General features: G+C 39.2%; 1 non-coding gene across 1 annotated transcript; it reads left to right on the top strand.

The window, feature by feature from the left end:
• The first annotated feature begins 31,444 nt into the window (after window positions 1-31,444).
• LOC127208069 (U6 spliceosomal RNA) lies at window positions 31,445-31,551 on the top strand. The gene has a single exon (XR_007833055.1). It is a non-coding gene; the product is annotated as a U6 spliceosomal RNA (small nuclear RNA).
• Window positions 31,552-72,089: the final 40,538 nt, after the last annotated feature.

The raw sequence follows: 72,089 nt of genomic DNA, 5'->3' as shown, positions 1-72,089 counted from the left end.
AGCCTTTTCTATTTGAAAGCTAGCTGTCTTCACTTCCCCTTTTATTGAAAATATATTCTTACACAATATCCTGACCCTGGTGTCTCCTTCCTCCACTTCTCCTTGAGGAAGAGATAAACATGCTTTTTGTTTAGATCACAAGTGGGGGATGAGAAAAGGCTTGTGAGAGAACAGGTGATGTTTATCCCCTTAGAAATCCAAGCACCATGTGGGGGAGATTGATTATTAATCAGCTGAAAAACATCCTTGAATAAATTCTAAGAGGAGGTATAAAAATGAGCCAAAAAGAAGAGGTGAGGCCTTTGGAGACTTGGGATAGTTTTGGCTGTTCATAGATCCACTTTGAGATGCTCCTAGAGAGAACCTCTCAAGGGAAGGCTTCGGGGCTCCAGGCTCCAGCTGAGGTTCCGGGTTCTGGTTGTTTCAGGTTCCAGCAGAAGAAATTCTGCTGACTATGGCAGGAGAATTGTTCCTCGGAAATGATATCCTTATGGGTTCATTATTGTATTCTTTAACCTTCTTTTCCTATTGTTTAAGTTAGTCAGGTTATAAGTGAGGTACTCTTGGTTGTAGGTTTGTAATAAAATGTATTTGTTAAGAAAATTAAGCCTACACCTTCCTAAACCCCTCTTCTGCCTCCCCTATCTCTCAGTCTCTCATTGAAAACAACAACAAAACAAAACAAAAAGTCTACAAGAAATAACAACCAAACATGACAAAATAAAGTATAATAAGATAAAACAAAAACACCACATTGAGGCTGGACAAAGTAACCCAATAGAAGGAAAAGAGCCCCAAGAGCAGACACAAGAACCAAAGACCCACTTACTCACCCACTTAGAAGTCCTATAAAAATACTAACCTGAAAGCTATAATATATATGCAGGAGACCTGCTTCAGACCTGTGTAGACTCTGTGCTTGCTGGAAAGCTAGGTATCTTTTTAAAATATATATATATTTTATTAATTCATTCATATTACGTCTCAACTGTTATCCCATCCCTTGTACCCTCCCATTCCTCCCTCCCTCTCATTTTCCCCTTACTCCCCTCCCCTATGACTGTGACATAAAGTGACCTCTTCCCCTTGTATGTGCTCATAGGGTATCAATTTCTTCTTGGTAGCCTGCTATCCTTCCTCTGAGTGCCACCAGGCCTCACCATCCAGGGGATGTGGTCAAATACGGGGCACCAGAGTTCATGTGAAAGTCAGACCCTACTCTCCACTCAACTGTGAAGAACATCCTATCCATTGGCTAGATCTGGGTAGGGGTTCAAAGTTTACTGCACGTATTGTCCTTGCTTGGTGCCATAGTTTGAGCAGGACCCATGGGCCCAGATCCACCCATCATAATGTTCTTCTTGAAATCTATCTGGTGCTATCTCAGAAAACTGGGAATAAGGCTTCCTCAAGACCCAGCTATTCCACTCCTTGGAATATACCCAGAAGATGCTCCAGCACACAACAAAAACATTTACTCAACCATATTCATAGCAGCCTTACTCATAATAGCCAGAACATGGAAACAGCCTAAGTGTCCCTCAGTAGAAGAGTGGATAAAGAAACTGTGGTACATATACACTATGGAATACTACTCAGCTATTAAAAACTAGGTATCTTAAACATCATATTATATAGAAAGAAAGCTAAATAACACAAATCAAGATTTTATCTACTCAACAGCAACATTATTTCCTACTTATCACAAAACTAACATTTGTTTTTGCTTTTATTTATAATATTTTTAAAATAGATTCTGTTTTGGGAAGTTTATATTTTGCTGAATCTTTTGTTGTAAGAGCTTAGTGTGTGTGTGTGTGTGTGTGTGTGTGTGTGTGTGTGTGTGTGTGTCTGTGTGTGTGTGTGTGCTCCTGACTATACATTTCCTCGTTATTCCTGTGTTGCTTGCTACAGTTCATACCAGCACATAGCCAGTTGCAAGCCATGCATTCAATATAACTGTACCTAGAAGCTCTTTTACTTTGTGGTTTTAGTCTTCAGTGTACATTCGTAATTTCAGATGCCCAGGTGCCCATTTTATTGTTTGAGATTCGTACTTGTAAGTGCCATTCTGCACCTGCAGCTGATCTTTGTTTTTCTGACAAGTCAAATTTAGATACAACAGCTAATACTTAATTTTGGTGGAATTTTTGTTTTCTTCTTAATCCTAGAGAATCTTAACTTTAAAGAGTTAAGTTTCTCTCTGTGGCTTCCAGGTAACAAAGAGGTAAGTGTTTTTCTCTACCATTTCCTCCGTGGTGTGCTGGTTCACCACAGGCCCAAAGCAATGGTGCCACTCAATCAATGGTGTCACTCTATCAATGGTGTCACTCTATCAATGGAGTCACTCTATCAATGGTGTCACTCAGTTTACCTTAAGAGGATAATAATCTTAAACATTAAGTTACTTTCAACTTTAAATTATTTTGCACATTTGAATAAAAATAGTTTAGAGGAATTTACCAGAGGAAAAGAAAGCAAAATAGCATGTCCTTTTCCATCCTTAACCAAATATCAGAAAGAAGTTCTTAATGCTTGTTTCTTGTATAATGTGTTTATACTTGAGCTGAAATCTCAGTGCTTGGCACCACTGCAAACTGACTGGAGAGAGTTTAGGCCAAGGCACTTTAATCTTTCCAAATTGACATCCGGACAGACTACTAATTAATTAATTCATGTATCAGTCCTGTTGCTCAAGATTCTTTTTAGCTAAGACAGAAAAACCTGAGTCAAAGTTTGGGAGAAGAAATGGATTTCTGATTTTATTATCAGATTATTGGAGAGTCAAGAGTAGACCTCGGTGTGTGGGAAGAAAATGAAACTGGGGCATAAGTGCCAATGAGTTTTTCTTTTAATTTTTAATTTTCTTAGCTTCATCTTTCTTTTTTATTCCTTTCCTACATCAGTTTCAATTTATCCAATTGGTTGAAGCCATCATAGGGGTTCAGTACTTGGTAGCTCCCAAACTATCTTTGTGATATCTTGAACATAGAGAACTCTTTGTTTGTTTGTTTGTTTGTTTTTCTGTTGGAGATTATGTGAAAAATCTCAGAGGACATTTGATTCTGCTGGGTTCTACTGGAGTCTGTTCCTGGAGAGTTCTCGCAGTGGCCAGACTTTCCCTATCAATTTATCCAAGCTATGTCTAAGAGATATAGCACCTATTGTTGGAAGGAGAAGTAGGGAATGAGGTTTTTAGCAGTAGCCACGTCCCAAATGAAATTGTGGTTATAAGTCAATGTAAGTATGTTTTTCATGTTTCTTTTCTAAGAACCATGTGACAAAACAAAATATACTGACACTAATTTTGCATATAAACACCCATGGAAAGTAGACTTTATGGTTATTTCACATACACAACACAATTATTTTGAACAAATAAAAATGCACAAAAATATAAATTCCTATTAAAAACCATTTGTCCAGATTGTTTCTATCTGGGCTAACCATTAACTGATACATATGTTAAAGGGGTGCCTCAGTGAAAAGCATTTGGAAATTTTGGGAAGTTTACTGTACTTAATTCAGCTTACTTCATGGAATAATAATTGGATAGGAAGAAATGCTTTTTTCTATTGGAGTTTGGGTAAAGGGAGAAGGAAAACTCTATGAAAATTCTATAACGCTTAATGACACAAGATAATTGCATCTCACTAACAATTTACCATATTATCTTCATGTTTCATATTACAAAGTCAGAACATATATAGCAAATCATATTATTTTAAAATTTTTTCAGATATATTCCCAAAATATTAAGAAATCTGTGAAATATACAAGTTTTAGTATGTGGAAAAAAACTAGTGAAAAAATAATGAGAGATGTTTGCTAGCTTTCAAAATAAATAATTATCGGATTTTTATTTTATTTTGCTCCTTTGAAAAGCAGTTTAATTTGTTTTAGTCAGTCAGAGAGTATCTTCATGCAATCTATTAGGATAATGGAAGCTTCAAAATGTCTTCTTTCAGAGAATAACAGCTGGAAAGAGGTAAAGTGAGCAATGGTTTCTTATTCTTTTGTGAATTTTATAGAGATAGTAAGTTGGCACAGACCCATGTTTCCAGCATTTTACCCCCAAGGAGCTAGTTAGTGTTTAAAAAAAAAGAAGAAGAAGAGGAAAAGGAAAAAGGAAAAACCCACTTGGGCAAATGCAAGCACCAATTCCCTTACTGAAAAACAAGAGAAGGAAAAATAATCCATTTTTTATAGTATATTACCTACAAGTACAGACATGACTTTGGTAATCATGCTTTTGTTGCACACAGACTATAAAATATTTATGGAGACAATGCGATTTGGGTCAAGACATTAAATAAAGTAAAAGTTGCTTTATTCAATATGTGATGAACAGTATCCATATTAAAAACCATTGGGAAAAGTGTTCAAATGAAAAAATATGCTTAAAACAAATTCATCTGTTCAATGTTCATAAATGTTTTAAGAAATGCAGACAAACAAGTCTTGAGATCCATATTTACTGTACACAGTTGAAACACTAATAGTATTTATTTAATCCAGAGGGGGAAGTGACTCAAAATTTGGCTTTTAATGATCAACAGGAAATACTTTTCCTGAGAAATTACCAAAGTGTTTGTTGTCAACCAAGCTACAACAGGGTTATCACTCTTCTCTTGGCAAATTGCTAATGCTATTAGACTCCCATTGATTTACAAGGAAAAGCTTTGCTCCAGACTTGCAGAAAATTTTAAGCTCTGATTCAGAAGTGCAGGCTCCATTGAAGACGTATATGTGCAGAGACTGCAAAGCCATGCCTACCTGAGAATTTAGTGCTACTCAGTGGCTGTTACGCAGCAAGTTAAGTAACATATTTACTTAGAGATAATATCTAGTGCTGATCAGGGTCAAACTGTGGGCTCTTGTTCTGCTGTGCTACTCTCTACAGTGTGTTCGAGGCGGGGAAAATCAGCTCCGTAACTGAGTTGAAGCACATACACCAGGGTTTCCATTTGCTTGAAATCTGCCCTCTAGATGCTCCATTCTGGAGCTAGCTCCAAAGTTTTAGGTCAAGTTCATATGACAGTTGTACCTATTCACTCACCCACTGTATGTTTCTCTATTTACGAATTCCTTCCTTTGACAAAGAACAGAGTTATTCTTTTCCACCAAAGCAAACCTCCCACATGCCAATCGAAATTCAGCCTTAAGCATTATGCAAATTGATGAATGCTTTCTTTCTTGTTTGTGTGAAGATAAGAAAGATGTGGAAATTTCCATATGGTTTGGTTCAGGTGAATTTGGGTCAAACTTGGGACAAAAATATAAAAGAAAACTATTGGGCTCAGTTTATCTGCAAGGCACTCCAGTTGGTTCCTTTGTTATCAAAGTAGTTCAGAGAATTTTTGGGCTCCTGAGTGAATCATAAAATTTACTATAATGTGGCAGAGAAATCATCTCAGTCTTTTTATTCTGCTGTTTATGAGCAAAAGGCTTTGTGGAGTACCAGAAACAAATCAGAGATATCATGACTATCCAAGAAAAACATTCATGAAGTCTAAGAAAAAGGGTGCCATATGAATGGGTATAAAAACACAAATGAAGTTGAAAACATCACAACCCAAAGAGACTCCAAATGTTAGTAACAGCAAATCCCCTGTGAATGGCCATTTCCTCAGCCTTCATGAAGCACTCTCTCAATACAATAGCAGCCAAACTGATTGCTACAGGTGGGGTGCAGAATGAGGGGCCAAGAGAGAAAAAGTTTATGTACACATAAAACACTTATGCATATAAAAATCTAGGAGCCCTGGGTATAATTCAGTAGTATAGAACTTCCTAATATGCACAAGGCTGTAGATATGGCTGCCTGTGTTACAAAGGAAAGAGCATCCTCCACCCCAAGTTCCTTTTTCAGGTTCATCTTCCTACCGCCCACAACCCTACATCTCTTTAATTCTAATTTCCACTTTCCTAAGATTTTCTCATATCTACTAGGACAGGAAGGACATGAAAGAGGCTAATAGGCTTAATGGAACGTTCCTTTTCTTATTCAATTATTAGTTCACGGGCTACATAACCTAACACCTACTTTTCTACAGCTTGTGGTTTACTGCGCTTTGTAAATTTTTGAAATATTAAACATTGTGAATGTAGTATTTTAGAGCACACAGATAAAAAACTATATAGATTTTATTGTCCCTATAATAAAATTTCCCAGGGACACAGCAATCTTCCCTTTGCCTCCTCTTGTGCTCTATCAGGAGAAATAGTAGGAGCTGTAATAGAGAATCTGGGTGGTGCTTTTTGTTGTTCTTTTGTTTTTGTTTCTCTCTCTCTCTCTCTCTCTCTCTCTCTCTCTCTCTCTCTCTCTCTCTCTCTCTCTCTCTCTCTGTTTCATCGAAACAGTGTTTCTCTGTGTAGCCTTGGCTGTCCTAGACTCACTGTGTAGACCAAGCTGGCCTCAAACTCACAGAGATCCGCCTGCCTCTGCCTCCGTGAGTGCTGGGATTACAGGTGGGCGCCACCACGCCCACTGCTATGTAGAAGTTTGGACTGAGGAGTCTAAACGTATTTACTGTCTGGTCCTTCATCATTGCTCTAAACGTGACTTGCTGTTGAAATCTTCGGTGAGAAAATCTTATTGTCAAGAAAGATAGGTTAAAAAATGTTCCCTTTCTTACATGTTGACAAGTACACCAGGTGTATCTTTATGAGTGACCTATTTATAAAGCAGGTCAACTCCTGATTTGGGGGCAAAGGACAGTTTATTTCTCACAGCATCAGCAGTATTCAGAATCAGTATTTTTTTAATTATTTTTTTCAGAATTTCATACACGAGTACATTTTATTTATGTCATTTCTATCCTTCCCTCTCCTACTCCTCCATGTGCCCCACTTCCCCCTTTCCAATTCATGACCTCTTCAATAATTATCATCATTTTACACACACACACACACACACACACATACACACACACACACTGGGTCAATTTGTGTTGTCCATATGTGTACATGTTAAAGTTGACCATATAGGATGTGAAGCCTGTCATGGAGCATTTCTCAGGTGAAAACTGGTCCCCACCCCCAGGAGCCATTGACTGGTAGTTGATGGCACTTTGTTAAATTTCCACCTATCCATGTTGCCCACGCCAACCTGTACAGTCATGGTCAGGTCTTGTGTGAGTCACTGTATGTTAGGAGCTCATGAGTGTCTGAGCTACATTAGAAGATGCTCTCTCTTAGTAGTTGATCCTTTTATCGAACACTTAAAATAGTAGCCAAGAAGAGACTTGATACCCTATGAGAATATATAGGGGGACGTAATCCCCCTCAGGAACAGTCATAGGGGAGGGGAATAATGGGAAAATGGGGGGGGGGAGGAATGGGAGGATACAAGGGATGGGATAACCATTGAGATGTAACAAGAATAAATTAATAAAAAAAAAAGTATAATAAAAAAGTTTAAAAAAAAAAAAAAGAAAAAAAAATATCACTCTCTCCTTTAAATTGTATTCTTTAATGTTACAGCGCCGAGGAAAATAAACTAATACACACATAGGTGAGTGATAGAGTGACTGTTTTAGTGTCGCTTTCCTGTGGTTAACATAAACGTGATGGATTTTCTTGTCAACTTGACTACATCTGGAGTTAACAAAACCAGAAAATTGGAGGGCACACCTATGACAGATTTTTGTTTAAATGGAAGTAGGGAGATCTACTTCTAATCTGGATTTTTGAGGTAGGAAGACTGGCTTTTAAGACAAATCTTTTGAGCTGGAAAAAGACACAATCTTTAATCCAAATCATAGCTCTCATCCCATTTTTAATCTGAGCCACATGTCCTGCTGGAAGCCTATTTAAGGACATGGAAGATGGTAGCTTTAAAACATATATTCACTTTACATCACTTCACCACTTTATGAAGCCCTCTCCCTCCTCTTCTCCTGGTCCCACCTTCTTACCCTCTTCCTGTCTCCTCCCTCCCTCTCTTCTCAGAAAAAGAGAAACCCCCTGACCCCCCAAACATTAAGTTGCACCCCCTGCTAGGGGGAAGTGATTCAAAGGGAGGCAGTGATCCAAAAGCAGGCAACAGAATCCATGGCAGACACAGCCCCAGCTCCACATGAAGACACTGTGTGTGTGTGTGTGTGTGTGTGTGTGTGTGTGTGTGTGTGTGTGTGTGTATACACTAAACACTGAATCTGCCTGCAGTCAGATAACTGGTAGTGGAAACCCCTTTCCTATCTTTCTCTGTTAATGCAGGCAAAGTGAGATGCTTCCAGTCTCAAAACATTTTAAGATATGCTGAAATAAATTTTGGATCACTTCACTGTTCTGAGGAGTTTTATGTCATCAGGAAGGGCTTCTAATTAGCTTTTTTGGCACACTTGGAGGGAGGGGGTGAAAGTATGAAGCTAGGGACAGCATAGATTCCAGCACCGACTGCAGTGTTGGAGTTATTGAACGTCACTTGTCAGTTCAACACCCGTGTCATTATGCCTTTTGTTCTGGTGAGAGTTTGTAGCAGCATTTTCCAGTTAAATATTTTCCTCCTCTGACTCCTAGCGACCCTGCTCCTGTTTGACTGGCAGTTAATAGACCCTGGATGGCGACAGTTCTGATCATCTTATCTTCCAAAAGGCAGCATCTATGTTCCCCAGAGCTTGCTACCAGCATCTAGAACTTCTTTCTTCATGGAGAGTTTCGGTGACTGGAAACAGGCTGAGTTGCTTTCCTTAATTTTGATGTGGATTTGGGTTAGATTTGAGTAGTATACATTAACATCGGAGCGAAATGTAGGTCAACATTTGTCGAGGATGTTCCTGGCAAGTGGAAAACATGTGAGGGTTACCCCTTGACATGGAATCCATGCCAGTGCTACAGGTTGTGTTGTTAATTCCTATTTTAATATGGCTTGGCTCCTCTTTTAAGTTTCATGTTGCAAATGGTGAGGTGAACAATGAAAAAGCAGTGCTTAAAGTGTGTAGGCTTTGCTATCATTCTGGTCTTTCAAGGACTCCTTCCTGAACATGGGGACTACTACCTATTGGATGGGGTGGAAATTTGTTATTCCACAGGCGAATCAGGGCACATTTTCAGTGGTGTACCAAGGGTTCCAGTGGGAAAATTAGAAATGTGCTTTTTCCGGTTTTCCTCTGCTTGCTTTAGGTTTGCTGTGGTTCTACTGACTGAAGGCAGAGTCTGTATGTGAGGTTACATACACAAAGACATAAGAAACTTAAGCTACACTTTCAACCAATTTGATACAGTATAAATAAAAAGGGACACTAAAGTAAAAGAAATGCATAGGAAACTCTTTCAATCAAGCAATATTATTTTAGAAATAAAAACTACTGGAAAGTTACAAATCAGTATGTAAGTAGTACCTGGTTGTCTGTTTTTGTATAGTTCTCTAAACCTTAAAACACTTGTGCTGGATAGTTTTATGTCAACTTGATACAAACTAGAGTTATCTGAAAGGAGGGAACTTTAGTTGAAAAAATGCCTTCACAATATCTGGCTGTACAGCATTTACTTAGCTACTGATTGATGGAGGAGGGCCCCGCCCACTGTAAATGGTGCAGTCTCTGGGCTGATGGCCTACTTCTTCAAAAAGCAAGCTAAGCAAGCTAGGGGGAGCAGGCCAGTGAGCAGCACCCCTCCAGGACCTCCCCTCCTAGGCTTCTGTACTAGCTCCTCCCACTTTGCCCTCTTTGATTTCCAGTCCTGACTTCCTTTGATGATAATGAACAGTAATATGGAGGAGCCAAATAAACCCTTTCCTCCCCATCTTGTTTTTTGGTTATGGTGTTTCATCAAAGGTATAGGAAACCTAACTAAGATAACACTTATGCCTTGATTTTTATACTATCTTCTTAATAAAATCTAAAGTTAAAATTCTAAGAAAGATACTTGTTTTACTATCAGGTGCAGTGACTGGGGACTATAGTATAAGAGATTCCACAACAATCTCACAGACAAACCAGTATCTTGTCTCATTACAGCATCTTCATCTGTTAATGTTCTGTCAGGATAGGTCAGCACTGTTTCAGGGGATCAGCTTCGTTTTCTTCTGTGGTAGTCCTAGAACCTGCTGAGCCAGAATCTTCCCTATTTGGCAAAAGGAATCTCCGAACCACATTGCCTGGGTTCATTTTACCCACCTATGTAGAATCATAAAGATTTCAAACTCTGCCACTGCCGATTTTGAGCGGAATGAAGTTATTTTGAATGTACTCTCTCATTTTCTGTGAGTCAGTTTGTTCATTACCTAGTTTTGAGTTCTGATGCTTTTTCCTCATTAGTGTCTGGAAGTGGCAAGAGAGTCTGACCAAGAGATAATGATAAACATATGGCTTGGAAACTGAGAAAGTATGTGACTTTCTAATTAATTACATAGCCAGTGCATTTTCCCTCTCTGGGACTTCAGTGTCTACAATTTTGGAAAAAAAAAGTAGAACGAATAAAGGAATTCCATTATCTATAGATGGCTACACAGAGAACCAAAGTTGATGTCAGTTATGAATGTTTGTTTTATACAGAAATGCTTTCAAAGTCCTCTTGGTTTCAGTTATTATTTGAAGTGAATGCATACTTTTGTTGGCTTTGTCAGAAGTTCAGTGTGCCTCCGACAACAGTGACCTTGTTGATGATTGCTCCTGCACAACAACAAAGTGTTTGCTAACAGGAGGCAGACAACACTCGCTTATACTTTCCATCCAAAACTCAAAGGAGGTTGGCCCTCCAGTCTGAAAGCAGGAAGGCTGTAGACTTGGTTCTACCTGTGAAGGGGGCACTGGAGGCACAGAAGGTTTTTAATTGTTCTCTCAAGTTCACCTAAGGATGACCTTCACACTCTCTATCAAGACTCTGGAGTGCTCAGGGGAGCACATTCGTCAGAGGAGGCCAGTGAATTTGAAGTTGTTTCTGAAAACCTTACTTTTGGTCAAAGTTATCTTGCTTTGTTGTTTAAGAAGAGACCAGCTCATGCATTTAGTAACAAACCCTCCTTCTGAAAGAACTACCAGCAGGCTTCTGACAAGAGCACACCAGGCAATGTGAGGCCCCATCCAGTCAAATGCAGGTGGCATGAGGCTCACACAGGGACACGCAAAATGTATATGAAGGCAGCTAAGCCAAAGGAAGAGATTTTGTATTTTGACCTTGTTCTAGGGATAAAGAAAACTCTAGGAGGCCTCCAACTCCTCATCAGTTCAGACAAAATGATTGATATCTTTTCAGTTGAAATGAAAGCTTGTTTTAATTATTTTAAAAAATTTCCAGACAATCATAACTCTCAGGTTATCAAAGAAAGCAGAACAGTGACAGGAAAAAATAACATCTAATTTATTTTTCCTTGTATATGTGAGGACCTGGGCAGAAGCAAGGACAGAATACTATAGCATTCAAACACCCACTGAAACTTCACTTTTGAAGACCTTCTGCTCTACACAAACAGCTCATAGGCTAAGGATTATTTCTGATGCCCATCATTTAATGGTTCTGTGACATGATCTAAACTCTGAAAAACCAAGTGTTCTCTCTTTGATCATATGGCACAAGAAAATATACTTTGTGCATACTCACACATCAGACATATAAGACCCATTATCTTTAAGACCATTATCCCACCAGTGCTGATATCACAGGGCTGTACCACCATACCCAGAACAATATTATCTTTAATTCTCACAATGGTCCTATGGGTATTGAAGCAGGGAGAATATACAAATAAATAACTCAGCCAAGATCATAAAGTTGGAAGGTGTTAAGTTGGGTTCACTATAATTCAAATCTTATAATATTATTAAGTAAAAAGGACCTAAATGTTAAATCAGTGTTTCTTGTTTCCTCCTATAAAATATTGTTGATGTTGGGTACTAATTACCCACAAAAGTTTTCTAAGTGAAAGGCTGTTACGAATAAGAACAGAAAGGTGTTCCCCAGAGTCTCCATGGCTTCTTCAACCAGCAAAGAGAAGATGAGGAGCAGTTAGATACTCCTAGAATCCCATAGCAGTCCATTGCAGATGTTGGGTGAAGACAACTACAGAGTGGCTGAGAAATGACCTGAGAAAAGCAGGAAGTGATGGGCTGAGGAGAAAGGTAATTTAAAGACAATGGGGGTGCTAGTACAAGATAGAAGGAGGGTTGACCCTGCTATTGGGATTTGAAACTTTGAGCAGAAGAGATGGTATATTTGAGGAACTCTAACAAGGTTTTCTACATGAAGAATTCTGTACAACTACTCCCCTTCCCTTTAAGGAACTTCAAAATAACATTTGTCTTAGTGTCAGAATAGAGACTACAGCTACTGGACTTTTGATTTTGTTGTGCTTGCCTATTTTAGGGCTGGCTGCTCATGCAACCTTCATGTGCGAGGTGATAGACACTGTCTGAATGTCACATCAAGATTTTCAGGATCATCAGGAAGAAATACGAATGGTAAGAAAGCAGTGATCAAAAGGCACAGGGTCAGAATTCTGTGACTAAACTGCTGCTGGTAGGTAGTGCACTTCTTTGAAAATGGAGGGTATAAGATGTATCCCAAACGATGTGTGGCTTGGGTGAGGTGACCATCTTATCAGCTGCAGATACTCCATGATTCAACCTGTAATGGCTGTGCAAAGTGTGGATGTGTAGCTCTTTGAGAGCTAGGAAGGTCCGACTCTGAGGTGCCCTTGGGTTTCTTCTTTCCTATAAATATAGTGGCTAGCTTTCAAGATTTACATACTTGTGTCTGTGTGAAGCTCAGAGAGGCAGGGACATTTAGGAATTGTACTTTAGGTACACGCTTCCATGGTAGGTCATACATCATACCAAGATTTTTGAATTTAAATTAAGGGCATAAGTGCAAACAGTATATTATTAGTCAGGGCTCTCTAGAATACCAGAACTTACAGAATTAATATCTTCACATACAAATGATATATATATACATATATATGATATTTATATAATATATATCATACATATATATATGATTTATTAGAGTCACTTACAGGCTATGGCCCAACTAATGAAACATGGTACTCTATGGCAGAAAGTCCAGAAGTTGCTCAGTCCACAAGGCTGGGTGTCTCAGCAGCTTTTCACTAGAAGCTGGAATTCCAAAGAAGTAGGCTCTAATTCCAGTGAAGGAATAGACTTACTAGCAAGGTAAGAACAAGCCAGCAAAGAGTAAGTGTCCTTCTTCCATATCCTCATATGGGCTTCCAGCAGAAGGTGTGTCCCAGGTTGAAGGGGAGACTTAGACATCAAGATCCATATCAAATGTGTGTGTCTTCCTACCTCAAACGTCCAGACTGGAAGTGGATCCACTCACTTCAAACCAAGCAAAAAAAAAAAAAAAAAAAAAAAAAAAAAAAATGGATGAGAGGTGTGCCCTCCATTTCAGGACTCTAGTTCATTGTAGATGTAGTCAATTGACAAGCACGAATAGAATAGCTATCACAGACAATACGACAACATATTTGAAATAAGATGTGTCTGGAAAAGTCTTATTTCCTTGATAAGCAGAACTATAAACTGGAATTGTCACAAAGATCTTACAATCTCCTCATTTTATTCATCACAGCTGGAGGGGAAAATTTCAGGATTATGAAGGAGAATGCTCCAGGGTCTCAAATCCCCTTCTCCTTGAATGACAACAAATTATTAGTATTTTCCTGTATTTTAAAGGATCCCAGATTCCAGAAATGTTTACTACCAATTCTTGCTTACTAGGAAAAAAAACACATGGTTGTATCAAGCATCAGTTAGAAATAAATTTGAGTTAATTAAAAATAATTAAGGAGAAGAGGTTTCAGAATATTACTGTGGTGATCAAATTTTGGAGAACCAAATAAACCAAACACTGGAAAGACAGTTAAAAGAGACTAAAAACAGAGTTGTCACTACTTTCTGTCATTCTATAGTCATCACATTTAGATGTTTCTATGATCTAGAAAATGTCCCTTTATTAGGCTTCGCTGAAGTCCCTTGATTAGAAAAATCACCCAAGAAACACCCTACTGCTTATATCCTTGGATATTTTAAAATATATTTTATTAATTTATTCATATTACATCTCAATTGTAATCCCATCCTCAGTACCCTCCCATCCCTCCCTCCCTCCCATTTTCCCCTAACTCCCCTCCCCTATGACTGTGACTGAGGGGGACCTCCTCCCCCTGTATATGCTCATAGGGTATCAAGTCTCTTCTTGGTTTTCTTAATGTAAGATTTTCCAGGTATTTGGATGAATTAGAAGTAGATTGCAAAATAGATTCTGTAGATTTGTTTCCAAAATTGGTGCAAACTATTGAAGGCTACAAACCAAATTTAAAGTGATTTGATTGTAAATTCATTATGGGACTTCCTTATAGCCACCCAAGGGCTTGTGAAGGCTACTCTTATTTTTTACTGGCATTTGGGAACATTGCTTTCAGGTAAGTTATAATTCTTTTATTCTCCTTCTCTTGATCAGTGACAATATACATGACAGTGTTCGAATGAGAAAGCCTGCCCAGGAGATACAGCCAGATGCAGGAGCTGGAAGATCAACCCTGCTAGAAATTATCAGCAAACGTCTTCACCTCAGCAGCTCCAAGCTCTCTCCAACCAACGATGTGAAGATATGCAGTACCGCACCTTGGGAAGGTTGAGAGCCAGCAACTTCTTGCTATTCTGGCTGTTCAGCTCTGACAATCAACCCATAACTGTAATGTGATGAGACGCACAAAGGAGAGAAAGAGCAACACGGGCCCAGGGCTCCTTAGTAAGTTCTTTCAGAAATAGCACGAAGAGTGTTACAGAAACTGGAGCCCAATGTCATGAGCCAATAACCAGTCAGTTCTCATTCTTTGCGAGTTGTCTAGGTGATTTGCAGAAGACTGGGGAATTACTGGATTCTCCTTTACTTTCAGAAATAGATGAAGTAATTAAAAACCTGCCCCAGGAGAAAGTTCTCGGCCCTGGCGGAGCTACGGGAGATTTCTATAAAACCTTCGGCTTAGTTCTTTCTGTGCATCTACTTGATGAGCTCAGTCACGTGATGGGCTCAGGTGAATTTCTCCCTGCCAGCCCTTATATCCAGATTATCTTAATTGCTGAAAAGAATAAAGAGACAGAAAACTGTACCAAAACCCATTTCCAACTTGTGATGAAATGTGGGCATCACGTTTTAGAAAGTGTCCTGGTGAAGCTGATCACTGTCTGCCATCTAAGGCGATGCAGTCAGTGTGAGCTCTAGAAATGGGACATTCTTTGAGTACAGTGATCTTTTGAAAAGCCCTAGATTCAAATTCTGTCCATATTATAGGACAATAGCGCCTTCATTTATTACTTTTCTCTAATGGTGAATATGATAGTTTTATATTATATTATATTATTTATTATTAGCAGGATTGTATCAGGGCTCTAAAATCCATCATTCATCACTTAATAATATGGGTTTTTTTCATCTTGTACTAAGTGTTTGTCTTCCAAGTAAAGCTGAGTTTCTCTATTCTCCACTGTTTATAATGGTAATGTGGGAAGATGGTTTTTCATTATGTCAGTAACCTATTGATAAATAAAAGAAAAAAACCTAAGGAAGGATAACTGAGACTATCCAATAGGAGAGTAATGGTGCTTATAAACATGTACATTCATTAGAGCAATTAAAAAGGTCTCTTTCATGGAATTCCTACTGCATTGCATTTTTCTGCTCATGCTCTGGATAAGGTACTCTCTAAATGCGTGGCTCACAGAAGAGGCCCGTTTAGATGCTACCAAGGCTCTATTCTGTTTCGGGGAAATTGCTCCATCTAGCATATGGGACACTGCTCATCTACATGAGGAGATGCTTGCCCTCCTGCGTACATGCTAATTAACCAAAAAATGCAAAAGTGAAGGGTCTGAGGACATTTAAAGATCGGAGACCTACGTGGAGCCTGGAGAAAAGGTGTTACCTGGGAGGGAAAGCAACCAAATTTGAAAGCAGGAAACCAAGAGAGGAAAGTGGAATGTTTTTAGTATTTGATATCCAGAGAAAGACAAACAAGAGGATAATTAGGAACATACCGCAGATCACTCAGTTTTCGTTGAGGCTCGGATGGGAAAATAATCACGTTGGTAGTTATGGTGGCTTCCTGAGTGTTTTCCAGTTTTCTAATCATAGTTGGGCTTTCTTGGGTTTTTGTTATTGTTCAGATATTTTAATGATATGATGTGTAGCTTCCCTGAGATCTTGTCATTCAACAAATGATGCCTGCACACCAGTCGCAGCCTGGGCACTTTGTTAGAAACTGGGGAATCAATGGAGACTTAAGCAGGCATGGTTTCCTTGACGGGACTTCCAGTTACCCACTTCAGTGAGGGTTGTTACCAGCGTTTGGGACATTGCTATAAAAAAAAAGCCACAATTGCTGTGAAATATTTTAGTAGAGCATCCTAGCCTTGTTATATGAGAAAGCTCTCTGCCATTGAATTATTTTCTCCCTCACTTCTATGTGATTCTTAGACTAAGCCCTTCCTTCATTCTCTGAGTGCTGGTACATGGGTCAAAACCATCACACCTGTGAATAAAAACATCAATGAATGCTTTTTTAAAAAAGTACAAATTTGCTTTACCGACAAATATCATTGAGGCAGAAGCATGACAGCTGGAAAGGAAGAAAGAGGAGACTGGGCTGTGGTGTGGGACACTGAGAGAGCCCAGGGCCTTTTCCTGCTTCTGCTGTGATACCCTACCTTACCCGACCCTACCCTGATGGCTCAACTGGACAAAGGTATGTTAAAATAGTATTGATGTCAGAACCATGCTGAGGGAAAGAGGAGTGTAGAAAACAAAACATCAGACCTTGAAAGCAGAGTTGAGGACATTTGGCTGCCTCTTTGCCCAAGATCTTATAGGCATGCACTTTATTATCGCAGAGGCATATAATTTTACCAGGTGTCTCCTACCCTGGAGTAGCTATAAAAGGCAGGTCTCCGAATACATCAGGGGCAGAGTCTAGAAGGCTGAAAACCTACCCTTATTTATTAATTCATTCCTTCAGCCACCACTTATCAGCATTGGCTCTTCTTATTGCTTTCTACTATAGAGCATATAAAGATAAATACAATTTTGTGCATGCCAGATATATTTCTTCTTGGCTGCAAGAGAGGTCTTCTGTTGTCATGAATAGATCTTCTCTATTGGATTAAATGTTTTCTATCATCTTTTACTCATCTTTGGGTTCTCTCCATTTCTAGCTTAATGATTTGCCTTTGTCAATTCTATCTTCAATAAACGTTCATCAAATGCCCAATCTGGGTACATGTTAATTAATCAGTGGAAGCTGGTCCTTTTCACAATAAATAAAAAATACGTATATGGAATGAACAAAAGCAAAAGGGCCAGATGTACATACTATATCTCGTCACCCTGGAAAAGCAAGACAAGTGTATTCTGATCACACAGTTTGGAGAGACAATAATCAAAATAACAGGCATTTATTTGTCTGTGTTTTGTTACATGAAGAAGAAACTTCAGTGAACCAAGGCATGGTACCAGAAGACAGTACCCTTAAGAAACAAAATAATTCATATTAAAACCCAATCTCTCCACAGTTTAGGCTGAACTAAAAGTAAAGTATGTGCATAAAGGAGAACAAGAAATGAGAGCATCTTCAGGGAGAGGATGGTGAATGAATGAGCAAATAAATAAGAGGTGGGACATTTTCTTAGCTGGACAGTTGGGCACAAAGACCAGTCCTCCTATGCAAAGCCACTGTGCCTTACCCAGAATGCCGAGTCCCCAAGTCCTCTCTATTCTTTCTGCATCTTATTTGAGTCTTCTTTCACACCATAATTTTTTGTTTGTTTGTTTCAAACATGTAGAATAAGAACGAGTTTTGTAAAAGAAAAGAAAGTTGGATTTTCATGGTTCTTAATTCACGGTTTGTATGTAATTATACAATTTATATTGCTTGAAATTAAAATTGAGTGTGTCTCAGTGTGGGATTATTAGATTATAGGATTTTGAAGGTTAAAAAAATAATTTTACCTTTACTGACACTTCTGTTCTAGGTATCCTACTATGAATCCCGTTTACTCAGGCAGAGAAAGAGTTGGTTGCTGCTTTGGCCCTAATGAACAAGTACCACAGCTTCAAATGAACTTGGACAAGATGCCAGCACAGGTGTTTTCCAGGTTCAATCCACCATGTAGTATCATTTTCCAGTGCTAGATATGGGGTCAGGATGAGCAGTTGTTAATGTATGGAATGTTATCAGTGGTCTACAGAGAGACAGATGGACCTGGACTGTAAACTGCTCTAGGTGCTTGTGAACGGGACGTCTTTTCTTCACATACAGCTGCTTTTTTTGTTGTAGAGTCTTTGATTAGGAAAAAAGGTTGTTGTGCAGTCTTATCAGTGTCACTGGGACTCTAATAAGTTTTTAAGGATGACTTACTTCTCTGGCCCAGATTTTATTTCCTTGTGTTTCAACCCAACAGTGAGTGTTCTGTTAATGGCTGTTCTGCATATTGAATAAAGTAGTATTCTGTAAGCAGGACCTATTTTTCTTTCAAGCCAGTGAGGATACCATGTGCCAGATGGCTAATTCCCATAGGTTAATGAGTGTATCCACACACTTCATGATTTAAAATATCCTGCAGACATTTCCTTTGGTGAAAGGATTGCTAGATTTAAAATTTTGCATTTGTGTGGAGTACATACTTGCTATTTTCTGCTGATACCTGAGAAAATAAACTTTTGTCACAATGGGTGAAATATATGCTATTCTAGTTATATAGCTTTTTGGTGTTTGGTTCATACAGAAATATAAGCCCTTGAGGGACCTGAAAAATTGTATTTTAATTATCAATACCTTTTAAATTGGAGACTAAAAATATAGATTTCATATGTGGCTATTTGGAAATATTAAATGAATCATGTTGTTTCTCTGTTTCAAAAAATTTATATTTTAAGATAATGACTGTTCTTTATTTGTTACATCCAATGAATAATCTCATGAACTACGGGCATTTGAGAGAAAGTTAGTATTAAACAATAAACCTGAACTTTCTAGTGATTGACACAGGTAGAAAATTAGATTTCAGTGAACTTCAAGAAAAGGTCAAAGTAAAAGCCATCACAATTTTATGTATTTTCAAATAGTGGATAATGATATTAGATAATGATAGATATAAAGAAAAGGTGATATAATTGTGTGTTTTACAGATTCCTGGGTACATAGGGTAAACACATAGGCCAAAGCTACTCAAAACATGAATTCTATCCATAGATAGATAATACATAACATATTATAGAGGTATAGTACAATGGTATGTTTACAATACTTTATAAACAACTGTATTTTATATACGTAACAAAATGGAACAGGGCATTAGGCACTCATAGTCCATAGAGATGGTCATGATCGCAATGGCCAAGCAGAGAACTAAAAATGTGCATCTTCAAGGTCAGGGGAGATTATCTTCTGGTGCATTGCTTTGGTACTCTAGGAGTCAGTTTATGCTCACCTTGCATGGGCATCCCTTCTTTTCTTGGACAAGAGTTAAAATCTCATCTACTCATTGGTCAGGGGCTAGGTGAGTAATGTATTTACTTTGCTTGGGTCAGGTTACTGACAAGCAATCTGTTCATAGAGCTTCTGATAGGACTTCAGATAAATGTGTCATGGCGAATGGCCCACTGGGGTTGGCGGGAGATAAGACAAGTTTCAGTAAAACCTTGGTTCATCTTATGTAAGTAGCTAGGTGTTGGCATTTCCTTACCATTTTGTTACTTTACATATGCAGTCTAGGATAAGTAAAAATGATAAAGCAACAACAACAACAACAACAACAAAAACCCTCACCTTAAACTCTGTCTAACATATCAGAAAGTAAAAGACAAAAGAGAGGATTTGAGAACAAAATCTATGTGGGGAAAATAAAAAGTATTAGGACATTAGAAAAGACAAGAGCTAAATGATGTTAAGTGCTTACCCCAAGTGTTTTTACATAGGTAGGCACATTAACAGGTATATAGAATATTTGAAAATACAAAGTCAAATAGGGTTTATATTTAAAGCACAAGACAAATGTTTACATTAGAGAACTTGGAAGTAGAAAATATCATTCAACAGTGAAATAAGTGAGGTTGTGTTTGGGAATCCAGTTCATGTCAGACTATTGAAAAAGACTGGCTACTCTCTGTGGGGTGGATAGAATTAGAGCCTCTAGGGGGTCTTTGACTCCTCCCGCATCTCTCATATCATTTAAGACCAAGGTGCCGACATTAAGAAAGAGCACATTCTTATACAATGCTGTTTCACATTTTTACTTTGAATTTAAAACTCAAATCAGATTATGGCTATATCACATTATCTAATTCATTTCCCACTGGAGTCTGGCTGGTTCCATCCAACATTCCCAACCTCTTTATTCCTTCTGTGCTACAGTTTGCATTTCCTTCATCCCTACCCCCACCCCATCTGCACTTCTTTGCTTCATCCAATTCAATTTACTCTGCTAATGTTTGGAAAGAACATTATAACTCAACCTTCATGTAATGGCCTATAAGCTTCTGATTTTGTGATCTTTTTTAAAGGCTGTTATATTGACAAGGAAATTATACTTACCTCAGCCAATTGTATGCACTTATGTCACTTTAAATTTAACTTTATCACTAGTTGTCAAATTCTCCCCTGTGGCCTTTTTAATGTTCCTATGTATTTGGCAATATTTTTTTATTGACATTTCAATTTTGTTTTGTAGTGTGCTAAAGTTACAAGAAAACAAATGACTAAAAGTTAAAGCCAAGCCAACCCAAGCTAAAGTGACACTTTAGGAGTCTGAGGGAAGATATTCCTTTTGCTCAATATTCACAATTCTGAATCTACTAGGATCCAGGGTCATAGTCAAGATCCGGTGGGGAACTGTCTGGTAGGTCTTAGTAACAGGGCAGAGGTCACTGCTAACTAAGTGCACTGTTTATGATTCCCTACTGGCTTTATATTTCCATTGTTAATTTTGTGGTCCATAAAAGATGTCAAATTTATTTAAGTGTCTTGGCTTGTGAGTACTTTATGCTCTCGTTTGGCTCATTGATTAACATTTGCAGAATTGTTTGTTGTATTTCTCTGTGATCAATCCACCTCAGATGCTTTCAGTTGCTTTTCACAACCTTTTCTATCTGATCTCTGCTATTCTCTTGGTGCCTATCACTCAATAGTTGCTTGATGACCTGAAGTCGCTGTGTAGCACGTGGTTAATGCACACATAAATACTACTTTATGAACAAATATAAGCTAGTGGCCCACACTTTTAGCTGCAGTATTCAGAAGGCAGAAGCAGGTAGAGTTTGTGAGTTCAAGGCCAGCCTGGTCTACAGATAGAGTTCCAAGACAGCTAGGTCTACTGCGAGAAACTGTGTCTCAGAAAATAAAAACGTAACATAATAACGACACAAAACCCAAAACAGATTGAAAACCACTGATTATGATTTATGTAGTTTTTATTTAATTTTATTTTTTGGGGGAAACAAAACCAATGTCCATTATGATTTCATATGTGTATTGGAGACTCTACTGCAAAATTCATGGAACTGAATTACTTAATAGAGTGGCCACTAGCCACATGTATCTATTTAATTCAAATTTAACTAAAGGCAAGTGAAATTTACAGTTGAGTTCCTCTAAGCCACACTAGTGACATGTCAGATGTTCAACAGGAAGACGTGACTGTGAGATGCTGAATGTATTCAACAGGGCTAGTTATAAAACATTTCCACCGTAGCAGAAATTTTAGGGGGAGTATATCAGATTATTAAGTAGCCTTGAATGAATATCCCAAAAGGATAAAACTTCTTTATTACCTCATATTACTTTATGAAATGTCCAGTAATTCAGGACTCAAAAAATCATGTAGACATACTATTAATGCTAAGTGAATAAAAATGTTTAATTGGTAGCCATAAAAAAAATCAGAAAAATTAAGACAAATGTACTATTTCCAGCAACTGACTTTTTAATGGTCAAGTTTTTTGTTTTTATCCTAGAGCTGGATATAGCCTGACTATGAGAGCTAGCCATTGGGTACTGGAGAGCAGCACATTTGAGAGGTTTTTCCATCTACACTGTATTCACAGAGACAAAAAAAATATTAGGAACACTGACAGTAGGTACCTTATCCATTCCTATTCTACAACCCTTAGTTACTGTGTCTGAACATAAAAAAAAAAGTTGCCCTGTGATCTGTGTCTCTACCTGGAAAAGAGAGAGAGAGAGAGAGAGAGAGAGAGAGAGAGAGAGAGAGAGAGAGAGAGAGAGAGAGAGAGAGAGAGAGAGAAATATTTTTCTGTTTCGATCCATATCAGTAGGTTATGCTTCCTGCCCCAAGGAGATTTACAGACTCCATCATTTTTGCATCACAGGAGCAAACAGATCACCCAGAAACTAGACCACAGATAAGAAGTAGACCACTTTAATTAGAGAGCGTTGCAGCACAGGACGAACAGAGCCAGCTACCCGGCAGTGAGAGGCAGCCTTTAAGGGGCCTCTCACCCATACTTTTAACTTTAGCTTCTGATAGATTATAAAGAAAGACTACTAACTCAGGACCTCCACAGGAAAAAAAAAAAAAACTGGCTTCCCATGACAGATGGTCAAAAACCCAGAGAAGTATGAGACATTAAAAAAAAAAAAAAAAGCATACTTGTATAGATCCTGAACATTAATTCTCAAACTGGCTGAAGGGTTTTTAAAAGGTCTGTCTAAGAAGAAAGCTGGAGTTTGTGTCAGGGTTGCCTGTCTTGTTTACATGTATGTTTCCATTTCCAAATGGTTTTCTGCCAGAAAAGAACATTTCCATGGGAAAGAAGTAGAACATATTGGGTAAAATAATATTAAATAGTTATGATAATCATTGTAAGAGTTATCTGGTTATTTACTACGCTAGTATATGCTACAATTTTGTAAGAGTCTAAGAGAGAAAAAATATATACTAGGCTATTATAATAAGTGTTTTGAGTTTAACGGTTATGTGCTTCGGAAGAGAAAGATGAGCACAGGTGCTTTCATATCATGAGGTATTATTTCTAAACACACGGCTGCAGGAAAGAAGCAGTAAACACATGATGCTAAGACGATCACGTAAGAGCACCTTTCACATAATAGAATGAAGCTTATTGTTAGGGGTCTTGTTTACACTGTGGGCGACACAGTCATATGAAATCACTAGGGGCCAAGTAGAAGCAAAGATGCTAAGATAAACCAAATTAGATGAGGTGAAAGGTCATAGTGCCCTCAGGGTTGGAGAACTGCTACATACCTTATTGGGTAGTGATGGAAATGGTTCTTCTCACAAGTGATACTGTGTGGTAATCATGGATCCCTCAGACTGCAGGGGCTGATGGGAAAATGAGCCAGGGGATGGGATGGCAGGTGAATTAAATGTCTGTGCAATGCTAAATCTTGAAATTAAGATAAAACTCATTTCTTGGCAGCAGGGATCAAGCTCTCTCACAGTGAGGCATTTGAGCAAAATAAGCATGCCCGCATTTTTGTATTCCTTTATCAAATATTAAAATAGCAAGACAAACACGCAGATAAAATGTCTGTCCCAGTATTTTTTTAAATGGGTTTCTCAGTTACTGCTGCAATGGAGGATCTACTCAGGATTCAACCTTTGATGTGTGTTGAGTTTATTTTGCTGGCTGAACTTCTCAGGTAGTAAAACTGGGAAACATGCTTTAGATACAGTGAACACTATTGGGGGAAGAGCATGGCAGTTATTCAGAAGCAGAATTAGACTCTGGGAGGAAAATCTAGCAATCGGGGCTCCTGGGAAATTCAGTTTTACAGAAAGAAGCACGTTCAGGTCCCAGGGGTAGATAATGAATGTGCCAGGGGTCTTCTTTGGTCCCTTCTTTTCACTCATTCTTTCTTTTTTGAATTATTATTATTTATTATTATTATTATTATTATTATTATTATTATTATTATTATTATTATTATTATTATTATTATTTCACATTACATCCCAATTGCAAGCCCATCGCTCTTATTTTCCTGTTCCCACCTTCCCTCCGTTTTCTGCTCTGTTCCCCTCTGCTAGACAGGTGGGGTCATCTGACCACAGCCTATCAGGTCTCATCTGGATAGCCTGCATCCCCTTCCTCTGTGTTCCCGCAGGGTCTCTCCACTAATAAGGACTCTGGTGCCGAGATTTGATCATTGTCCCTTAGTGGACAGGTCTCTCCTTTTCTTCTCCATTAGTCCCCCAAATAAATTGCTCTCCACCAGAGGTTTTGAAACTGATGGCTGGTCTAAATTAATTCTGGGGAAGTAAAAATTGTTTATAAGCACAACATATTATCAATCAAGCTAGAGAAATAGAATTTCACATGAGATCATCTATAAAGGATTTATCATATTTAAGGTGTAATTCAGAATCTTCTCTAAAGGCTGGGGTATATCTAGGAATCAAAATTTGATTGTAGCTGTGATGCTATAGGCAAAGCTCACAGTGTAAGTTGTTCATTCACAGGATAACACAGCATTGGTAAAAATGATGGTCTTTTCATACCTAAAGTCAAGTGGAATCCCGGAAAGGGAAACTGAATGTTGTCATTGCCACTGTCCTATGGGTAATTCTGGAATAAATGATTGAGTCATCATTTTATGTATTGTCAAGAATGTTCTTATCCTTGGAATAAATTATCTATTACTAAACAAGTAAACATGAACTTTGGTGGCATGAAAGCCCAACAAATTAACATGTTTGCTGACTAGACAGGTTTTCCTGTAATTGCTTAGTTGACACATTGAGGCTAGTATCAGTTGGGGATCAGGTTAAATGGGGAGATAGTTGCAATACTGTGGTGTGTGTCCCTTAATTTGTCGAAGCATGAAATGGTTCTGACATAGATGGTCTCAGGACAAACAGAAGGTAAAAGGTCTTTGCAGAAAGAGGTTTGAAAGTTTACAATGGTTTTTTTTCTACATTCCATTAGTGACTAATGTAACAGTTTAGATCCACAGGAAGGAGAAAAGTCACTATCCCCTGATGACAAGACCACATAACACAGAGGAGGAAATAAAAAAAGGAGAAATTTTGTAGTTATCTTTGAAATTTATCTTCTATATCCCTTAAACCATCACCAATGAGTAAAATGAATAGTTGAACAGTGGCATATTGACAATCCTATTTCCTAAATGAAAAATTTACCTGTATTTATTATTAAAAACCTGAAGCTTTAAGAATATAGACCTTTATATTGGGCCATGTGTCTGATTATATTGATTATTGCCTTTAAATTTTTTTTTTGAAGCAGAAGAATCACACTGTGTAGCTGGATCTAGGTAGTAAATAAAATTCATCCAAGGTTGAGATATTTCTAAATTGACCTTCACTTTCACGACTTGCAAGTTTAATCGTAATATTTCTCATCTATCTTTCCCTCTTTCCAAAATGACATTCTTTGTAGTCATCAGAGAAGCCTGCATATATTAATTCTAAAATTATTATCTAACTACATGAACATTGTTGACTTTGTGAACATTTAGATAGTGAATTACATAAAGCAAAACACAGTTGATGTTTATATTTTAATTCCTTTTATTTTATCTGTTCCCAAGGGGCAAACATATCATAAACACTGATACAGTTCCTGTTCCCATGTCTGCATTACTTCAGAATTAGGACATCAAATAGAAAAACTTGTTTATAAACAGAAGGCTTTATTAGGTTGAATGACCCTCCAGGATATTCTAGGGGCCAGAAGTGAACTCACAAATCCCATCACAGAATTTCCAGGTCGATCATTTAGAAGTCCTTTTGCTAATGCTGTCACACATCATCTTCATTTAAAATTATGTTATTCTCCTAAGTTAAACAGGTAGATATCAAGCTCTGTCATGTACATGTCTCCACTATGAGGGGAGAGAAGAGAAAAGAGAGAGACGGGCAGAGGGAATGAGAATGCCTTCCTCAGCCACAGACACACTGATCCCATCTCTGTCTTGTTTACATTCTTCTTGCTTCTGGAGATTATCAAGCCTAATTTAATTATTTAACTTTGAGAGTCCAAAATCCCCAACAAAACCATTCAACAGCTTCAACTTTTGTCTCTGAAGATATCTCTGATTATTTTAAAACACACAAACATCTCACAGTTATATAGAAAACCATTTCAAAAGGTTCTCCAGCAGGACCTGGCTTTTTTGTGGATGGAAACATTCTAGTGGTGCTAAAATTGTATGCCTCATATTTCCACTCAACAGATAGTTTTGAAAGCTAACAAGTTAAGTCAGTTTGTAAAGTATTTGCAATTTATGAATCCATATTCATTTCTTCTATTAAAAAAAAGTCAGAGAGCTTTCTGCTAAGTACCAAGACTTTAGCCTTTGTTAGTCAGTTTTGTTAACAATCACTTATTTCCATCTATAGTACACAAAATAGAAATTACACAAATGAATTGATGTGACTATCTGTATCCCAAAGTGCATTCATAACATGAGAAAAAGGTTTCAATTTGCTTCAAGAATTTAATTTTTGATACATTTTCTATATAAAGAAATAATATCTACCTATATCAACCATCTATCTACATATCTATCTACCTGTCTATCTAGTATCTATCTATCTATCTATCTATCTCAAGTGACCTGGGAAAGAAGAGACAGCCCAAGTTTCTAGGGGACTACAGCTGGTTTGGATTCACCAGGCCACAGGATGTAACTGCCATGCTATTATAATAACTGGGAACCATAAGGTCAGAGGACACTTAAGGTTCTAAGCCAATTGCACATCCCTTCAGTGATCCTCTTAAAACATTCCAGAAGGAATTTGTGAAAATAAGATATATGCATGAGCAGCACTCTTGAGTACCAAAGTCATTAACTCAAACACCTTTACATAAAATAGTGAAGTCACACATGCTACCTCATTTATTTGAAGAAAGCATCAGCATAATACTTTTATCATTTTTTCTTTTCTTTTCTTTTTTTTTTGCTTTTGTTACTTTATATATTACTCTATACCATAGCTTCAGCAAATCAGATGTACATGGTAATTTGCCTTAAACACCAGATTTCTGAAGCCCAGGTTTTCAGAGCTCCTTTTTATTAAAAGCAAACAAACAAGCAAACCAAACTGTAAATATGACAGCTTAAACCTTGGAACAAGGCATGTGAGAAAATATCTTAGAAGTCATTAGCTTCGTGGTGAGTCTGCTTATGCCTAATAAATGTTACTCACATGTTTTAACATCCATTGAACTCTGCATAAAAAAAACCCGCAAACATTCCCTTCTGACTTGGAGCTATGTTTGGATTGTAAAACCTCTTACCCTTAAGAGTATAACTCTATTTTACATGTGTGGGTGCTTTGCCGGCCTGTATGTCTTTGCATCACATGTGTGCCTGACACCTGTGAATACCAAAAGGAGGGTGTCAGATCCCCAGGGACTGATGTTATGGTTGGTTGCAAACCACCATGATGGTGCTGCGAAATCAGACATGGGTCCTTCGGAAGGGCAGCTTGTGCTCTTAATAGCTATGCTCTCTCCCTAGACTGATGTCTTAGACGTTAAAATCTAGGTACCCTACATTTCCATCCCTTTATTACACCAGCATCTTACCATGGCTGATTCCTGTGCACTTTATTTTGCCAGTAAATGCAGGGCCTCTTCCCACTGTCCACCCTCATTTCATCTAACGGTTTACAACATTTCGAGCTTCTTTACTCAGTTCTTATTGTTCTTATTGTTATATTTTAATCAGAATAATTCTTTTAACATGCAAATTGAATGAGTTCACTCTCTTCTTCAAGCCTCTTAGGAGTTCTCCATGGTTCCATGAAAATATTTGTTAAGGGCATACTAAGGTTTCCATGATTGGGCTTTGCCCCTCAATCATTTTCTTTTCATTTTTACAGATTCGCAAGAATGATCTGTTAGGCCCCCCAATACAACGTCATTTTTATGATTAAAATTTATTCAGTTTTTCTACATTCCCATAAGAAAAGAAATCATTTAAATTCATTCACATAATGTGCAAGAATTTCCATCAGCCATCCCTACTGATTTCTTCAGGCTCATCGCTTTCTATACCTCGGAGCACTTCCCGTTCTCCCAGGCTTCCTTGATTTGAAGAGCTGTTTATGCTTTCTGCACACCCTCTCCCTCCTGTCCACCTGGTTCATTACACTGAATTCTAATCTTTCTCTGTTATCATTCCATATTCCCTAAGTTATTTGAAGAAAACCAGATTGCAGTTTTCTACGTATTAGCTAGGTTTTGAATACAACAATCAGGTGTTTAGGTTTACTTATTGTAAGTTCTTTCTCTTTTCATAATCTAGCTGTCTAGGCAGACATAACTTTTAATTTTTTTTCCTGAAGGACATATCATGTTAGCAGCAAAATACATGAAGGAATGCATGGATTTGAGCATTAAAAAAGCACACATATGTCCCACGAAAGCCTTCACTTACCAGGAAACTGGGACAGAGGGGAGGCCATCCTATTAGGACTCTAGATGAGAGAAGCATGGGAGAATAGCAAAGAAGAAGGATCCAGAGGGTCCTAGAAACCTACAAGTAGAACATTATGATGGGCAGATTTGGGCCCAGGGGTCCCGCTCAAACTAAGGCACCAGCCAAGGACAATACAGGCGGTAAACTTTAAACCCCTACCCAGATCTAGCCAATGGACAGAACATTCTCCACAGTTGAGTGGAGAGTGGGGTATGACTTTCACACGAATCTAGTGCCTCATATTTGACCATGTCCCCTGGAGGGGGAGACCTGGTGGCACTCAGAGGAAGGATAGCAGGTTACCAAGAAGAGACTTGATATCCTATAAGCATATACAGGGGGAGGAAATCCCCCTCATGAACAGTCATAGGAGAGGGGAATAAGGGGGAAATGGGAGGGAGGGAGGAATGGGAGGATACAAGGGATGGGATAACCATTGAGATGTAACAAGAATAAATTAATAAAAAATTTTTTAAAAAGCACACATAAATTAAGGAATTGTAGCACTACAAACAAAAATAATATATCCTTCACATTTCCTATTAAACATAGTTACAAGACTCACATTATCATGTTCCCTGCAGCACTGCTCATAATAGTGAAGATACGGTATCAACCTAAGCATCCACCGATAGATAAATGGACAAAGAGCATGTGTGCGTTGCTTAAACACACACATAGAGTGGAATAGTATTGAGCCTTAAAAGGAAATCTTTTCATTTGTGACAGTATGGGCAAAGCTGGCAGGCTATGCTAGAAAAAAGTGAGCCTGACAGAGAAAGACCTTACTTTTTCACAGAACCCACAAAAGCTGAAATTGTGCAGGCAGAATCTACAATGGCTGTCAAAGGCTTGGGGCAATAATGGAATGATATTGGTTAGGGGACAAAAAAATTCAGTGACCAAGAATCAATCCATCCTGGAGATTTAATGCATCACATAGTGATGATAGTTAAAAATACCGTATTGAGTACTTAAAATTTGCTAAGCAACCTATAATAAAAGGAGGGGGAGGTGTGTGAATGATAGATATGTCTACAGATCGATGATAGTAATTATTTCATTATTATGGACATGGAAAAATAATGCTTATCTTAAACATAGAAAATTAAACTTGTTTATTATATTTCAAAAATACTGGAAAAAGAAGAGAAATTGTCCCTCCTCTGCCTTTTTTCTTTCAATGCTGAGAATTGGTAGCCTTTCATGTAGGCTAAGGTGTGCACTCTTCCATGACCTAATTCCCTAATCATCCTTCTCGTTTCAGTACGTGTATCAAATGTCACACCACATATATGTGCATCACCCTTCTCAGTAACTCAGTTTCCCCTAATGTGTTCCAGAAAAAGTCAGAGGTAAGTGTCACTCGAGGGCTGAGTTCCTACTCATGGACATACCTTCTTCAAGTTAGGTATAGTTTAACCATTAACAATGGGGCAACATTTTTACCATCCATTGACAGATACTTACTTTCTTTTCCTCTAACACTGGGAAAGAAGGGCCCACTTAGCTGAGGTGTGGGCAGATTTCCTTCTGGTTTTCCTGGACTCTAACATAGAACTATATTGTCTGTTTTGTGTGTATGTGTGTGTGTGTGTGTGTGTGTGTGTGTGTGTGTGTGTTGTTGTTGTTGTTTGTTTGTTTGTTTTTGTTTTAGCCAGCTGGCCATAGACTCTGGACAGACCTATGCCCTAATTCCCTCTTGACAGTTCACAACATTTATGTTAACTTTAATTTTTCATGATATATGTATGAATAGCGGGGGGGGGGGGTTATGGCCAGGGAAAGACAGTGGATCCCTTCCTCTGGCATTGTCTACCTTATTCATTTAATATAGGCTTTCTCATTTAAGTGGAAGCTCACCATGCCAGTTAGTCTGGATGACCAGTACACTCCTGGGATCCATCTACCTCTGTCCTCTAAGGCAATGGTTATAGACATGTGCAACAGTGCCATATACCTTATTTCTTATTTGGGTGCTTGGGGTTCAACTCAAATTTTCATACCATTCTCATTCTTATCAACTAAGCCATCTCCCTATTCTCCATCTCCTATTTTAGAATTGTTTCTTCTTACTGCCTCTGTATTTATCTTTTTACTACAGACTCTCATCTTACAGAAAATCTTTCCTAATGTAAGCTTCTTTTCACAGCCTTTGGTGATGGCTTAGCCTTTGTGTGGCTGCTAGAAGCATGAGGTGAGACTGTGGTTCCTATATGTCATCAGAGCCAAAGCACCCCAGGATAAGCCAGTAAGGAGGGAAAGACAAAAGCGGTATTTCCAAGCTGGGACCCTATCAGTCATCTAGTCCTGGACCAAATGACAAGAATCTCAATTGACCCATCAGTCCTCGAGATTCTTAAGCAGCGAATGCCATGAGAATGTATGCATCATGATATGTTTTCAGGGTAATATTGAGATGACTTTAATTCAGCACAACCTAGAGTTAAGCAGAATTCATAAAACAACAACTATGGTGGAGGTGCTTCTAAAATTGCAGGTTAGCAGATTCTATAGCTTGAAGGAAAAACAGAATTTCAGCATCAGATATGCTGAAAAGAATTTCAGAATACACCCTGCTTATCAGAGCAGCTTATGAAACAGACAGTGAATTAAATCCTATTTTGATTCAATAACTACAAAAAGGCTGGAAAACAAGGCAGACATTTGCAATTCACACATTAGATTTTTTCCAGCCCCAAAGGCAATCTCTATAATCAATTAGTGTTGTCTAAGAACACAGAATTCCATCAGGCTCGAACCTTAAGATTCGCTATGTGAGTGGCTTGGCTAATTTTACAGCGTTATGGTGCCTCAAGGTTTTCATCTCTCAAATGGGAAGCATACTTTCAGAAATTTCTATTTTGGTGGTTGGTTGTAAACGTAAGGTATGATGCAATGTGGAAAAAACATTAGGCTTTCTTCACATGCATGTTACAATAAAATTTAAACTGGTCATTTTGTTGGTTTGCTTCTTAACTCAGAAATGTGTAGTCAGTGCTCTCTTCGGCAGCACATATACTAAAATTGGAACGATACAGAGAAGATTAGCATGGCCCCTGCGCAAGGATGACACGCAAATTCGTGAAGCGTTCCATATTTTTAATACCTTGTATCCTATCAGATCACCATGCTCTTAGGCTGCAATTCAACAACAACAGAAATAACAAAAAGCCTACACGTATGTGGAAACTAAACAACTCTCTGCTAAATGACACCTGGGTCAGGGAAGAAATAAAGAAAGAAATCAAGGAGTTTCTGAAATTCAATGACAATGAAGAAACAACATAACCAAATTTGTGGGATACATTGAAAGCAGTGCTAAGAGGAAAATTCATAGCACTAAGTGCCTTTAAAAAGAAATTGGAAACATCGCACATAAGCATCTTAACAACACAACTGGAAGCCCTAGAAAAAAAAGAAGCAGAAACACCCAAGAGGAGTAGACGCCTGGAAATAATCAAACTCAGGGCTGAAATTAACAAATTAGAAACTAAGAAAACAGTCCAAAGAATCAACAAAACCAAAAGCTGGTTCTTTGAGAAAATCAACAAGATAGACAGACCACTAGCCAAACTAACTAAAAGGCAGAGAGACAGTATTGAAATCAACAAAATCAGAAATGAAAAGGGAGACATAACAACAGACACTGAAGAAATTCAAAGAATCATAAGATCCTACTTTGAAAGCATATACGCCACAAAATTTGAAAATCTAAGGGAAATGGACGATTTTCTTGAACAATTTCACTTGCCAAAGTTGAATGAAGAACAGATAAACAAGCTAAATAGTCCCATTTCCCCTACAGAAATAGAAGCAATCATCGATGGTCTCCCAACCAAAAAAAGCCCAGGGCCAGATGGTTTCAGTGCAGAATTCTACCAGACCTTTAAGGGCGAGCTAATACCGATACTCTTCAAGCTACTCCAAAAGATAGAAATGGATGGAAAATTACCAAATTCATTCTATGAGGCCATAGTCTCATTGATACCTAAACCTCACAAAGACTCAACAAAGAAAGAGAATTTCAGACCAATTTCTCTTATGAACATAGATGCAAAAATACTAAATAAAATACTTGCAAAACGAATACAGGAACACATCAAAGATATCATTCATCATGACCAAGTAGGCTTCATTCCAGGCATGCAGGGATGGTTTAATATATGGAAATCCATCAATGTAATCCACCATATAAACAAACTGAAAATAAAAAACCACATGATCATCTCCTTGGATGCAGAGAAAGCATTTGATAAAATTCAACACCCATTCATGTTTAAAGTTTTAGAGAGATCGGGGATACAAGGCACTTTCCTCAACATAATAAAGGCTATATACAGCAAGCCAATAGCCAAAATCAAAGTAAATGGTGAGATACTCAAGGAAATTCCTCTCAAATCGGGAACAAGGCAAGGCTGCCCACTCTCTCCATATCTCTTCAATATAGTACTCGAAGTTCTAGCCAGAGCAATAAGACAACAAAAGGAGATCAAGGGTATCCAAATGGGAAAGGAGGAAGTCAAATTATCCCTCTTTGCAGATGATATGATAGTGTACATAAGTGACCCTCAAAACTCCACCAGAGAACTTCTAAAGCTGATAAACACCTTCAGCAAATTGGCTGGATACAAAATTAACTCAAAAAAGTCTGTAGCCTTCCTATACACAAATGACAAGCTTGCAGAGGAAGAAATTAGGAAAACCACACCCTTCACATTAGCCACAAGCAATAAAAAATATCTAGGAGTTACCCTAACTAAGCAAGTGAAGGACTTGTATGAAAAAATTTCAAAACTCTGAAGAAAGAGATTGAAGATGACCTGAGAAGATGGCATGATCTTCCTTGCTCATGGATCGGGAGAATTAACATAGTAAAAATGGCCATCCTACCAAAAGCAATCTACAGATTCAATGCAATCCCTATCAAAATAACTACACAATTTTTTAAAGACATTGAAAGTTCAATTCTGAACTTCATATGGAAAAACAAAAAACCCAGAATAGCTAAAACAATCTTGTACAATAAAAGGTGCTCCAGAGGAATCTCCATACCTGATCTCAAACTGTACTATAAAGCAATAGTAATTAAAACAGCATGGTACTGGCACAGCAACAGGCTGGTTGATCAGTGGAATCGAATCGAAGACCCAGATATGAATCCACACACATATGGTCACTTGATTTTTGACAAAGAAGCCAAATCCATTCAATGGAAAAAGGATAGCATCTTCAACAAATGGTGCTGGTCTAACTGGAGGTCTATGTGTAAACAAATGAAACTGGACCCATATTTGTCACCTTGCACAAAACTCAAATCCAAGTGGATTAAAGACCTCAACATAAAACCAGAGACACTAAGCCACTTAGAAGAAAAAGTGGGAAAGAGCCTGGAACATATTGGCACAGGAGACAACTTCCTGAACAGAACACCAACGGCCCAGGCCTTAATGTCAACCATTAATAAATGGGACCTCATGAGGCTGAGAAGCTTCTGTAAGGCAGGAGACACTGTCAAGAGAACAAAGCGACAGCCTACAGACTGGGAAAAAATCTTCACCAACCCTACATCTGACAAAGGTCTAATATCCAAAATATATAAAGAACTCAAGAAATTAAACACCACCAAACCGAATAACCCAATTGAGAAATGGGGCTTCGAACTAAACAGAGAATTCTCAACAGAGGAGTATCAAATGGCTGAGAAACACTTAAAGAAATGCTCAACCTCCTTAGTCATCAGGGAAATGCAAATCAAAACAACTCTGAGATTCCATCTTACACCCATCAGAATGGCTAAGATCAAAAACTCAAGTGACACCACATGCTGGCGAGGATGTGGGGAGAGAGGAACACTCCTTCATTGCTGGTGGGAATGCAAACTAGTACAGCCACTTTGGAAATCTATCTGGTGCTATCTCAAAAAAATGGGAATAGGGCTTCCTCAAGACCCAGCTATCCCACTCCTTGGAATATACCCAGAAGATGCTCCAGCACATAACAAGAAAATTTGCTCAACCATGTTCATAGCAGCCTTATTCATAATAGCCAGAACATGGAAACAGCCTAAGTGTCCCTCAGTAGAAGAGTGGATAAAGAAACTGTGGTACATATACACTATGGAATACTACTCAGCTATTAAAAACAAGGAATTCCCGAAATTTGTGGATAAATGGATTGAGCTAGAAATGATCATAATGAGTGAGTTAACCCAGAAGCAGAAAGAATCAAATGGTATATACTCACTTATATCTGCATACTAGCCCAAGGGGCATGACCCACGAAAGCCTTCACTTACCAGGAAACTGGGACAGAGGGGAAGGCATCCTATTGGGACTCTAAATGAGAGACGCATGGGAGAATAGCAAAATAAAAGGATACAGATGGTCCTAGAAATCTACAAGTAGAACAATATGATAGGCAGATTTGGGCCCAGGGGTCCCGCTGAAACTAAGGCACCAGCCAAGGACAACACAGGAGGTAAACTTTAAACCCCTTCCCAGATCTAGCCAATGGTCAGAATATTCTCCACAGTTGAGTGGAGAGTGTGATACGACTTTCTCACGTACTCTGGTGCCTCACATTTGACCATGTCCCCTGGAGGGGGAGACCTGGTGGCACTCAGAGGAAGGACAGCAAGTAGCCAAGAAGAGACTTGATACCCTATGAGAATATACAGGGGGACGTAATCCCCCTCAGGAATAGTCATAGGGGAGGGGAATAATGGGAAAATTGGGGCGGGGGGGAAGAATGGGAGGATACAAGGGATGGGATAAACATTGAGATGTAACAAGAATAAATTAATAATAAAAAAAAATAAAAATAAAAAAAATAAAAAAAAAAAAGAAATGTGTAGTCAAATGGTTGCTTATTTAAAATCTAAAAACCATTATTAAGGCCCTCAAAAATTTCTTCAGTGATGGTATGATGCAAAATTGGACACATTTTTTGTAAAATGTATAGCCTTCTAAAGTTGACATTTTAGCAATTATTTCAATTTTTAGAACATTTATTTTATCAATATGTTACTAATTTCCTTTACCATTAAAGTAGCAACATTTAGTAAGACTACCCATTCTGAAGAAGCGTTTGTTAAGCTTGTATTCCTGTGGATGATTTATAAATGTGTGACTATAGATTTGTAGTCTTTATCTTAGATCCTCTGCCTTTTTTCACAATTTAAAATTGTGTGTGTGTGTGTCTGTGGTGTGTGTGTGTGTGTGTGTGTGTGTGTGTGTGTGTGTGTGTGTGTGTGTGTTGCCTGCACTGCACACATGTGTATTTGGAGGTTAGAGGATAACTTCAGTGGCTCCGTTCTCTCTGTCTTCCCTCCCCCAACCATCCCTAGGCTTAGTGGCCAGTGCCTCTGTCTGCTGAGGCATCTCACAGTGCCTCTGTCCGCTGAGGCATCTTACGGGCCCCTCGGATGTTGCCTCATGTTTCACTGTTATATGAATTGCTTGTCTTTCTTTCTTCTGCCCCTGGTGATTTTTTCCTAGGACAACGCAGAAGAGGATCTGATCCTCTGTGCTATTTGTGCCAAAGATCACATTGGCTTGGTCCAGACATAGCCTCACCCTTTCCACATAGGTACACTGCTGGGGTGGAAAAGCAAAGTGCCAAAGGGAGTCAGTGGGAAGCAGGAAGAATGGCTGCAGCTCCCGGGCAGCTGCTCCTCATTTCTCTTGTTGATTCAAGGACACAGCAGGAGGAGGAAGGGGGATAATTTTAAGGCAATTTCCATCTCGTCCTCTTGGGGAGGAAGCCGAGGACTGGATGAGATGCTTGGGAGTCTTGAACCCCATCCTTTATTAGCTCAGCACTGACTTGAAGGACTTGTGGCCCCAGTGTATCCAGGTTCCGGAGTTCCTCCTGATCTGCTCTGGATGAGTCTAACTATACTGCTGTTGCTCTGTTGAGTAGATACGGTGCTAGGGAGTTTACGCAGTTTTGTCACAGCTCTGTGAAATGGCTATTGTTGTTTTTTTTTAATTTTATTAATTTATTCATATTACATCTCGATTGTTAGCCCTTCCCCTGTTTCCTCCCATTCTTCCCTCCCTCCCACTTCCCCCCTTCTCCCCTCCCCTATGTCTGTGATTGAGGGAGACCTCCTCCCCCTATATATGCTCTTAGAATATCGAGTCTCTTCTTAGTAACTTGCTATTCTTCCTCTGAGTGCCGCCAGGCCTCCCCATCCAGGGGACGTGGTCAGAAAAGGGGCACCAGAGTTCGTGTGAGAGTCAGATCTCACTCTCCACTCAACGGTGGAGAATATCATGTTCATCGGCTACGTCTTGGTAGGGGTTCGAAGCTTACTGCCTATATTCTCCTTGGCTGGTGCCTTAGTTTGAGAAGGACCCTAGGACCCAGATCTGCCTGTCATAAAGTTCTTCTTGTAGGTTTCCAGGACCCTGTGGGTCCTACTATTTCCCCATTCCTCCATGCTACTCTCAGCTAAAGTCTCAATAGGATGTCCTCTCTTCTGACCCACTTTCTTGGTAAGTAAAGTTTTTCATGGTACATATCCCTCAGACTAGTGTTTTGATAAAAGTGAGTATATACCATTTGTCTCTTTTTGCTTCTGGGTGAACTCACTCATTATGATAATTTCTAGATCAATCCATTTGTCCACAAATTTCAGGAATTCCTTGTTTTTAATAGCTGAGTAGTATTCCATAGTGTAAATGTACCACAGTTTCTTAGTCCATTCTTCTACTGAGGGACACTTAGGCTGTTTCCATGTTCTGGCTATTATGTATAAAGCAGCTATGAACATGGTTGAGCATATGTCCCTGTTGTGTGGTAGGGCATTTTCTGGGTATATTCCAAGGAGTGGGATAGCTGAATCTTGAGGAAGCCCTATTCTCATTTTTCTGAGAAAGCGCCAGATAGCTTTCCAAAGTGGTTGTACTAGTTTGCATTCCCACCAGTAATGAAGGAGTGTTCCTCTCTCTCCACATCCTCGCCAACATGTGGTGTCATTTGACCTCATGAGGCTGAGAAGCTTCTGTAAGGCAGGAGACACTGTCAGTAGAACAAAGCGACAGCCTACAGACTGGGAAAAGATCTTCACCAACCCTTCATCTGACAAAGGTTTAATATCCAAAATATGTAAAGAACTCAAGAAATTAAACACCACAAAACCAAACAACCCAATTGCAAAATGGGGCTTGGAACTTAACAGAGAATTCTCAACAGAGGAGTATCAAATGGCCAAGAAAACTTAAAGAAATGCTCATCCTCACTAGTCATCAGAGAAATGCAAATCAAAACGACACTGAGATTCCATCTTACACCTATCAGAATGGCTAAGATCGAAATGGCTATTGTAATTTCTTCATCAGTAAGCACATCATTTGAGCTCAGAATTTAATCAACTTGCCTAAGCCAAATACCTACTACAAGAGAACTTCAATTACCCTAAACCGAAGAACTAGACTGAAACTCGGTACTGAATGTCCCCAAATTCTCCTTATGCACAAAGTTCCCGAAGTCCATGGAAGCCAACATTGGCAGTTGCACATTCACTGTTAACAGGGAAATTTCTGAGGCTCTCAGAGCCTCTACTTAAACAGAGTTTCCAAGGGGAGGTTGTCACCCAAATCAAGCTTTTCTCTTATGCTTGGCTACTCAAGTACTCACAAAGCAATTTTTACTCCTCTATTGTATATTTCAGAGAATATTGATTTAATAGCATCTCCCACTGCTTCCTCACAATTACATTCCATTTTTGTAATGTCTCAAAGGGGTTCAATTTCAAAGTTATGCCAATGAGATGCTTCTTTTGGTTGTAGTCTCTAGATTCCTGTGCTCATCAGCCTATAGGCAGATGTGTGAAATGGAAAGAAATTCTATCTATGTGTAGGTCCTACACCAAATAATGTATCTGGTATACAGTATGCAGTGTTGGATACTCCAGGACTGATGTTTAGGAAGAAAATGTGGGCATACACTTTTTTTCTTCTCCCTCACTCACTGAACTACTTTTGCCATATTCTATACTACACATGTCCCAATGGCTAAACTAGTTCATATTAAGTCATTGAACTCCATCAAGAAGCAGTAATGGGGGCTTGGGTGATGCTGACTCTGGGTATTTGTGTCACAGAGTGTGAGAAGTGAGGTCTGATGGCATGGCAACACATTTTGAAAGCTAGCACCCAGTTAGAAAATGACCAGTGCTCGCTTCCATGGGATCATGAAATGACAGCCTCTCTTTCATTAGGGCTCATCCTCTGTGGTGCTCAGACTTACTGATTCATAGCATGTGTTCATTGTCCTACTGAAATGCAGGAAGGGAAACTTATACTTTTCTCTAAGTTCTCCTTTGGTTTTTTTTTTTTTTTTTTTACTTCTTCACAAGATAAGAATCAAAATCTTATTAGTTCAAGGTCTTCTATTAATATTTGGAATAAGCAGGCAGACTTGTGAAAGGTTCTAGAAACCTTTCAATTGCCATTAGCTAATCAGAACCGTTGTTCAGTGATCATTATCTTTTATTAAATGACCACTGAATCAGAAGGTTCATACTGCTATTCAATTAAAATGTAGAATAGCCAGAAAGGACTCAATAGCACACAGAGCGGCAGCAACATGACCCAGGGAAGCAGCCATTACCCAGATGTAATTGACCACTTAAGAACTTAAGTTAACTTCTCGATGCTGCCACTTATTCCCCTGATGTTATTTCTAAAGGTTTTTCCTACAGAAAGAACACTCTTACAAACAATATCCCCTGTAATAGGGTATTCAAGATAAAATATATGCATGGGGTTTAAAAAATTCCATCAAGGCGAACTGCTGTTTCCCATTGTCATTTATAAGGGATCCACAGGCTATCCCATGGAATGGGATGAGGAAGGGTATAACAACAGGGACACAGGGCAGGATCAGTAAAGGGTTTTACTTTGAATAAAAATGAATTTATATGTGTGCTTAGTCTCATGCAACTGAGTGAAAAAAATCAAGGCATTTGATGGCAAAATGAGAATGTTAGTTCTTCAGATAACTCATATGTAACAGGGATAATGTTTGGCTATTACTTTGGCTCCCCCAAGTTGAAACAATTCTCTTCTGAATTTTTCTGTTATTGGTATTGCTCCCTAGAAGGTAGAAAGAACCTAAGTGTACCAAGAGAGGATGGACTAGCCAACAAAGAGTTAAGTTTTCTATAAGAAAGAGAAACACAGTTAAATACTACATCACAAATTACCATTTTTATGTTACCACCCCACCATGACTTTAGCACTAAGCCTGCTCCATCTTCACACCCTCATTAGGATATAATGCATATTCATGGTCCTGATTATATAGCCACTTTCTTGACTTGTTTTAATTGTGCATAAAGACACTGTGACAGGAGACCTGACCTTTTCAAGATCATTTTCTCTCCATTGCTTTTCACAAAGCTATTAACTTGTCTCCTTCCCAAAGATTGCAATAATTTATTTCCCATTAATAAAAAATTCCTGGTGCCATGCAAATTAAAATTTATTCAGCAAATAGAATTCTTTGGATTATTTTCTAATGGCTTTAAATACTTCCAGCTTAGGAAGAAAAATAATATTAATGGGTGCAGACTGAGTGGATAATTGCATACATTGGAGAAAAAAATGGATATACAACCAACGCTTTAGCATACCTCATATCAATTACCCAGAAGACATACTCTACTTCTTTTTTTCAAGAAATATATTAAATAATTTATTTCAGTGGGTATTATTAGGACCTTGAAATTATCCCTATTATTTTAAAAGCTCAGCTTATGTGTATAAACAACGCATGTTGGTAAGAAAACCAGCTCGAGTTAAGGAAATACTTGTCGGTGTAAATGAGCTTATTTAAGGGGTCACTTAGGTAAAGTGGTGGCTGGAGTGTGACATAACGTAAGGACAGAAATTACATATGGGAATTACATTTCTTTCTTGCTAAGTGGTGCCTATCTTTCTTTTTGCAATCGACAGCATTCCAGGAGAGAACTTAATTTGTGGAGGATATTCATTTCTGACCAATTTTCCTTTCAAGAGATATATCTTCATTAGGCTACGTCTGCTTCCTCCTTTTCCTTGTAGTTTATGTTAACATGATGAGACTGAGATATTAAGATGTATATATATATACAAATGTTTCAGACCTCAAATGCCGTGGCTTACATGCAGCTACTGTTAAAGTATGTAAAATGTATTAAAATACCCTCACCGCCTGCATGAAGGATGACGTTCCAATGTAGAGCCGTCATAACCATAACTCCTTCATCTTCTTGGCATACAGAGTACACTGGACATGAGGGACTAGAGAGAGAATCAAAGAGAATGTTGGTGGGTTGAAGCGTTGCAATTCCAACCAAGCTCTTTGACTGTTTCCTTTGCAGCCTAGGAAGCTAGAAAATGAGGGGCAGGTGAGTAATCGAGTTAATCTACCTACCAGGCATTTATTTTTCTTTCAAGTGGGAAACTTTGTTATTGTGTGATCGGAGAGACTCGTCGCTTCTGTCCATCGTCCCCAAATGAAAAGGGAAACAAGAAGGGGTGTTTGGGTCCCCTAGAGGCTAAAGTGAGATTTTACCCACAGTGCATCAGATCCACGGCATCAGCCCTCAAGACAGGTATGGCAGGTGAGGAAACTCAAGGCCCAGAAAATACAATGTTTTGTTCAGGACTGTAAGGCAATAAACTCAAGAGCTAAGACTTAACCCCAAATTTGTGGTCCCTTTTAAGTGACTGACAATTTAGTTCCAATCTCCTAGATTATCAGCTTTGGTAAGAAGGGCATGTGCTGGGCTCCAGAGAACAGCCAACAACCTCTGCTGGCAGTTTGGGCTCCCAGAACTTGGACATTGGGTGCTGCTGGTATCCAGTGGGTGGAGGGTTCGGGTTCTGATAAGCATTCTATAATTCGCAGGGAAGCCTTGTACAACCAAAACTAATGCAAAACTTCATTGCTGTCATTGTTTAATACAAAAGGAAGCCAACAAAAAGAATTTTCTAAATAAAATACTTCACGGAGACTTGCAATTTTAGCCTGATTGGAAAGTAATGGTTATGATTGTGAAAAGAAGAAGAAGAAGAAGAAGAAGAAGAAGAAGAAGAAGAAGAAGAAGAAGAAGAAGAAGAAGATCAAAGGCAATAAGATGAGGCAGAAAATAAAGGCAAAATTTGTCCAGGAAAAAAAAAGTGAATTTTAGCTCATGAAATAAGAATAAAAGAATAAGAAGGAAAGGTTTTTTTTTAATGGGAGAAAAGAAGCTAAAATATACAGCAGATGAAATAAAACCTTAAAATATGTTCCCAAAAATTGAAACTAAAGATGATGTGACTCACCAGACACCTAGAAAATGATGTTGGTTATGGTAGAAATGAAGATAGTTAATGTATGCTAATGTATTCTGTGTGATGACAGGCAAGAAACTTAACACACACACACACACACACACACACACACACACACACACACACTTAATGTTTTAAAAAAATCAAACAAGGAGAGAGAGGGGTAGGAATAATAAGGTGACCAGGACAGGGAAGAGGGGAAAACCATCTTCAGTAAATGGATGTGAAGTTCAAAAAGGAATCCATGAGGTGGGGTTGATCTCCGTTTTAAAACTTTAAAACTTCTTATGCATTGCAATCACTTTGGCTGGGAATATGCTCTATCCTGCTTAATTACTGTAACAAAAATAGGTGCTACAGAATATTCTGTTCTTATCAAACTTAAGGTAGTTTTAGGATTTTCAATTTTAATTTGTAAATTTAAATTAACAAGGATTAATTAAAATCTGTGTATATGAGTATGTATCTATGTGTCTGTGTACTAAGGCAGATCTAGTCTTGTTAAAAGAAAAGCATTTTCTAAAATATATACCCTCCTGGAGATAGCTATATGGTATGGAGATGGCTTCTCAGTGGGTAAATTCCCATGCTTCAAAAGCGTGAGCCACCTGCATTCCTATCCTGACTACCCACATAGAAGCCAGGCACAGAAGCACTGCTGTGGCACTGGGGTTGGAGACACTTTCTGGCCAGCAGAATTAGCTACAGTTTCAGCCAGGAGATGCTGTCTCAAAAAGTAAGGCAGGACATGATGAGAAATGGATGAGAAAGATATCCAGTATCAACTTCTGGCCTTCACATGTATGCATGCATCTGCACACACATGCTGGTATGTACACTGTACACGTGCACATGTATATCCTTCATTCAACCAACATTGCTTACCTATCAAGTGCAGCCTAGGAACAAAGGCTGATGAAAGACAGAAATTGAGGAGTCAGTGCTGAGAGGAGGATGGGAAGCCATCATCTCTAGCTCTGATCGACTCTTAACACCGTACACTCTCCCAGATGTGTTCAGGCATCCTTTTGCCACTTGATAAAGTAGGATAGTAACTAAGATAATAAACCATGACAATAATACCTATAACATATAACTAATATAGTATAGGTTCTGATGACAGCAAGTGGGTACCCTGACCAACCAAAACAGACACACTTCTAAACTACCCATATTAAAGTGGGTAAAGAGAAGCAAGCAGCCATTTACTTCCCTGAAGATCAGAGGAATACCAGAGGTGCTGTATCTAAACTTGGTCCAATCACCCACTTCTTCTGGGTCTCCACTCACATTCAAATCTCCCAACTTAGCCTTGAAGATGAAGATTTTCAATGTTTGACCTTTGGTGGACATTCTGGCTAGTGCTTATACCTTAAATAGAACCAATATCTACAAGGTCATAAAAATCCATTCCTTGCATTAAGGTTTTTTTTTTAACATGACACTCCTGTATCATTCTGTGGCCCTGAAGAAAAACTATGAGGTGAGGAAGCCATTGTTAGGTCTTCTTACCCATTCCAGTCCTACTTCTAGTGCCTCAAGAGTGGTTTTATTCTCCTCCCTTCCCAGGCCTCAACTGACTCTTAATTCATTATTTTCTACATTGCTTTTTCCAGTAATGACCTACCAAGTTCCTCTCTTAAAAGTACGAAGCGAGAAAGTCATATCACACTCTCCACTCAACTGTGGAGAATATTCTGACCATTGGCTAGATCTGGGAAGGGGTTTAAAGTTTACCTCCTGTATTGTCCTTGGCTGGTGCCTTAGTTTCAGCGGGACCCCTGGGCCCAAATCTGCCTATCATATTGTTCTACTTGTAGATTTCTAGGACCATCTGTATCCTTTTATTTTGCTATTCTCCCATGCGTCTCTCATTTAGAGTCCCAATAGGATGCCTTCCCCTCTGTCCCAGTTTCCTAGTAAGTGAAGGCTTTCGTGGGACATGCCCCTTGGGCTAGTATGCAGATATAAGTGAGTATATACCATTTGATTCTTTCTGCTTCTGGGTTAACTCACTCATTATGATCATTTCTGGTGCCTCACATTTGACCATGTCCCCTGGAGGGGGAGACCTGGTGGCACTCAGAGGAAGGACAGCAGGTAGCCAAGAAGAGACTTGATACCCTATGAGAATATACAGGGGGAGGTAATCCCCCTCAGGAACAGTCATAGGGGAGGGGAATAATGGGAAAATGGGGGGGGGGAGGAATGGGAGGATACAAAGGATGGGATAAACATTGAGATGTAACAAGAATAAATTAATAAAAAAATAAAATAAATGAATGCTGAAAAAAAAAGTACAACGCAGTCAATTCTTCTTCATTATATGTTTTAAAGCACAGCTACTTGGCTAACCATTTCCTCTTATTCATTCTTGTGACTGGAACCCAGTCTGCACCCTATAACTTTATTTCCCGTCTTCTTCACATTTCATGCACCGTGACACCATTAAATGCGAACATTCTATGCTGTATCCCCTCGGAAGGCTCTCTACTCTTCTGCCTGGCATTTACCTTCCTGAGCTCCTGCTTTGTTTAACCTGTTTCTACCCTTAAAGATGCCTGTCACCTTGTGATGTGTGATATGCTCACTGTGTTTTGAATGAATGGAAAATGATCGGGCAGTGATGTGTGGCTTCTCCACATCCTGGTCCATGGACTGAAGCCCCACACTATTGCTGTGTTTGTTTCTTCTAGCTCTGGTCTTGATTCTTGCAGTGTTTTGCCTTTTCATTGCACCAGTCCCTGCTCCCAAAGCAAGGAAAGATCACACTCGAAGGCAGTGTTTGGCACAAACAGTTCTCCCCATTTCTGAAAATCATAACAGGTAATTTTGCTTGACCATGCTTTTTTTCCACCTCAATTATCTCAGTATTGCTGCTTAAATAAAGCTATGTTTTTTTTTTTTAAGTGGCCTTGACCTGAAACAGAAATCTGAGCATTAACCCATTAACGCAAAAACTCATTTTCTTCTGCACCTAGATGGAAGTAAATTAAAGAATAAAGATTAAAACCGAAAGTATGTAGACCCCGCTGTTTCTCATTTACTGCGTTAATCAGGCTATAGGATGGAGTTCCTGCCTCCATTACCCCCGCGTTCCATTTGCTGCTTCTCTCTACCTCATTCGTTTATTCCTTGCAGTCGCTGCCACACATCTGAGCCTTTGATATTTTTCCAGGATAAAAATGAACTTCACTGGAGCATGAAAGCTTTACCTTCATCGTAGCACGCCAAGTCGCTGCAAAGACATACACTCTAACCTGTTTATTTTATGAACTTTTTTCCCCTGAAATAAAATTACGCGTTAATTTTTAGTAAATTTGTGGCTGCGAGCAGGAAACCGCACTAGACAGTGCCTGCTAAGCGCCAAATTAGTGGTGCTGATAATGAATTGTTCTGCTGTACTCTACTGATTGATTTCCAAATGAGCCAGGCAGAGTCAGGGCTATGGCAGTCTGAGGTAGACAAGCCTGCCCAGTGTGGACCGGAGGTAACACCTCTGCTCTCCCAGAGCCTCTTTCCTTTACTCACATTTAAGGGCAGAGGGGGATCTATTCATCTACTCCTCTTTCTCACTCCTCTCTTTCCCTCAGCATTCTGGTACATTGGTAACTTCATATCACTTGATAGTGAGAACAGAAACAGTGCACAGGCTTGGCATCTGTTCGCGGGATTGCTTCCAGCAGAGCAGGACCATGCCATGAGCTACTTTGCCTGTCTGTGACTTTTAGCAATCTTGATTCAGGAGGTAGCTATGGGATTTTTTTCCCTTAGAAAAGACTTTTATTGGTGTCCTAATTTATGTGGCCACTTAAAAATATTGATTATTGCCTAGAGATATGGATGCTGACTTCAGGGTTGAATTATGGATTAGCCAGCTGAAATATTGTGCTATGGATGCATATCTGCTTAATTAAATAGAAGTCAGGTGCTCTTACGTGAGAAGAAATTCAGCTTTGCCCACTGAGATAATAAGACATGGAAGAGGAGCTGTTGATGAGACTCCAAGAGGAACATATTTACCAAGCCCACACCCATGGGTCAGCCTAAAGCTAGAAAGAACACATGAAATTGGGCGCATCCAGCTGAATTGCAATTGCTGGACTCTGTGTTTCCTTCTGCTGTAAACTGTCTTAGCCATCCCTGACGCACCTGAGTAATGAGGTTGCTGCACCTGTGAAATAAACATCGCACAGCTCGAGGCACCCAGGAGAGGTGCTGGAGCAGCTGCCCCCAGATTCTTGTCCACTCACGGGCTGCCTCTTCCTAAGACCGTCTCAGGATTCTTACTGTCTTCAGTGCAAACATGGTATTTAATCACATGAAGGCGAGTTCAGAAAGCAGCAAAAATTCATCTGCACCTTTGTTTTTTCTAGATGAACGTGAAATCCTAATTTCCTTGTGCCCAAATTTCTGTTTGAAATATATAATGAGTAGAAGAAAATGGAGTTCATGGACAGCAAGCCTGCTCTGTCAAGGAGAAAATGAATATTTAAAGCAACAGCAAACCATTGTATCGAAACTGTACTTTCTAAAGAAATCAGCAAATGAAATAGTTTTCTCTGCTTTTAAACATTTACTGGAGAAAATGATAGCTTAGCATACAGTAATAAGAAAACACGTCTTTTAGTGCCATGAGACCCTTAACCTATTGTGATGTTTTTCAACCTTTGGCGCTGGAGAACTTTGTCTTCAACTTAGTTTTCACATGTACACCCAAAGAAATTAGGAATACTTTATTTATTTATTAATTAATTCATATTACATCTCAATTATTATCCTATCAATTGTATCCTCCCATTCCTCCCTCCTTCCTGCTTCACCCTACTCCCCTCCCCTGGGTCTATGACCGAAGGGGACCTCCTCCTCCTCTATATGGTCATAGGCTATCAAGTCTCATCTTGGTAGCTTGTTTATTCTTTCTCTGAGTGCCACCACACCTCCCCACCAAGGGGAGGTGGTCCAACATGGGGCACCAGAGTTCACATCAGAGTCAGTCCCCACTCTCCACATAACTGTGGAGAATGTCCTGTCCATTGGGTAGATCAGAGTAGGGGTTCGATGTTTACTGCTTGTATTGTCCTTGGTTGGAGCAGCAGTATGAGCAGATCCCCTGCCCCAGGCCCAGATCCACCAGTCATAGGAATACTTTATTTATAGTGATTATTTTTAGAACTTTTAGAGTAAGTGCTGTGTGTGCAGTTGAATTGAACATAATGAATACCAACCCATTTTGAATTTATAAAAATGTCCTCTTGACATGAACGGATTCTGTAGTAGTCTGAGCAGTAAGCTTTGTTGACTAGACTTCTCATTCTTTACAACTTCTAGTTAGGTAGGAAAATTTAAAATTGTAATTCACATGCTACCGCATTGTCATGGTTCTAGTTGTAAATCAGCACAGTGGTAGCTTTGGTGTCAGCATTTTTACAAGAGCAAAATGTTGACCAGGTACTCAAGTTTCTGAATCTAAAGTTGTTTAGAAAACTGTTGGGCCAGTTCAAAAATCTCTGTTTTACCAAGTACATATTTGGATTCTGATGTACGCTGAAACTGGACAGTCATTGCTAAGTATTTGAAGCTCAGTAACATGATGGATGGCACAGTGATATCCCCTACAACCATCCATCCCCCAGCTTCCTGACTATGAGAAACAATGCTATCTTCTTAGCGTTAGTTTTCACTTCAAAAGCTGGATGTCTGTTTCCAGTGTTTCTGGATGTGGCTGGCAGTCAGGCCCTTTCCACACACTGGGATATTGTGTTCCTCAAAGGCAGAATCTGTATCAATAACCACCAGTTTCGTTCTGGAAGTCATTTGAGACTGGAGTAGCATAGAACTTGCTTCTACTCTGTAGTCTCATGAATATCTGCCTATATTAATGTTTTATTTTTTTCTTAGCACTTAGAATGGACTCTTCTTAGTCTGAATACTCACTGTGGCAATTTTAACACATAACTCCCAAATGCTTTGAATTTCTTCCTGTTGCGATGTGTAGTCCCCTTGAATCTGGGCTCCCTAATTGTTTGGCCAGTAGGATGTAGTAGAAGTGGCATTGCTTATGTAATAAGAAATTGGCAGCTTCTTCTTCCTATTTCTGGAGATAATATTTTTTGTTGTTGTTGTTTTTTGTTTTTAGTCCAAAGTACTAATCTGAAAGGAGGCCAAACATTGACTTCCAAAGCATGTGTGGACCACCCTGGAGGTGATTCCCTAGGCTGGTCAAGAAGCCGCAGCTGGTGACACACTGAAGAAACTTCAGCAAGCAATAGGTTCATGAGCTTCAAAGATAAATCACTGACTGAAAAAGTTTACTGTGTATTGATTTACTTTCTATGATCTTTAATTCCAGAGTCTTGTAACTTCAGTAAGGTGAAACTAATTAAGTATGAGGATCAAGCCCACTTTTTTTTTGGGTAAAAACATCCTAAAGCCCCATTGTTTTAAGCCACTAAGTGTGGCGTAAGGAGATGAAGAGAGTTGAAATATTTCCTTAGCCAAGACCTTGTACAGTAAGAAGAAGGTGTCAGGTCTGGGCTAAAGTTGTGGCTGAGTTCGGATAGTTGCTAAAGCAGATGTGGGGGGAGTGAGTGCTGAGGTTGGGTGTGGGGCAGGTGAGTTTGGAGAATACATCCCCTCATGGGACTACCTACAAAATGTCCTCATGTAAGACTATATGATGGTGGACAAGTCCTCACCAAGTACTCGGGAGACTGAGGCAGAATATCGCAAACCTGAGTCCAGCCTGGCCTATGTATGAGATTCCGGCTTTAAAAATAACCATAAACCTAACCCAAAGGAACAAAAATCAGGTTTTTCTGCCAGAGGCACATTTATACTGGAGGGAATGTATGATGATTTCCTCTGAAAATATTGATGTCCATGTAAACGCTTTGGAGTTAAGTCCCGAAAGCAAAATCAGACTTGTTAAACTGGCAAATTACACTTGCCGCTCACAGAACTAAATCCTGCAATATCACAGTGTGTTCTGTGGGATCCGGCACCCAACGGCTTCTCTTGAAGGGACTCTAAAAACAGGACTAGATAGAGTAGGAAGGGCAAGAAACTTCCACCCACAGCATCTTCAGTGAGTGAACAAGGCGTTTAGATACCCAGCATGCACCACACTATCCTGCAAAACTCTCAAAAACAGAGCCTTGGATGTTCTTACCAACAGTACACATTCTCTTCTTAGGATCAGGTAAATAGACAACTCACTCTTAAAGTAACCCCTGCTTTTGTTTCTGCTTAGATTTCAGAAAGACTTCTGGCTATGGATAGGGAAAGGATTGGGCTGCATGCATGTTTTGTAATGTAGTATTTGGAAAGCTCAAAATACACAAATGGGCTTTGCAACTCTGTGCTTGTCTGAGCTTTCCATTTTGATAATGAGCACAGATCATTTTGTAGTTGTTTACCGTGAAGGCACAACAGAAAGGTGATTTTAGGATCTTTCATTAACATTGCTATTGTCATTCATTGTTCTCTGTTTTGACAATCATCCCACTTAACATATTTCCTATAATTCTTAATCTTTATTTATTCACCAAACTTGAGAATTTAGAATATTAATAATTCCTAATACATATTTCTAAAAATTAAGAGAAAAGCATAGACCTTCAAGACTTGGAGAAAACCTTTACACATCTATCCCAGTGTTACTTTTTAGAAAGGAGAGTGAGACCTCAGAGACATGATGTGACTTTGGCTAACAACCCTCTATGACAAGGTTATAGGACGGGAGTCCAGCACTCCTGTTTTCTGAATGCTTCCATCCCTCTCTGCCCTCCACAAATACTGTCTTCTTAACCAGCATCTGCAACAGTTGCCCGCTACAGTGTGTTCACAGTGATGTAAGTGCAAAGAACTGTTAGCTCTGACTCTCTACAAACCGCTGGAAGGCAGGGATTCTGTTTTATTTATATTGTATTTCCTGCAATGCCTGTAACAGCCTTTAAGCTCAAGTCAAATACCACAAAAGATTACTCGAATTTGGTTTTGAAGCAGGGAAGGGAGCCTCCCATGGGTGGTGTGCAGCAGCAAGCTACTTTCTCTCTACTTTCCCTCAAGTTATTTGCATGTTAATGCCATACTCTCTCCAGAGGTAAGTTGGGTTGTCCTCAAGTTGTAACGACTAAGGTTGGAATTTCTCCTACCAGAGTGCTCAAATCTATTTGATGCAGTCAGAGTCACGTGAAGGGTTACATGACTTGGTGTAGTCAATGCTTTTCTTCAAAGCTGTACAGGGAATACATGTGAAACCAGGGATTTGGATGTAGGCTTCGTGTTCCAGAAGCAGGCAATGTTCTTTTGAGCTCCTGTCTGAACTAGGGGATCACATTTATGTTCCAGGATTTCTGTCTGAATGAAGTGGTCACGTTGAAGATAAGTAAAGCGACAAGAAACCACAACCATAAGGAACGTTTACCAAGGATTATTTTATACAACCTTAGGTAATCTCAGATACTCCTATTTTGCTTGTAGAAAAATTCCCTTTGAAACAATCACAGGAAGGGGGAGAGAATGAGATGAACACCTCCTTCTCTTTCATGGACTAACCCCTTCCTGTTGTTCTTAAACAACTTGGTGACTATGGAGGATCCCACACTTCCCTAAGTGCTCTAATATTTCAAACTATAGCATTGTTAAATATAAATATTCAACTGAATTTGAAACAGCATGATATTTTATAAACTACGTTCCAGTGAGATATTTTAACCTAATAAACATATGGAGCTACTAGTCCAGAGTTTATGTGTTGCAAAGACATTCCTTTTTCTTTTTTCCAAAGAATAAATAAATAGAGGTAAATCCATGCTCCATCTATTATACGATCGTCACTTTATAGGCAGTATATAATAAAACCCAAGGAAACATCTCTTTTGTTCCCAGTGTGACTCTCCGCAAAGGAGAGAACATATCTGTTGGCCAGTCCAATAGAAAAAGGCTGTCATTAAAATCTTGCTTACTATCAAGTGGGGGAAGCAGACTTATATTGCAATTACTTTCCTATTAGCTGCTGCCCATTGCTCCTGACAGGTATAAATTAGATCTCGCCAGGTTGCCTACAGATTAATGAGTTCCAAAATTGGCATTCAATTGTTTGGGAGTGAAAGGCAGAAAGGGGAGGTAGATGCAAAAATCTCTATACACCTGTGGTTAGAGGATATTTTCTACCATTTCATATTTTTTTTTCTTCTCTCCTTGCTATCACTTGGGTGATAAGCGACACTTCTGCCTGAGGATTCCTTTTCTCACAGCAGAACCTTGCAGCTGAGGCGAGGCCAGAATTAATAATTTGCGTGAGCAAACACACAGCTGCTGTTTGTGGAGAGAGATTCTATTAACGAACAGTGAATTCTCATAATTAGCCGAGTGGTTTCTGCAGCTGCCCGCCTGACCCCCAGACTGCACAAATTGTGGGTGGTGTTCGGCCTGGAAATCCATCTTCTCTAATTACTATAAGCACGTTCTTCCAGTCCCAATGACTGAAAAAAAAAAAAAAAAAAAGACATTTTTTAATGCATTCAAATGCTCTTCTTATTAAATTTTCCTTTGTACAGAAATTTATATTTGTCTATTAGCATTTCCAAGAGTGTACAGGTGTAGTTACAAATCAGAGGCAGAGGGATATAATTCATGGTTCTGGAAGCACGCACTCACAAATGCCAGCCCTGTGCACGAGAGCAAGGTCACTGCTCTCCGAAAGCGCAATTTCTCAAACAGCAGTTGCTGAATGAGCTGTGGGTGAATAGTCAAATACCTGCTTCTCTTGTACCCTTAGGTCCTGTTTCACTCACCTGTCACCCATCTCTCCCAATATCCAGGTCTCAACCTGTATTCAATTAAAAGAGAAGGAATTGTGTATGACGGTGTAAGTCTTAACCTCATGGGAGCCTGGTTTCCGTCTGTCATTCTGTCACTCTAAAACCAAAACAACGTGTTTGACATTGATTTTCCCAGACTAGATCATGTCAACGTATCCCCACTCTCAATATTTGCCCACCAACATGGCACCTATTTATAACACATGCCTGGTGCTAGTTTGTTTGGGTAACTTGTTAGTTTTATTTGCAGAAGCAAACTTTGAACGGGCCCCAATGCAGTCTGGATAGCTTGGCACTGAAGTTTGCATTTCCTGTGGCACCATGGGCATGCACCTGAATCCTAGATTGAATTAGTGAAAATATTTCCAATGGGGCTTTTAGAAATGTCAGAGCACTTCCCTTAAAGTAAGATGACTATACACAGAGAATCCATCTAAATTTAGGCTGCATCCTCCAGCCTAAGCTTAGAGAAGGCAGATTGGGTATCGCATCTCCCCCCGCCCCCACCCCCGCCCCCATGAATACTATCATTCAGACCTGTGATGGAGCTAGTGTGAGTATGGAAGGGTCTTTTATTGCTCATGTACCAGATCATTCAGTACTGACTTAGTGTCCATCCCTCCCTTTCTTACTGTTATCTGTATGCCTTTGTCATTTTTCAAAGTCTGGGTTTTTAGGCATAGTTGAAAATCTGTCTTATCTATCTTGATTTTGGTTTCTTATATCTCTTTTTCTATTGTCCACCCTAATCCCATCCAACACTCAAACACCAGCTAGGAGAGAAAGAAGGTTAGTGGGGAAAAGGGGCACAGTTTTCCTTAGCTGCTTTCCGCTGTTTAGGGTCCTTGGGACACATCTAATCCTCCTTTCAGGATATCTTCCATTTTTTTTCTCATCAAATTACATCAACAGCAGCCAGGAGCAGCAGAGGCAGAAGTGGCTTTCTTTTTTCTCAGAGCCTCCAGTCTCTCTCTGAGTCTGGCATTTATACCCACTGGCAAAGACCACGCCCCCACATAAAGCAGTTCTCAGCTGATAAAGATCACAGACAGTTTCACAAGGCAGTTATCAGCTGTGGACAAACTAGAGCAGCCCCACATCCCATACCTGAGATTAAAACAGAAAATATGTTTATATATCATAAACCCAAACTTCCACAGCACTGGGTATTACTATGGTCCCTAGCCTTGGTGCTTCCTCCTGAGAAAAGGAGGCAAGCATTAAACAAATAAATCACACACACACACACACACACACACACACACACAGAGAGAGAGAGAGAGAGAGAGAGAGAGAGAGGAGAGAGAAAAGGAGAGAGGAGAGGAGAGAGAGAGAGAGAGAGAGAGAGAGAGAGAGAGAGAGAGAGAGAGAGAGAGAGAGAGAGACCCAATTGCAAAAGACACTACAGTTACTGAAGCATGAGTTGCAGAATCCTGGGTTCTGTGAGTTTAAATTCTGGCATGGAAATATTTCAGCTGTTTGAATAGTTTCTTAATTTTTAATGTGGGGATAATAAGAGCAGGTTTACCCAACTAGTCATAATACTTGATGAACTTATACTATCAAACATGAAACTGGGAACATGGCTTTCTGTATAGAGGAAACAATACCTATTAGCTACTAGCATTATAATAGTCATGAATGGAAAATAATAAAAATCAAACAAATAACAGCAAACAAACAAAACCCAAGGCTTTATACAGAATCACTAAGAAACTGACTTTATTCTGTACATCAATGGCAAGCCTGACCTTTACAGCAAAAACATTAAACAGAGACGTGAAGCTTGACTCTTAGCAGTGGTTGAGCTGACCACAGGAGGCCAACATATTTTCTCTGTATTGAGAGGAGCTGATAAAAAGTGCCTTGGTAGGGGATGCTTGGTGCATCGCAGGAGCCAAACAAAGGCAAGTATGACAAAGATTCACACACAGAGTGGAGGATAGAGCAAGTGCAGGGACCAGGATATCCAACATATGAGATGCAAAATTGTTTCAACTTTTCTGTTGGAGAAAGCAGTGTTGCAATCACCTGGTTCATAGAAACTCTATTTAAATCATTCAGTGTAAAGATGAGAGACAATAGGGTCCTCTAAAATGGCAGGCAAGGTTGTTTCCTTCATTAAGCACCATGTCTGTCTGTCTTCTGAATGACAGCTTTATCAAAGCTTTGTACAAGGAAGTTCAGTGGACTCAGTTCAGGAAGAAGGAAGTTTGCTGAACTCTGAGGCACAGACAATAAAGCTTTGTCCTCCCCCATTGTCACGTCAGTCAGGGCTAGCACTCAGTAGAGTGCAAATCTATGCTGTGTGGCCTTGGGATAACAAGATATAAATGGGCCTACACAGGGATACTTCACGTTTGTGGTGTAGAAAAGAAGTTTCATACTACACATGGACCAAAACTGAAAACAAGCATTGATTTTTAAATGCTCACATCAGAAACAACCAGAGGTAAGCAATGCTGGGATGTAATTACTCTGTGAGCAGGAGGCCTTGGCACTGTTACTACCTGAGGCATCCTCCCTCTGCTCTGGCTGGTCTAGGGCACCAGATGAAATGACTTCCTGTGACTGAGCAGAGGACAGTATAGTTTTCAGGAAGGCTGACATCCAAAGTCACAAATTTAGTAGTAAGTGTATAAACAGCAGAAAGCAATGTTTTAAAGAATGTGAACATTCTAGAAATCATCAAATCATATTTGGACAACAGCCAAGAGTATCTCCTTAGAATAGAGTTTAATTAAATTTACAGTAAGTGTTAAAAAGATAAGAAAAGGGAGCTGGCAGCACGGCTCAGAAGTTAAGAACAACCGACTGCTCTACCAAAGGTCCCGATTTCAATACCCAGCAACCAAATGGTGGCTCACAAGGTCTCAGGGATGATTCACAAAGCTTCATTCTTGCACAGGAACTAGAATCATATGAGATGCAGCCGTTAGATATCAGATGTAGAACCCCACTGGCCTTTCCCTCAGTTATTAAGTTGAAACAGCAGAGCAGAAAGCTGGTCCAAGGCTCCTCAGTGAATTTGATTCTAACTCAAGTTTGAGATTACCGCTTAAACCCAGAGGATTCTACTAAGATTTATATGATGCTATGCTGGAAATTCAGTCACAAATGTAAAGGCTACTCTCTATGTTATGGGAATTTAATTTTTCATTTAAAGAGGTATTTCTGTACATAACATTTTGAGGCAGAATCTCTACGTAGACCATATTGCTTCAAACTTGAAATCTTTCTTCCCTTGCCTTCCAAACCCTTTGACTATGGGCATAAACTACCATCACAGGCAAACTTGCCTAAATTCATCTTGTGTGAGTCATTCAAATTTTGGGTAAAAGTCATTGGGATGCCCTGAAATGTTGGTTGGGGTGTTGCTATTTGGAGTTTTAGGCTGGGTACCAATCATATCTAATGCACCACAACATGGGACCTCCTATTCTAGTCCCCACTGCAATGGTTTCCACCAGTTAAGCCTGCAAATCATTAAATCTGTGGTTCTTCGACATTTGAATTAGAAATTAGATATTTTGCTGCTTCGTTTAAATTTACAATGTAAAATGTCGAAGTCTTCTGTCTTAGCTTCTTCCTTCAATCCTAACACTCAAATTCTCTAGTTGAAGATGGCAATTGGCTGAACATGTGCTAAAAGGGAAGAATGAAACAGTTTCCATAAAGTGTCTATAACACATTCATCTTAACACACAGTTATTAATCATTAAATATATGTGCTGGTTTTTCCTTTATAATAAATATCAACTTCAGGTGATTAGGAGTAGAGAAATTTTAAGTGTCCTTAACGTTCTCTTCAATATATATATGAACTTTTCATTCAGATTCTCCATATATTAAACTCAGGGTCCATATTAAACAACTCACACGGATTCTTTCTATGTAGTGTTTTTTAACTACTGGAAAGTATGATATTTAAATTGTCACATGGAAAAAAAATCCAAGAGGGGTTACCCAGATGAGAGTGGGCTGCACGCATGTCTATAGGGGATGCTCCTAATTATTAATCAACATGAGTAGCCCTAGCCTCTCGTGAGTGGAAGTGTTTCCTGGATTAGGATTCTGAGTAAAGAAATCACCTAAGCACTATTAGCTTGCAGAATTTCATCCTCTCTCTGCTCTTGACTGTGCACATGGAGTGACCAGCAGTTTCAATCTCCAGCTCCTGTGTCTTCCTTTCAATGATAAACTACAACCAGAAATTGTGCGCTGAAAGCAACCACTTTTTTTTTCCGGTTGCTTCTGTCATGATATTTTTATCTCAACAACAGAAATGAAACTACAATGGAGGAGAACAAAATGAAGTCTGCTGAAAACCCTACCAATTCTTCAGAGAAATATATCTATACATTTTATAGATTTTCCTCAAACTTCACCCAGGAAGCCACAGTGAAGACAGCTTCAACTGCAGTCATAGTTCATGAGCACTTTCATTCATCAAGCCATTCATTTATTCAGTTGACCAACATTTATTAAAACATCCACAGGGCTGAGGCTGCTAACACCTTAACAGACATTATGACATTATGTTATTATCTAGGGGTTCAGAGTCTAGTGATAAAGAAAGATAACAATATCTTGGTAAGCAAAAAGTGCATTGCAAGGGAAAGAATCAAGTATGAGGTTGTGGTGAATGGAGAAACCTTCCAGAAAAGTAATTTTACAAAGTATGTTCTTATGGATAAATAGTAGTTGGCCAGTGTTGAGGGTAGGATGAGGTTATATATGGTGAAGCAAAGAACAGAGGGAAGTTCTAGTGTCATCACAAGTATATCAAAGCTATATTGACAAGACTGGTGTCACAGAGGTGGAGCTTTACTAGGAAGGAAAAGCCTGCTTGGACAAATCAACAAAGAGCAAATTATTAAGGACTTACCTGCTAGGCCACGAGTCCTACACACTATCTGCAAAGCGTGAAGATGCACCAAAGAGTCTTTTAAAGCAAGATATAGAAGATTAGAGGCATTTTTAATCACCATGTAACTGCTTTAGATCACCAAAATAAGCCTTGATTTGAAGAAAAGGCAGGTGGTCCAAGAGAGAGACAGCAGAAGGGAAGTGAAGTGAAGGGAGTAGTTCCCAATAGAGGTTGATATGCTTTGTCAGATGCTGTATGTGACCAGTTGAGTACACAGAAACCTGTATAAGAATTTTAGAAGGCTGGCTCTATGCTACTCATTGAAGCTAGAAATACAAGGAGCAGAGTTGTAGGTTGGATTGGGATGGATGAAATAGTGATAATGGGATCACTAAGAAGCCAAGAGAACAGGTATGGTAAGAGAAAAGAGGAAAACTTCATAATAACTTCATTTAAGGCATATTCTGGGCAGCAAAAATGCACTAGGAGGACAAAGCCAGCCAAAAAAATGGATGATTGTTTTCATAAGAGATACAAGATTCACAATCCAGGGTGTTGTCAGTAGTACAAATTATTTAGAGATGCACCCCAGGACTTAGAAAGGAAGGAGGACCCTCTCTAACACAGCAGAGAGTGGTGATCACAGGTGAACAGAGGAATCCTGTAGCAACCGTGGAGGCCATGAAGACTGACACAAGATGGAAGCTAGTGTCGGAGAAAGGAAATTCATACAATGTTGCTCCCCCAAAACACTGTTATTGGAATGTTCTTGATGCAATTTAATTTAATTACTATTCCTGTGTGTTCATTGTGTTATTTTTTTTAAGATTTATTTTTTATTATATATACAGTGGCCTGCCTGTGTGTCCAGCTTCACACCAGAAGAGCACATCAGATCACATCATAGCCAATTGTGAGTCACCATGTGGTTTCTGGGAATTGAACTCGGGACCTCTGGAAGAGCAGCCAGTACAAGTAACCTCTGGTCCATCTCTCCAGCCCTCATTGTGAAATTTTAATATTTCATCATATCTATATAATTTTATCTTAGACCCTAATCTTCTGAAAGAGATTATATATGCCTTAACATGTTTATAATCTTTACTAACAACAAAGGTAATTTAAAACTTTTGCATTTTTTTAAAGAAAAGGGGATATAAAGGATTTATTAGATAAATTTATTTTGTAACAGTTATTTTTATTTTATTTTATTAATTTATTCTTGTTACATCTCAATGGATATCTCATCCCTTGTATCCTCCCATTCTTCCCTCCCTCCCATTTTCCCCTTATTCCCCTCCTCTATGACTGTTCCTGAGGGAGATTTCCTCCGCTTGTATATGTTCATAGGGTATCAACTCTCTTCTTGGTGACCTGCTCTCCTTCCTCTGAGTGCCTCCATGTCTTCCCCTCCAGGGGACATGGTCAAATGTGAGGCACGGGAGTATGTGAGAAAGTCATATCCCACTCTCCACTCAACTGTGGAGAATGTTCTGACCATTGGCTAGATCTGGGTAGGGGTTTAAAGTTTACCACCTGTATTGTCCTTGGCTGGAGCCTTAGTTTGAGCGGGACCCCTGGGCCCAAATCTGCCTATCATAATGTTCTATTTGTAGGTTTCTAGGACCCTCTGGATCCTTCTACTTTGCTATTCTCCCATGCTTCTCTCATCTAGAGTCCCAATAGGATGTCCTCCCTCTGTCCCAGTTTCCTGGTAAGTGAAGGCTTTCATGGGACATGCCCCTTGGGCTAGTATGCAGATATAAGTGAGTATATACCTTTTGAGTCTTTCTGCTTCTGGGTTAACTCACTCACGATCATTTCTAGCTCAATCCATTTGTCCAAAAATTTCGGGAATTCCTTGTTTTTAATAGCTGAATAGTATTCCATAGTGTATATGTACCACAGTTTCTTTATCCATTCTTCGACTGAGGGACACTTAGGCTGTTTCCATGTTCTGGCTATTATGAATAGGGCTGCTATGAACATGGTTGAGCAAATTTTCTTGTTGTGTGGTGGAGCATCTTCTGGGTATATTCCAAGGAGTGGGATAGCTGGGTCTTGAGGAAGCCCTATTCCCAGTTTTCTGAGATAGCACCAGACAGATTTCCAAAGTGGCTGTACTAGTTTGCATTCCCACCAGCAATGAAGGAGTATTCCTTGCTCTCCATGCTCGCCAACATGTGGTGTCTCTTGAATTTTTGATCTTAGCCATTCTGATGGGTGTCAGATGGAATGTCAGAGTTGTTTTGATTTGCATTTCCCTGATGACTAAGGAGGTTGAGCATTTCTTTAAGTGTTTCTCAGCCATTTGATATTTCTCTTTTGAGAATTCTCTGTTTAATTCCAAGCCCCATTTCTCAATTGGGTTATTTGGTTTGGTGGTGTTTAATTTTTTGAGTTCTTTATATATTTTGGATATTAGACCTTTGTCAGATGTAGAGTTGGTGAAGATCTTTTCCCAGTCTGTAGGCTGTGGCTTTGTGCTCTTGACAGTGTCTCCTGCCTTACAGAAGCTTCTCAGCCTCATGAGATCTCATTTATTAATTGTTGACATTAAGGCGTGGGCTGTTGGTGTTCTGTTCAGGAAGTTGTCTCCTGTGCCAATATGTTCCAGGTTCTTCCCCACTTTTTTCTCTAAGTGACTTACTGTCTCTGGTTTTATGTTGAGGTCTTTAATCCACTTGGATTTGAGTTTTGTGCAAGGTGACAAATATGGGTCCAGTCGCATTTTTTTACACATAGACATCCAGTTAGACTAGCACCATTTGTTGAAGATGCTATCCTTTTTCCATTGAATGGATTTGGCTTCTTTGTCAAAAATCAAGTGACCATATGTGTGTGGATTCATATCTGCGTATTCGATTCGATTCCACTGATCAACCAGCCTGTTGCTGTGCCAGTACCATGGTGTTTTAATTTCTATTGCTTTATAATACAGTTTGAGATCAGGTATAGAGATTCCTCCGGAGCACCTTTTATTGTACAAGATTGTTTTAGCTATTCTGGGTTTTTTGTTTTTCCATATGAAGTTCAGAATTGAACTTTCATTGTCTTTAAAAAATTGTGTAGGTATTTTGATAGGGATTGCCTTGAATCTATAGATTGTTTTTGGTAGGATGGCCATTTTTACTATGTTAATTCTCCCGATCCATGAGCAAGGAAGATCATTCCATCTTCTCAGGTCATCTTCAATCTCATTCTTCAGAGTTTTGTAATTTTTTTCAAACAAGTCCTTCACTTGCTTAGTTAGAGTAACTCCTAAATATTTTATACTGCTTGTGGCTAATGTAAAGGGTGTGGCTTTCCTAATTTCGGCCTCTGCAAGCTTGTCATTTGTGTATAGGAAGGCTACAGACTTTTTTGAGTAAATTTTGTATCCAGCCAATTTGCTGAAGGTGTTTATCAGCTGTAGGAGTTCTCTGGTGTTATTTTGAGGGTCACTTATGTACACTATCATATCATCTGCAAATAGGGATAATTTGACTTCCTCCTTTCCCATTTGGATACCCTTGATCTCCTTTTGTTGTCTTATTGCTCTGGCTAGAACTTCAAGTACTATATTGAAGAGATATCGAGAGATTGAGCACCCTTGCCTTGTTCCCGATTTTAGAGGAGATTCCTTGAGTATCTCACCATTTACTTTGATTTTGGCTATTAGCTTGCTGTATATAGCCTTTATTATGTTGAGGAAAGTGCCTTGTATTCCCAATCTCTCTAAAACTTTAAACATGAATGGGTGTTGGATTTTATCAAATGCTTTCTCTGCATCTAAAGAGATGATCATGTGGTGTTTTCTCTTCAGTTTGTTTATATGGTGGATTACATTGATGGATTTCTGTATATTAAACCATCCCTGGATGCTTGGAATGAAGCCAACTTGGTCATGATGAATGATATCTTTGATGTGTTCTTGTATTCATTTTGCAAGTATTTTATTTAGTATTTTTGCATCAATGTTGATAAGAGAAATTGGTCTGAAATTCTCTTTCTTTGTTGAGTCTTTGTGAGGTTTAGGTATCAGTGTGACTATGGCCTCATAGAATGAATTTGGTAATATTCCATCCATTTCTATCTGTTGGAGTAGCTTGGAGAACATCATTATTAGCTCGTCCTTGAAGGTCTGGTAGATTGTGCACTGAAACCTTCTGGCCCCGGGATTTTTTTGGTTGGGAGACTATCAATGATTGCTTCTACTTCTGTAGGGGAAATGGGACTATTTAGCTTGTTTATCTGTTCTTCACTCTACTTTGGAAAGTGAAATTGATCAAGAAAATCATCCATTTCCTTTAGATTTTCAAATTTTTTGGCATATATGCCTTCAAAGTAGGATCTTATGATTCTTTGTATTTCTTCAGTGTCTGTTGTTATGTCTCCCTTTTCATTTCTGATTTTGTTGATTTCAATACTGTCTCTCTGCCTTTTAGTTAGTCTGGTAATGGTCTGTCTATCTTGTTGATTTCCTCTAAGAACTAGCTCTTGTTTTTGTTGATTGTTTGGACTGTTTTCTTAGTTTCTAATTTGTTAATTTCAGCGCTGAGTTTGATTATTTCCAGACGTCTACTCCTTTTGGGTGTTTCTGCTTCTTTTTTTCTAGGGCTTCCAGTTGTGTCGTTAAAATGCTTACATGCGATATTTCCAATTTCATTTTAAAGGCACTTCGTGCTATGGATTTTCCTCTTAGCACTGCTTTCAATGTATCCCACAAATTTGGGTATGTTGTTCCTTCATTATCATTGAATTTCAGAATCTCCTTGATTTCTTTCTTTATTTCTTCCCTGACCCAGGTGTCATTTAGCAGAGAGTTGTTTAGTTTGCACATACGTGTAGGCTTTTTGTTATTTCTGTTGTTGTTGGATTGCAGCCTAAGACCATGGTAATCTGATAGGATACAAGGTATTATTTCAATCCTCTTGTATCTGTTGAGGCTTGCTTTGTGACCTATGATGTCATCAGTTTTGGAGAAGGTTCCATGGGATGCAGAGAAGAAGGTATATTCTTTCTTGTTTGGGTGAAAGGTTCTATAGATATCTGTTAGATCCATTTGACCCATGGCATTGGTTAATGATGTTACTTCTCGGCTTAGTTTCTGTTTCAATGACTTATCCTTCAGTGAGAGTGGGGTGTTGAAGTCTCCCACTATTATTGTGTGGGATCGATGTGTGGTTTAAGCTTTTTTAGGAGATCTTTTACAAATGTGGGTGCCCTTGTATTGGGAGCATAGATGTTCAGAATTGTGATGTCATCTTGGTTGACTTTACCTTTGATGAGTATGAAGTGTCCTTCCTCATCCCTTTTGATTAATTTTGGTTGAAAGTCTATTTTGTTTGATATTAAAATGGCTACGCCTGCTTGTTTCTTGTGACCATTTGCTTGGAATACTTTTTCCAACCTGTTACCCTGAGGTAATGCCTATCGTTATGGGTGAGATGTTTTTCTTGAATGCAGAAGAATGTTGGATCTTGTTTATGCACCCATTCAGTTAGTCTGTGTCTTTTTATTGGAGAATTGAGGCCATTGATGTTGAGAGATATTAATGACCAGTGACTGTTAAGAGTCTTAATTTTGATGTTGTTTCCAGTCGAGCGTTTGTGTAGTTGTGTTTTTGCCATGGTATAATTATCTATTTCCTGAGTAGTTTCGGTTGTAGCTTGACCCTTTGGGATGGAGTTTTCCTTCTAGTGCCTTCTGTAAAGCTGGATCTGTGGATAGGTACTGTTTGAATTTGTTTTTGTCATGGAATATTTTGTTTTCTCCATCAATGTTTATTGATAGTTTTGCTGGGTAAAGTAGTCTGGCCTGACATCTGTGGTCTCTTAGGGTTTGTAGGATCTCTGTCCAGGCCCTTCTGGCTTTTATGGTCTCTGCTGAGAAGTCGGGTGTAATTCTGATAGGTTTGCCATTAAGTGTTATTTGGCCCTTTTCCCATGCAGCTTTTAATATTTTCTTCTTTGTTCTGTATGTCTTTTGTTTTGATTATTATGTGATGGGCAGTTTTTCTTTTCTGGTCATTTCTATTTGGTGTTCTGTAGGCCTCTTGTACGCTTATAGGCATCTCTTTCTTTAGATTGGGGAAATTTTCTTCTATGATTTTGTTGAGAATAGTATCTGGGCCTTGGAGTCTGATATCTTCTCTTTCTTCAATGCCTATTATCCTCAGATTTCTTCTTTTCATGGTGTCCTTAATTTCTTGGATATTTTGTGTCAGGAGTTTTCCAGATTTGGCATTTTCTTTAATGGTTGCTTCAAGATAGGTGATTGTATCTTCTAGACCTGAGATTTGTTCTTCCATCTCTTGGATTCTGTTAGAAAAGCTCACCTCTGTGTTGCTCACCTTCTTCTCTGAGGTCTCACGTTCTCGTTTTTCTTCTGTCTGTGTGTTTATCATTGACTCCATTTTCATTTTCAGATCTTGAACTGATTTTTTGATTTCTTTCATCTGATTGTTTGTATATTCCTGAGTTTCTTCCATTGCCACTTTATAGGTCTTCAGAGCTTGAACCGTTTTATTCATTTCTTTTATCTGGTTGTTTGCATTTTCCTGAAATTTTTCTAGTTCCACTCTATGTGCTTCTTTTATGTCTCTCACCTGTTTGTCTGTGTCTTCCTGCATTTGATTATGAATTTTATTTGTTTCCTCCATTATCATCCTCATTACCAAGGATTCGAGGTCATTTTCTTGTGTTTCTGTTGTATTTAAGTTCTCTGGGTTGTTTTCTTTGGGATAGCTGGAAACTGGAGACGCCATGTTGTTTTGGTTTTTTTTGTGTATGCTTTTACACTGTCCTTTAGACATCTTGCCATCTCTGTTTTTGTTGGGTAGCTTCCAGAGTTGGATAAAGGGAGTCTGATGACAGATTCACTTGTTTTCTCATGATTTCCATAGGCTGGGAGCTCTGATGCTTCACTGGTGTGGATGGCAGAAGTTTAGCCCTGTCATTTTGGACTCTCACAGCCAGTGATGATCAGCTCCCCTGTGCTGTGGGTCCTGCAATCGTTCTGGGTCTCTGAATGAACGTGGGGTCAGGCCAAGGTATCTACAGCCTCCTGGGTCTTCTGCCAAGTCCAGCCAGGGATACTGGGCCCAAAGCATGCATCGAGCTCAGCTATATTCTCAGGCCCGAACCGTCTGCCAAGCTTAGCCAGGAATTCTGGATTCAAACTGCACACTGTTTCCAACCATAGTCTTAGAGCCAGGACTGTGCCAAAAGCTCAGCTAGAGTCTCTGGACCCAATCTGTCTGCCAAGCACAGTTAGGGACTCTGTCCCCAAACTTCATGCCGAGCTCCACCCGAGGTTCCGGGGCGGATTTGTGCACCAAGCTCATCCAGGGACTCTGGACTCACACTGCGCACTTAGATCAGCCTGGGACTCCAGGCCTAAACTGCGTGGATAGTCCAGCCAGAGTCTTAGGGCCACTGAGCCTCTTCGCACAGCTCAGCTAGAGTCTCTGGGCCCAACCTGCCCGGCAAGTCCAGCTAAGGCCCCTGGGATGAATCATGTGTGTTGACCTCAGCCTGCATCAGTACCCCAGAACTGCCTGCTGAGCTGAGCTAGTGTGTAGGGCAGAACTGCTCACTGAGATGAGCTAGCGCCTCCAGTGGAACTGAGCGCTCCGGCCCACCTGCGTCACAGCAGGTCAACTACAGCTGCGCTGAGCTAGTGCCTCCAGCAGAATTGCTTGCTGATTTGAGCCAGCGTCTCCATGGCATGGCGCACTGAGATGAACCCGGAACTCTGGGGCCAAACTGTCCACTGAGTCCAATTTGGGTCTCAAGGCACCACGTGACCCAAATCCTGTCCAGAGTCCCCTCTCCCACAACAACTCCCACTGGCCACCACACCAATCGCCTCCACTGGAAGACTCTGAGCTGCAACCCTCAGCCGCTGGTGCCGCTGGTGCCACTGCTGCTCCTGCCTCTGCCGCTGCTGCTCCAATCCGAGAAAATCCACACTCCTCCCGTGTGCAGGAGCATGCAGGTCCTCCACACCCTGGTCCCTCCGAACCGTGGAGCACTCCTGCTGCCGTGGTGTGGGGACCTTGGTGTTCCTGGCTCAGAAATCTGTGCAATTTCCTGAATTGTTCACTGGAGCTTCCAAACGTGGTCCACACTGCTCGCTGCCATCTTGGATCTAACTTTTGCATTTTTAATAAATTATTATAGGATACTTATTAGAAACTTTCTAGGTATAGATAATATAATAACATAAATAATATAAATGTCATTTACTTTACAGCATCAAGATCTAAGTGAACCATTATTTCAGATGCACAATAACAAATCCAATGTAACAAGAAGGTAATTAATGCAGCTTAGAGTGAAAGAAACTACAACATCATTTTATATCCTATTGTCACTCCAATTATTAATGAAAAAAACCCATGACAGATTACCAATTGTTCTTCTTCAAAGATAATCATTAGGAAACTTGATTTTAAAGTCTTTAGTTTCTGTATCTCTTCAGTGTGTGTGTGTGTGTGTGTGTGTGTGTGTGTGTGTGTGTACACTGCTGTTTGCACACAGCAGACTCCTCATTTTCTCATTTGTTGCCCTGTGACTTCTAACTCTCTTGATCTGGCAACTCAAGATATTAGGAAATCCTCTGAGAGGTAACTCTTAAGTTTAACTGCATGTAACAAATAATTGGGAGCTTTAAAAATGCCAGTATCTGAGGCACCAATGCTACAGGTTGTCATGCTTTACCGTGCATAAATAATACTCATGTGATATGTGCTCAGGAGCCAGTCACCTCTGCAGCTACACTTCCATGAGAACAACTTCCCACTGCAGTGGTGATAGTTGGATTAACATGTATATTCCATCTTCAGCTTTGATAATCGAAGTAGAAATACCTCAGACTTATGTGGTCCTTTTGAAATCTTTCTCTGTCTCTCTCTGTGTCTCTATTTCTGTATCTGTCTGTCTCTGCCTACCCCCCCCCGTTTTATTTTCTAAGACAGGGTTTCTCTGTGTAGCCCTGGCTGTCCTAGAATTCACTCTGTAGACCAGGCTGGCCTTGAATTCATAGAGCTCTACCTGCCTCTGCCTCTCAAGTGCTGGGATTAAAGCTGTGCATGATGATTGCCTGGCTATTTTTTTCAATTCCAAGATATAAAATAAAAACAGATAGCTCTCTAGCTGGGCACTCTGGTGAACACCTGTAATCCCATCAGGAGATAAGTCTTTGTCTTAAGCATCTCGTGCAATCTTGAAATGCTTCAGTACTTATGTTTGGGTGTGTGACTTAGGCCCTTGTGAAGACCAGGACAGCACAAGGGTTCCTGGCCTTTTGTGATTTGCAAATTAATACCAGGTGGTGAGCATTCATTACTACTTTAACCTTAGAGTGAAATGTATGAGTTTGCATTTTTATTCTTTATCAAGATAATACAATTATGAAAAAAATCCAACAGGAATACAAATAATCAGGAGAGGTTGGCTTTGTCTGCTGAACGGAATGTCTTGGCATGGGTAGGGCAGTTTGCTTCATCGATACAGAAGGAATTCTGATAACGCAATTCTTCTCTTCCCATAGCTTTCCTGTATGGGAATGGACAGCATCTCCTTTCTGGCTGGTAAAGGCCACTTGCCCAGCAGTCTGCTGGGGGCTCATCTGGAAGTCAGCGAAAATTCAAACATTGTGACTGCTCATATTCAATGCTGAGTGTCCCATGCTTCCTGCACCTTTAGTCAAGCACTGGTTCTCAGCTTTCCTAATTCTGTGATCATATAATACAGTTCCTCATGGTGTGGTGACCAAAACCATAAAATTATTGTGCTGCTACTTCATAACTGTAATTTTGCTTCTGTTATACATTGTAATATAAATATTCAATATGCAGGGTATCTGATATGTGACCCCCTGTGAAAGGATCATTTGACCCCCAAAAGGATTGCAACCTCACGGGTCAAGAACCACTGTTAGTGGCTTCACTGTGAGGATATATCATTCACCAAAAATAAACAAACAAACAAAACCACCTGTATTGCAAGCATCTACCAGTGAACCCTAGAGGGATCTGCTGGGCTAGATTTAGACATTTGCTTTGCAGATTTTGCACCATACACAAACAGTTGCACATGAAAATCAGTTCTCCAATGTTTCATGGTAAGAAGAGAACACATCTCTGACCATGAGACAATGAATGGAGCAGAACATACACAGTGCTTTAGTCTTCAGCAAAGTCTATGTAGGTTTCTCAAGCTCTGTAAAATCCTTTTTTCTTCTTTGCCCTTTCTCTCTTCACAAGAAATAACTCATTGAGACCTAGTCCCACAATGCTTTTCTTAGTAGGGATGTTCAAAACAAAACAAAACAACCCATGATATTTGGTGACAGCCACATTGTCCTGGCTAGAGGATTTTAATCATGTGGGCAGGCCAGCATCATTCATTGACTTCCAGTCCAATTCCAAGAAAATCAGAGTAAAAGAAGGTTGGGCATTTCCCCTGTGTACATAACAATCTCTAAAACTTCTGATTTTCTTCATCCTCAAACATACAAAGAAAACTTTATAAAGACCCATATAAGGCTCTCCTAAACAAGCTAAGTGACAATCCCAGTTTGGAGCTTCTTAGAGGAGTGACAAGACTGCTATTTGTAGAGTTGCTGTTCTCCCTTTTCACCTTCAGTTTTGGCAATGCCTCCCTATTTTGCTGATTTTATCTGGTGATTAAATTAAATCAGATATTATTTAAAATTCTTGTGAGTTTAGAAAATGTGCCTCCAATTTGCCTTACGTTGTATTTGAAAAGAAAGTCATATACATACAAAGCAACCTAGCCTCTCAGGCTGACTGTCAATGCCTAGACTCCCCGGGGGTGACAGAAATGAGTTTGAATGAGCCAGCACCCGCTCAATTCCTTGCTATATGGAGCATGAATCTTTAAGACCCATGTTTGTTTACACATGAAAAGACAAAAATACTATTTCAGAGGGAAAAATCACAACCGTCAAAAAGCTTTTGGTCATCAAATCAACAATTTGATGAGTTAACTCAAAATGAATCAGAAACATATGGATTGAACTTTTCTTACAAAACACATGAATTTAAAAGGAAAAGAGATCCACGAAAATGTGTTTTGAATTTTCTTAAACCAAAAATGTTTGAAAAATAATTTGAAGCAATTGGTGGAACGAAAATGTGCTTGGCGTCTCCCACTTTGGGAAGACTTGCCAGCCTACTCTGCAGTGCTAACACTGCATTTTTTTTAAATGAACAAATACTAAGGAAAATTGGTTTCTTCTGTATTTGCCCACAAATTGGAGCAGAAAGTTTGAAATGTATATAGTAAGTGTCTTTATCTTTTTATAATAGGTAGAAATTACAATATCCACAGAATCCTTTGAACACAGTTTATTTTCCAATAGTAACATAAAAGGAGGGATTAAATTTTGCAGATGATTCCAACACTTTAAAAAAAATGTTCTATTAGCAGATAAGGCAATATCCAACTTAAAATAAGGGGTCTTGTGCTCAGATTGTATGCATAAGTGTTCAAGGGATAAAGATAATCTAATATGCTAAGAAGTAATTGTGTTGGCACCCCAAAACCTTGAAGCTTACAGGTTATGACTACATTTTCAAGTAATTTTGAGACTAGATTGATTTTGAAATTAGTAATACACTAGTGGCATAATATTAATTAATGATATTAGATTCTTGATCATAACTTATATTTATGTATTTTGAATTGAAATGAGATACTGCTTTTTATTTTATTTATTTTTATTGAAGATAGATTTTTTTTTAAAAATAAAATATATTTTTTACAGTTTCTCCTTCCCCAGTTCTTCTCACATCCTTCCTTCCTCCCACCCATCCAAGTCTATACCTTTCTTTCTCTTTCTGATCAGAAAGGACATCTAAAAAAAATAAAATAAGATAAAATAAACATAAAAAAAAACAGAATTGAACAAAACAAACTAACAAATAAACGTTAAAAAAAAAAAAAAGAGCCAAAGAAAAAGCACAAAAACACAGACACAGAGAGGCACACATTTGCACACAAAGGAATTCTAAAAGATCACAAAACTGAAAAACATAATATATAAGTAAAACCATTATAAGGTTAATAAAAGCTCAAACAAAGCATGATGAGACAAACAAAACAAAACAACAACAAAACAAAAAAATTTCCAAAAATAGCACCAAGATCATATTGGGTTGTCTGTCTCCAGCTGGGTATGGGGCCTGCCCGCCAGTGTGTGTTGTGCACTCCATTGGAGAAAACTAAGTTTTCCTTTGTGATTTTTTGTTTGTTTTTTGGCTTTACATTGTTGTCCTCACTTGTCCACTAACTGTTTCATACTACTCAATTCTGTGTTGGTAATTGTTATCCCTGGATTTCTAAGAGCCAACGGGTTGTTGGGATAATACCTCTTTGTTAGGAGATCATACGATTGCCTTTACTGTAAGCACACAAAAGCCATTCTTCTTTTTAGACCTCTCTTTAGCTGTGGCAAAATTTATGCACAAAGAGGCATCTTAAAGGTACAATGAAACCTGAAGGAAGATGTGACATATCAGGCAATAGGAAAAAACACATGCCAAGTTTCCTAAATTCAAATGCTGGTCCCGTCACTGACTAGTTGAGCGGGATACCACAGCACTCCTAACTTTTCCAGGTCTGCTTGTCTTCCACTTATAAAATGAGGGACAATGATAACATTTGTTTCAATTATTGTATCAAAGGAAATAATGCATGAAATGTGAATGGAGTAGCATTTAAGAAGTAGTTATGAAATTAAGAGGTTAGTGTTGTCAATATGGGGGAAAAAAACAGAATGTGGGAATTATATGACCTGATACAGAAGACAGATTTAACTCCAAAATTATAATAAAAATAAATATTTTCCTACAATTAACTAGAGGCATAGTCTTATTCTTAGGGTTATAGATAAATGAACAAAAAGAGCAAATAAGAGAGATTTCTAGTGTTATCGAACCAGTTCATGCATCTCTTCTAGACCACTTAATACAAGACACTTATCTGTAAAAAGGGTAATAGAATTCTGGTGTAAATTTTAATAATTGCAACAGTGATTACCTTCAGATCCGGTGAGTTCATTACTGGCTGAAGAATTCCAGAGACTCTCGTTAAATGGCCCATGGAATGAATCAGGCATGGAATTAACCTATCTTTACTTCCCTAAAGCTTATGTTCCATGAAGGAGTACTCAAATTGCTTTGTGCCTATACCTTGATCCATTTGGGAGAAAAAAGTAGTTCTGTAAAGAGATTAAGCCCAAAATTCTAAGTGAACTGGCCCTTAAGTAAGTGAAAATGAGAAGGGAAAAATGTCACCATCAGAAATTATTTTAAACAACTACCAACTTTCTCCTGCAGCTATGTTAATTGTAGGTTATTACTGTCTGTGTCCTCTGCGTTGGATGCCAACTGAAAGGCAGCTGACCTGTCCCAGTCAGGAAATTCTCTGCTGAAAAGAGGTGTTTTGCGCAATAGAAGGATGGGTACTGGGTTAATAACCCCTATTTTTCAGAGCTCTGGTGAAATTCAAATAGCCTTTTAATTGCTTAGAATTTTGCCCTTTGGATGTGGATACTGAAATGGGTTTGCTGAATTTTTTAGAATATCTATTACACAAACACACACACACACACACCTCCTGATATCACTTCATTTTAAGGGAATTACCATTTATTCATTCTGAAACATTCCTTAATATATTCTAGAGTCATTGAATCTTGAGGTCTATGAATTTTTGCCACAACATTTTATAATCTGTCATTTTAGAGTTAGAGAGCTCAAGCTGCCCATGAGTCTTCAGAGCACTATGCTTCTTACTAAGCTTTTCTATATGTTCAGGTATAACTTATTCATTATAACATCCACCAACTCTCCTAATTAATAACACCACACAGTTCACATCTAATCTCTTCTCCACAATTGCAGTGCCTATTCCCAATCCAATTGGATTCGTGTACTGAGCACTTCCTGTAGGCTGTCATTGATCACTTAACAGCTTCTTCAAGATATCCCCCATCCTTCATAAAGGGCACTATGTTACACAGACGCGGAAATTCTGGGTTTAGTGTGATTAATGCATTATGTAGGCAGGACTGTCATCCACGTTGGACCAGTTTTTATATGGGTCAATAAAAATAAGATTATATTAGCCCTTTTGGCAGACTTTTCAGAGCTGACTCATAATAAACTTGAAGCCAATTAAATTGTGTTTATTTTACTCATAGCAGAGTCATGTCATATCCCCTCTCTTGTGTATTATTAGAGTTGTTTGTTCAATATTCTATTGACTCTCAGCTCTTTGGTCTAACTGGAGTCTCATAAGTAAGAATTACTCTTTAGCTAACATAAAGAGTCATTTGTTCATCTATGCCTGTCCAGGATAGATTGTTTTAAATATGGAAGACATTTGTTCATGCAACCAAGGGACTTCCGGTCATCTTCTCCACTGCTTGCTACATTGCAGATCACCTCCTCTATTCTTATTTTATCCCAGCATATAAGAGAAGCAAAAATGTAGGCTTTGAACTTTTCAAACCTACATTACTTGGAGTTAGTTAATGCTTATGTCTCCCATCCAACCCACCTACCCTAGATAGGAGAGAAAAGAGGTTACTAGGAATAGGAGAGATAGATCTTTTTAAGATCAGTCCCTTGGAGCAATTCCACTGGTGTGGTAGGCAGGATTCCAACAGACCAGTTAAACAGAAAACAGCAATTCCACGAAGGTGACTGCAACCACAGCTGCTGGAATCCAGAGCAGCAGCTAGAGCCTGGAGCAGCAGCTGGAACCTGGAGCCGCAGCTAGAGCCTGGAGCAGCAGCTAGAGCCTGGAGCAGCAGCTGGAACCTGGAGCAGCAGCTAGAGCCTGGAGCAGCAGCTACAGCCTGGCGGAGCAGCTGGAACCTGGAGCAGCAGCTGGAACCTGGAGCAGCAGCTGGAACCTGGAGCCTCAAAGTGTTCATTGGAGCAGTTGTTCTCTCTAGGAGCATGTTAAAGTGGAGAGACAAACAGCCAAGACCAAAAGGCTCCACCTCTTGTTTTGGGCTCATATATGTACATATATATGTATACATATCCTCTCAGAGTCCATACTACGATGTTTATCAGTTGTCAAAGACCATGCACCCACAAGAGGTGGTTCCTTTTTGAGTGGACAAATATGAACTGTTCTCTCACAAATCTGTTTTCAGCGGAAAACACGGCACACCCTTACACAAGTCCGTTTCACTTCCCACACGGGATCAAAATAAAAACATGTTTACATCAAGGATATGCAAAGGTCACAGTGAAATCAACAACTCCCAAAATGTCATTGAGAAATGTTTTCTATTATTTATTATCCTTGCTTTCCCCCAGACCCATGCTGCTATATACTTTTCTATAAATAACCATATTTGTGAACTCATCACCATTGCCATCTCATTTTATTTAAGTCATTATTCTTTCATCAGATCTTTTGTGTTCTTTGCTATGTCATTTAACATAAGCATTATATGACCTGGATCTTCATCTTTTGCCAGTCAGTCTGTTATCAATTAGCAACCATGGTAATACATGTCATACGTAGAAGAATACTCAAACCTAGTTTCTGTTTCAGGCTGTGAGTCTCCCACCTGTTTGG

This window comes from Acomys russatus, chromosome 2 (assembly GCF_903995435.1).
Source record: "Acomys russatus chromosome 2, mAcoRus1.1, whole genome shotgun sequence".
Classification (NCBI taxonomy): Eukaryota; Metazoa; Chordata; class Mammalia; order Rodentia; family Muridae; genus Acomys; species Acomys russatus.
Note: the sequence above shows the minus strand (reverse complement) of the source record. Positions and strands in the feature narration are given on the sequence as shown.